Here is a 71,722-nt window from a genome sequence, read left to right on the forward strand (position 1 = left end):
GTTCTTTGAGTTCTCTGTTTCCTATAAGTTTTTTACCTCTCCCTGACTATTTAATGCCTAGCAATTATGCTCCTTCTTCCCTGTACCTTTTCCCCCCTATTCCTCCCCTCTCCCTTCCCCCTTCCCACTGAAAACCCTCCACGTGATGTCCATTTCTCTGATTCTGTTCCTGTTCTGTCTGCTTAGTTTTCGTTTTCATTGTTTTTCTTTATTTTTAGGTTTATTTTTGATAGTTGTGAGTTTGTTGTCATTTTACTTTTCATATTTTTGATCTTCCTTTTCTTAGATAAGTCCCTTTAACATTTCATATAAGAGATTGGTAATGATGAACTCCTTTAACTTGACTTTATCTGGGAAGTATTTTATCTGCCCTTTCATTCTAAATGATAGCTTGGCTGGATAGAGTAATCTTGGATGGAGGTCCTTGACTTTCATGACTTCAGATATTTCTTTTCAATCCCTCCTTGCCTGCAAGTTTTCTTTTGAGAAATCAGCTAACAGCCTATGGGAACTCTTTGTAGGTAACTCTTTCCTTTTCTCTAGCTGCTTTTAAGATTGCCTCTTTGTCTTTAATCTTGAGTAACTTAATGATGATGTGCCTTGGTGTGTTCCTCTTTGGGTCCAACTTCTTTGGGATGCTCTGGGCTTCCTGGACTTCCTGAAAGTCTGTCTCCCTCACCAGATTGGGAAAGTTTTTCTTTATTATTTGTTCAAATAAGTTTTAAATTTCTTGGTTTTCCTCTTCTCCTTCTGTCACCCCTATGATTCAGATATTGGAATGTTTCACGTTGTCCCAAAGATTCCTTAACTTCTCTTCATTTTTTTAGAGTCTTGTTTCTTCATTCTGCTTCAGTTGGACGTTTATTTCTTCCTTTTGTTCCAAATCATTGGTTTGAGTGCTGGTTTCCTTCCTGTCACTGTTGGTTCCCTGAATATTTTGCTTTATTTCATTTTGGGTATCTTTCATTTGTTCTTCCATTTTTCAACCAAGCTCAATTAGTTCTGGGAGCATTTTGATTATCAAGGCTTTAAATTCTCCATCAGATAGGTTGGCTATATCCTCCTCACTTAGCTCTCTTTCTGAGGTTTTGTTCTGTTCTTTTATTTTGCCCCTATTTCTTTGCTGCAGACCCCTGACAAGTTATAAGGGGGCAGGGCCTTAGGGTTTCACCTGGGCAGGGCCACGCCCCTCCTTGCTGTGCTGCCTCACTGCCTGTCAGGGAGGGGCCAGAGAGGGAACAATGCAGCTCCCCTGCTCATCTCTAGTGCACTTTTCAATGAACCCTCCTATGAGAATGGCACTTTCTCCCACCGAGACAACCCCAGCCTAGTCCACAGTCAGCTCTGAGTCTCGGTCTCCCCTAAGTCAGTCCCTCCCTTGCAACCAGCTGCCTGACCTCACCCAGCCCCGCCCCCATGGTTTGCTGTCTCACTGCAGTTTCTCTCCACCGCCTCACCAGTCTAGTTGTTCTGGTTGATTTTTTCTTTAATTCTGTGGTTGTCAGGGTTCTATACAATTTGATTTTCTGGCACTTCTGGTTATTTATTGATTTTAGGCTGGTTTTCTTTTTTCTCCTTTTGGTTGTTTGAGGAAGCGAAGGGTTTCTACCTACACCTCCGTCTTGGCTGGAACTTGTTTTATTCTTTTGTTTTGTTTTGAACTCTCTATTCCCTTAGCTATGTAACAAGAACCTTATTTGAGACTCTAAAAATTTTAAAGCAAGGAAATGTAGTTCAGAGAATGTCGTCAAAAATAATAAAATAAGAATGTGCTTCAAACACCATAAATGTATTTGATGTTTAATAACTAAAAACAGTTTGAGAATTACCTACATTTTTAAATATTCAATTTCAAAATATATGAATGTGACTTAATGCGGGAAATGTTTAATTTTCAAAACAATATTAAAGTAAAGGCACCATTAAATTTACTAGGGGCCAAATTCTTCAGCAAAGTAAACAGAAACCGGGGGAGGATGTGATGGAGATGATTTGCTGCATACACCTTGTTATGCAATGCTACACAGTGCTACACAGTGCGACACCACCCCTCACCACAACACTACAGTATAATTTTTTTCCCAATTCTAAAGGATAAATTGGTTCTTATTAATAAATTTGTTTGGGATGTTCTCCGGAAACATGTGTCTTTGTTTTCTCAACAACGGATCTGAATGCAAGTTTGTATCTAGAGCATTTGAATAAAAACGCAAGCCTCTCCTGGCTTATGCAGGTGCAGAGTCTTTAAATAGACACAGCACAGGGAAACTGATGTCTGGGAGTAGGTAACATTGTTAGACTCTAAATATCAGGGCACTCCAAAAAAGGAGGGTAGGGAGAGTTAAGGTATTTTCAGAATTCTCAAAAACATGAGGAATATTCAGATGATAGTTTAAAGAATTTGTACTACATTCCATTGCTTAAAATCAATTTTAATTCACCTCGAGTGCTGCATGGAATGTTGGTGTTTGCTTTTTGGTACCACTGCTTTAGAACATGGTTTATCCCCACCGCCCCTATTTTCTCACAATCAGAGAAGGGCTTCCATTGCCACCTCTTATGAAACTGTTCTCCCACTCTGAAAAAGATTCTGGGCCTTTCCAAACCCTGTGGTCTTTCTGGGCCTTCATTTCCTTCAGCCTCTCCAAAGCATTTTATTTACTCCACAAATATTTATTGAGTACCTATTAGGGTCCAAACATTGGACACCACTGAAGATTTCTATTTCTCTGCACTCCCCCTTTCTTTCATTTCGCGGGCACTACCCTGATGGGACATCGCGTACTTAGTTTCTGGCCTCTCCCACCCCTTGGCTCCCTCGCCCCACTTCCCTGGGCCCTGCTTTCGCTGAGCACAAGATCTAGCTTTTCCCTGATATTCCATGCTTGGGTTGCTATTCTACTTTTACCACAAAGACTTCCTTGGAGAACTTCATTTTCACAGCCTTAGTTTACCGTAGTGTTAATGATGATCCTTAGATGTGCAGTTCTAATCCTAGTCAAAGTTCCTACCCTACATATAAGGTATCTTATTTGATTAAGCCAGAACAATTACATGAGTCTTTACCCTTTCTACACATGCCTCGCTCCTTCCTGCCTCTGCCTTTGCTCACGCCCTGCCTGAGGTCTCAAATACCTTTCTCCCTCCTCTTAACCCATCCGCACCCTTCCAAATCCAACTGAGGCCCCACCCTTTCCCACAAAACATTCATCCACAGTCAACAATGTCTCCTTCCCCTCCCCTACTCTTTCACAGGTAAACTCCTGCTTTCTCTCACTAAAATAGGATCTCTTTGAGGACATCTGTCATGTAATCTAAACTTATTATGTATCCCCTGTGGCACATAGCCCCATACTTTGCACCAAAGCAACACCAACTGGTACATAGGCTGATTGTTCTGTGACAAAACTTCAGAAGTGTTGATCTGGTTATGTGCCATCTCATGAAATTTATCCCTCTATTCATGACTGTGTGATTATTTGTTAAACTTATTTAGAATAGGTGTATTTCCTCTAGGCTTTTTGGCACACACATAAAGTATAAATAGATCATTCAGATTGAAAGCATCAATTAAAAAGCCCTTTGGGGAAAAAGTGAAGCCAAGAGTCTCTGCAAACACACAAAGGATCCAGTCCGAACCTCTTCAACTTCCACCTTCTCCTCCTCCTCAGATCTGAGTCCACACCTGCCAGCAACCAGTCAGGTGCTCCCCCTTTTGCTTAGCCAGGAGTGCCTGTGTTAGAGTTGGCCCCGCCTCCACAGGCACCTTATCTGAAGTCCTTATTCCTATGTTTACCTGTGGTTCTCATCAGAATTACCAGGAGGGCTTATTACAACACGGATTTCTGGGCCCCCACCCCTAAGTCTCTGATTCAGTACATCTAGAGGAGGGCCTGAGAATCCGCATGTCCCCACACTTCTAGGATCACTGGTGCACATTCTTGCTGCGGCTCAACCATCTAGCTTTGACCTCTACCTTGTTCTGACATTTGGTCCTTGAGTCATTCTCCTACTCCAGGCTGCTTCTAGGGGCACTAGAGGGGTCTTGATCACTGAGTACCACCCAGCCACCACCTGCCCCCTACTTTATTCCAGCCTCAGAGGTTGGGAACCAACTTGTGCCCTTGACCCCAATTTCTTTCTTCCTTTTCAAAAGGACATTCCATCATTTTCTCCCTCTTTTCCAAGTCTTTAGTTCCTTCATCTGTCCTATTTAAATATCGTCAAATCTCTGCCACCCATAAGTGCATAAATGGACATAAAGCCATAGGCAAACCTCTCCTTGACACTGTAGTTTTCTCTAGTTATAATCCAATGTCCTGCTGCCCTTCGTCATCCAAACTTCAAGAAGTTGCCCCTCCACCCCCACCGTCTCCTCCTCTTCCCTTGACATTATTATCTGTAGAGGAAAGAGTATTAGGAGATGAGGTAAGAGGTATCACAGAACAAGACTCTAGCTGCTCTACATGTCCACAGTTGCCATTAAGAAAGTCTAACCCCAACCGCCAAATTGAAAGCAATGGAAAACAATGGCTGCTCTGCTGTCTTTATCTTCCTGGATCATTCTGCTACATCTCATGCTTTTTCCTTCTTTCTGTGATATCTTATGTCCCTGGTTGTTCCTGGTTTTTCTTCAACCATTTCATCCCCACAGGGCTCTCTCGTCCTCTGACATCCCTCCAAACAAGGATGTTCCCCAGGTTTCCGTCTTTGACCACTTAGTCCACAACCAGTGTTTCAGGAATCAGTGTTCTAGGACTTTCCGGGATATTGATCCTCTCGGCCCTTGGGGATGTCCTGGCCCGTTTATCCCAGTGTGCCCGATGCATGCTGTTTCTGTGTGTGCCATCCTGTGACTCTGCCTCTCAAATGCTCCCCAGGAGATTTCATCCTCTTTCTTGGTTTCCTCACCATCAGCAGCCTGATGGCTCTGACCTTGTGTGTTCAGAGCGAACCCACGGAGGGAGCTTGAGAATCACCCTTGAATTTTCCCTCTCCTTTCCCTCCCACATATAAATAACTCCCAAATCCATCTGCTCCTTGTCTCCTGTACTACCTCTACTCAGACCCCATTATCTCTGGCTTGAATTATTCTAGAATCTTCCTGCCTGACCTCTCTGTGGGTTGGGGATTTTTAAACCCACCCTTCACAGAGCTGCCAGATAAGTCTATCCAAAATGTAAATCTAACCACAACACCCCCACACTCAACAGCCGCCAGGGCCTCTGTGACCTCCGTGTCGACAGGATGAAGTCCAAACTTCTTCACTCAAGAAACTTCATGAGCAAGCCCCGCTCATTTTATTTCCCCAGGCGCACTGCCTGGCACATCCTCCCTCACCCGCCTTTCTGTCCTTGCCTGCAGCCGTCGCCCGTGCTGCCCTCTACGCCTGAACGTCCCTGCCCACTCTGCTGTCTCCACAGAAACCCTGGCCTCAGCTCGGGTGTCGCCCTGCCTTCCTTAACTCTCACCCACACGCAGAGGAACAGACACAGCCTGTTTTTCTGACTATCCAGGGCATAGTTCTCTTGTACTTAGCACATTGCATTATAATTATTTTCTAAGTATTTCTCTCCTCCCACTTGAGAGCATGTTCTTTTGTATCTCCACTTCTGACACAATGCCTGACACGGAAAACATTCAACAAATAACTGATGAATAAATGCAGCTTTAAGCTTTTCTAAAGGATAGGATGTCACACATAATTCTAGGAGCAACACTTAGATTCCTTTGGAAAATCCATCATTAAGGTCATTAAACTTTAAGTTTGAGGCTGATTTGAAAGCTGTACTTCAAACTACTTTGATTAAAAGATATATAGTCCAAATCCTGTCAAAATTAGGCCCAAGGGGCCATTCAAATAACTTTGCTTTGGTAAAATTAGGTTATGTGTGCATTATCTGTATTAAATAATACATTGTCTTGGAACCTCGATTTTTTTCTCCATTTTGTACAGGTGCTTTGTATAAAACTTGGTAGTTTTCAGAGCATTTTCATATACATACATGATAAAACTCTGAAGTCAACTATGGAGTGATTATACCCCTTTTGCAGATGCCGACAATGAGGCCAAACCATCAGGACTGTCCCAAGCCAGTGACTAGCACGTGGCTGCGCAGCAGGAATGCGGGGCCAGCGGCCTTCCTTGCCAGATCCTCACTCTGCCTCTGCCTCTTCCTTCCCTCCCTCTTCTCATTCTCTTTGTAATGAGTGTTGGCTCATAAGTCACATACATGCTAGACTACATACAAACTCAGCCAGATTGGATAATAGTTTGGTTAGAGACCTAATACATACGAACATTAGTAGGTCTGCCAGATGCACAATGCTGAAGTCTGTGCCGCTGAAATTGCTGGTAAGCCAGCAACACCTCAATGAATCAAATCCATCCAACCTTCTACAAAACAACAGTATCGGAATTAGAAAATGTCTTATCATCCCTCTAGTTAACTACTAATCCAGTGCTTAAATATTTTCTGTAATAGTCCAAAAAAGGGGGTCTCCTATCTTTGTTTGATCATCCTTAGTGACAAGAACTCACTATTCCCAAAAGCAGTGTTGACAATTTCAGAATGTTGGGGGAATATTTTCTCTTATCATCTGCTATATCTCTGTAATTTCAGCAGGGTGAAAAGAGGAAACTCTCAGGTTGTTAGAGCTACAACTTGACCTATGTCTGGACTGTAGCTGCTAAGTCTGGTTATTAGTAAGTATGATACCTTAGAAAATAGCTTAGTCCCTGACCTCAGTTTCTTCATCTGTAAAATGAAATAATAGATCGAATGAAGTAATACATATAAACTGTCAAGCACTATAATATGTTCAATAACTACATGTGGTAAGTGCTCAATTACTATTTGTTAAATGAATGAATGACTCTTCCCTTATCCTTGGCCTTCTTTCAAAACAGCAACTCTTCATGTTGAATCACTGTATTTTCAGAAATAAAAAAAATACATACAGAAACAAATAACTGTCTCCTTAAGAACATAATCTTCCCAAAACAGTCCAGCTAACCTGCTCACCCACATCAGGTAGCAACATGATGCGGCAGGAATACCGTCACGCTGTAACCTAAATCATGCAAATCTAACTTTTGCATCATGTGTTAAGAAGCATTATTCCCAGTTATATCCAATCCATGATCGTGCAAGGAAAGCGTAAATTTTAAGTCTTCCTTGAGTAAATCTTGACAAACCAGAGTACAAAGAAGAGGACACTTAGAACAGTTGTTGTGTAGGAGATGGAGTAGTGTTTCTTAATCAGAGCTTGGATGAGTTTCCATTAAGGACCAGGAGATAAGAATACATGATGTTTTTTGAAGCCTCCTCAAATTCAAATCTATTGCCCTGGCCACTCAGATGATTTGAGCATTGTCCCATATACCAAAAGGTTGCGGGTTCAATTCTCAGTCAGGGTACACACCTAGATTACAGGTTTGATGCCCATCGAGGCATGTATGGGAGGCAACTAATCAATGTTTCTCTCTAACATCCATGTTTCTCTCTCTCTGTCTCTCTCTGTCTCTCTCTCTATCTGTCTCTCTCTCTCTCTCTTCCCTGCCCCTCTCTATAAAGCCAATAAAAATATATCTTCAGGTAAGGATAAAAAAATCTATTGCTCTAACAAGAAAATAGCATCACAATTACCAACTCTGAATACCTCCCTCCAGAGGTTAACCTAATCACTCCATCCACATTTGATTGTTACTATTCTATTTTCTTAAGTCCCAGGAGACTACAGCAAACGAGTGTATCAAGGTGTAAGAGTGAAGCACACAGTCAAAGATCTACTGGCAGAAAAACGGTCCAGACAAACGAGTAATCCAAGATTTAATGTAAGTCTTAATTTAATACATTCTGAAGTCTTTGGTGGGGGCGGGGGGGGTAAGTCTTCTATTAGGGTTAGTTATCTCCCCTCTCCCTTTATTTACACACCAGCCTCTCACCTCCTGAGTCTGATATCTAGATCGAAAAGCCTTCCCTCAGCGGCACTTACTGTATAATTACCATTATTAACACTTCGGCACATCTGCCAAGCAACATGTAAGCATTCCAAGAGCCGTACAAACATATTGGCTGATGGACTACAGCTAGCAGCAATGAAAGAAAAATATGTCCTGACTTTTCACATCCCCTCAGTCATGAATTCACAAAGGCTCAGTTGGTGAAAATAAAGCTGACCTTTATCACATCTCACTCTAAACTTGATGAAGACAACTTAGAAGAGTCCTCTCAGTAACATGCAAAGTCCGATTTTAAAATCCAAGTAGGGCTCAGCCATAAGAAAACATGAAATATTGCCATTTGCAACAACATGAATGGACCTTGAGAATATCATGTTAAGCAAAGTAAGTCAGACAGAGGAAGCCAAGAACCCTGAGACTGCACTCATATGTAGGGTGTAAAATGGAAACTCAGAGACAAAGACAACAGTGTGGTGGTTACCAGAGGGAAAGGGAGGTCAATATACGGTCATGGAAGAGGATTTGACGTTAGGTGGTAAGCACACAATGCAAAATACAGATGGTGTATTATAGAATCTACACTTAAGACCTATGTCATTTTATTAACCAATGTCACCCCAATAAATTTAATAAAAATTCAAAAACAAAAGATGAATCTTAGTAAGAGATATCTTAAGTCTAAAGCCTTTACTACCAGATATGTCTTTATAAATAGCTACGCTCTGTGCCTAAAATGTCTAAGTAACGGCATCCAATTCTCTAAAATAAAAATGATCCTAGAATGGAAACATTTGGCTCTGGAGAAGGGTGTATAATCGTTACCCTATTGGGTAAAATAGAACCCCATGAATGGCAGGCACCTGTCAGGCACCGCTGGGTGCAGGACATGAGAGCAGGCAACCAGGGGCAACTGGAGCAACGTGCACAGCAGCCAGCACAAGGGCAGGCACGTGGCGGGCATCGGTCCTCCCATTGTGTCTGCTCTGAATGCCGGCACCACGTCCTGCACTGCTCCAAAACCAAACTTCCAGGACATGTTTTAAATCAGCAACCCCAGCTTCGATTTCCTCCCATCCAAGAACACCTTTGGCTGCATATTTTCTGCCTGCTTTTCTTTTAAACTGCCTCCTCTCTTCTAGTTCAACAGATAGAGCTTAACTGATAAAGAGAAATCTAAAGAAAGCAATGAAAAATTGTCCTTCGGTGAGGGTAAAATATGTATCCATACTAATCTATGAGATGGGGGAAGGGGCTGGGGGGAGAGATTCAGAGTCTACTCTGAATGAATCACAGCTTCGCAGAAGTCATGTGCATTGCTCACCCACAACTGTAGCTAAAACTGTGCAACTAAATGAAAGTTCCAGGCAAACTGTCAATTGGGAAGACAAAAGTCACAATAAGGATAACAGCCTAATCAAGTAGCAAACAGTGTATCTTTCCTATGTGAGTGAGGGTGTAATTCAGTCTCTGGCATTGTTATCAATACCTGTACCCGACAGACTTACATAAAAAGACCAGAAGGTATATGTCCAAATGGTGGATATAAATATATTTTCTTTAAAAATTACTTAACATGACTTCTTGTTCAAGATATGTAATTATCAAATAGTGTGTTTTTTTATGTTTTTGCTTTTTAAAAGATATACCAATATAAAAATAAAAATAAGCCACATATTCTATTTAAAATGCAGATTCCTGGTCCCTGTCTCCCATCTACTAACACAGAGTTATTGGGCTAAAGCCAAGGAATGGTCACTTTTACCAAGCTTGTTGGGTGATTCTTTACACATCACACTTTGAGAACTTTGCCATCAAGCAAAGAGCAAGCATCCAGGACTCACACTGCACTGCACAGTTCTTACCTTCACCCAGATGAAAGCTTGCTGACCCAGTGACATGGAAGGTGTTATAGTGCAAATGATACAAGAACTGCACAATACATAGCCTGTGCCATTAAACACCAGATAACCTGGTAGAAAAGAAAAATACTTATACGCTAAAAAGATACAAGACCATATAGCCAGGCACTAGGCTGAATGCTAAAGACAAAAGACCAGGCCACATGGCCATGTGATATGAAGACTATTGATACTATTTACATAAGGACAACTTAAAGTGTACTTCCTTACATGTATCTCATTTGATAGACACACTAATTCTGTGACATTGATATTGACATGGTTTCCCATCTTATGGATTAAAAAGTTGAGAACAAGAAAAAGGAATTGTTTCCAACTTGCAGTTAGCAAGTAACAGGTTTTCTGACTCCTAATTCCATATTCCTTTTAAAGGGAAAGATCAAGGTGGACTGGAGTAGAAAAGTCTCTCATTTGTGCTGTCATGTCCATTTGAGCTGCTATAACAAAACACCACAGACCGGGTAGCTTATAAACAGCAAACATTCTTCACAGTTCTGGAGCCTGAAAGTCTAAGACCGGACTGCCAGCATGGTCTTGTTCTCGTGAGGTCCTCCTCCGGTTGCACACTTCTTGCTGTATTCTCACAAGGTGCCTACAGGGCTGTCTAGGATCTCTTGTATAAAGGCACTACTCCATTCATGAGGGCTTTGCCTTCATAATCTAATCACCCCCAAAGGAAGGCCCCACCTCCTAATGCCATCTCATTGGGCATTAGGATTTCAGCATACGAATCTGGGGATGACGCAAATACTCAGAACACGGCACATGCCAATAAAGAAAATCAAAATGTATGAAACTATATTATGTAAAAAAAACTTCTTGTCCAAGAAAGTTCAAACCAGCTCTAATTATGACACTTAGTCTTACACATCAAATACATAGGTCAGGACTTCCAGCCAAGATGGAGGCGTAGGTGGAAATACTGTACCTCCTCGCACAACCAAATTTAAGGACAACAAAGATTTAGAAACAAAAACACAACCAGAACAGACAGAAAATTGAACTGTACCGAATTCCAACAACAAGGAACCATTCATCCAGACCAGTAAGAGGGGCAGAGTCTGCGGCCAGCGGAGAGGTGTCCCAGCAGGAAGAGGCGGTGGTTGGCCACCCAGGCACAGGGAGAAAATGAACAAACCCAGTGAGGCACACAAGGTGACAGCAGACAAACATTCACATGCAGATAAACCAGGCAGGTTTAAAAATGGTCAGTGAGACAGACCATGCAACCCAGGGCCCCAGTGACAGCAAATAAAGCCTAAAGGCACCGATTGGAAAAACTTTCGGGGATTGAGGTGCCAGGAGAGGCGCCCAGCCTCACAGGAGAATTTGCTGGGGAAACCAACAGGGTCCTAGAAAGTACACAAGCCCACCCACCCAGGAACCAGCACCAGAAGGGACCAATTTGCTTGTGGGAAGCAGCAGAGGGGACCGAAATCTGAAAGAGAGCCCAACAAGGGCCATTGCTCCCTCTCTGACCCCACCCCCAGTCACAACCTAGCGACTGGATTGACCCACCCTAGTGAACACCTAAGCCTCCGCCCCTCATACATAACAGGTACAAACAGACCAAAACATTGTGGCTCAAGCAGAAGAACAGCTCAAAGCCCCAGAGCCAATACTTCTAAGCAACAAAGAGATAGCCAACCTATTGGATGCACAGTTCAAAATACTGGTGATGAGGATGCTCACAGAACTGGTTGATTTTAGTCACAAATTAGATGAAAAAATTAAGGTCACACTAAGTGAAATGAAAGAAAATGCACAGGGAACTAATAGTGATGGGAACAAAACTGGGACTAAAATCAATGGAGTGGACCAGAAGGAAAGAAGAGCAATCAAACACAAAAGAATGAAGAAGCAAGAATTCAAAAAATGAGGAGAGGCTTAGGAACCTCCAGGATATCTTTAAATGTTCCAACATCCGAATTATAGGGGTACCAGAAGGGGAAGAGGAACAGCCACAAGTGGAAAAGTTATCTGAACAAATAATAAAGGAGAACTTCCCCAGTCTGGCAAAGGAAATAGACTCCCAGGAAGTCCAGGAAGCTCTGAGAGTCCCAAAGAAGTTGGACCCAAGAAGGAACACACCAAGGCACATCATAATTATATTAGCCAAGATTAAAATGAAGGAGAGAATCCTAGAAGCAGCAAGAGATATGGGGACAGTCACTTACAAAGGAGTTCCCATAAGACTGTCAGCTGATTTCTCAAAAGAGACCTTACAGGCTAGAAGGGGTTGGAAAGAAGTATTCTAAGTCATGAAAGGCAAGGCCCCACATCCAAGGTTGCTCTATCCAGAAAAGCTTTCATTTAGAATGGAAGGGCAGATAAAGCACTTCTCAGATAAGGTCGAGTTCAAAGAGTTCATCATCACCAAGCCCTTATTATGTGAAATGTTAAAGGGACTTATCTAAGAAAAAGAAGATAAAAAATATGAACAGTGAAAGGACAGCAAACTCACGATTATTAACAACCACACCTAAAACAAAAGCAAACCAAGAGGACAGCTACATCAGGAGCAGAACCATAGAAATGGAGATCACATGGAGGGTTAGCAACAGGGGAGTGGGAGGAGGAGAAGGGGGGAGAAGGTACAGAGAATAAGTAGCAGAGATGGTAGGGAGAAAATAGACGGGGGTGAGGGCAAGAGTAGTGTGGGAAATGTAGAAGCTAAAGAACTTGTGACACAGGGACATGAACTAAAGTGGGGACTGTGGGAGAAGGTGTGTGCAAGGTAGAGGGGAGTGAAGGGGGGAAATGAAACAACTGTAATGGCATAATCAATAAAATATATTTTTAAAAATGTGTAAGTCATATGAACTTGGCCTTAACCTTGTTTACATACATTACCCAATGTCTCCTTGGTAGTATCTTATTCATATGTCACATCAATAGCCTTTTAAATGTGAGTAATTAAATGCATATAAAGTTGAAATGTGGTTATTTGGACTTTAGGTATCTTAATAAAATGACTTTACTGTCTACCTTTTCATGTTTCATCTTCTCAACTACCATTCTAGAATATCTATATCCCAAGAAAGATATTGTATTAAGAAATCATTCACTCTTGATGGCCAAAGAGCAGGAATTATGGAGAATTACATCACTGGCAGGCATTTGGGAGCTCTAATTGCATGGGTAATAATAAGAGTACCTCTTAATTCTCATACCAATACATGAGGAGACACTGAGTCAATGATTCTTGGATAATTTCAGACAGGGGAGCCAACCTTACACAAGTTCAAAATTTGCTATTGACAAGATAGATTATAGCCAGTGAAAGGCTAACTGGAGGAGATGGGAGATCCTACCATGCAATTTCACCTTACATATTGTGCTAGGCCAAAAATGGACCCCAAAATACCCCAAGTCAAATCTGTGGAGCCTGTGCATGTTGCCTTGCATGGAAAATTGAGTGATTAAGTTAAGGATCTTGAAGGAGCTTCCTTGGATTCGCAATCACATATATCCTTGTAAGGATGAATTTGAAAGAGACACACAAAAGAGGAAGAGACAATGTGATGCCACCTGCCACAAGTCAAGGAATGAGGGCAGCCATCGAAATCCGAAAGACACAAAGAACGAGTTCTCCCCGGAGTCCTACATGCAGCGCAGGCCTGCCAGCACCCTGACTTGGACTTCTGGCCTGTGAAAAAATAAATTTCTGTCTTTTAACCCATTCAGTGTTTGGTAGTTTTTACCAGCAGCCCTAGGAATCTAATGCACATATATTAATGAAACTGTGTCCCCCTGAATAGTAGCCTTTAGGAAGTTCCTATCTATCGTCCAAATTGCTGCTCTGCTCTTTACAGCAACACTATCATAAGTTTCCACAGGCTGTGCAGATCCAACTTTCCGTAGTTTCTCTAAGAGCATCTGTTCGTGACACCACAAAATGTTTTTCACGTCTTTGCGGCAGGAATCAAAGGGGAAAACAATCCCTCCCATCAAAAAAAGACTTTCACCAAAGACTCCATGTAAAACCACTTCTGTAGATTGTAGCCATAATCCTGTGGTTTCACGCTATTATTGTGGATATCTGTTTTTAAAAAGTGGTTTTCCCCATGCTTTCTAAAACTTTTCTGTCATTCCTTACTACTCTACCAAATCTTCTACCAGGATATTTAAAGTGTGAGCCATTCATCCACCTCTAGTACCAAAAAGTATATATAATTAAACTTTTGATGTAGGTGTAGGTTGTGGGGGTTTTTTTCAGTTACACTATTTTAATTGAGTTCCATAAAGGCTAATCATTGAAAAAAATTAATAATGTCACAAAATTCAGTGAACTCTCAGTTATATATAGCAGAGGGGGAAAGAATAACAACAAATAAATACTAAGCCTAATAACCATAATTTTTCATTTTGTTTTGAAATTCAATGAACAATTTGCAGGCTATTGAGCTTTCTAATTAATTTGTTAAGCTATGGTAAAGGTTCATGTAAAGTCATTGAATATACAACAGTTGGTATGAGGGGGAAATACTTTTAAAACTGCTGAATAAAGAATGAAAGTCCGTTTGGAGTTAAAATTGTGTCGTGGAAAAGAGGAACAGTGCAGTTTGAAGGAGATTGAAATGAGCCTGGGAATCAGGATCTTGATGTTCAATCTATTTTGGGAGGTTTGGGGAGTTTTTTTTAGGGGGAGGGGGGTGGTATGGACATGCTAATAGCTGTCCTGCTGTGGTCAGCCATCAAAATGGCTGCTGATGGTGCTGAGTAATAAGGAAATAGCTGTGAAAGTTAGTTTAAGTTAACATTTTACATAAACATGAAGGAAAATAAGTGAAGATTTCTGGTTCTTTAAAAAGTCTGAACTGAGGAAAATATTGAAGCGATGCATCCCAAGTGGGAAATATATTTGGATTATATCAGCCTTGAATTATACATATTACACATATACAAACCAAAATTTAATTGTTTTCACTCAGCATGATTCTTTTATACCAACCCCGAGTATTTGCTTTTCAAATCACAATTACTAACAATTATTTTCTTTTTTCTGTATTTTCCCAAATTTCAACATTTAAATTAGCTGCTAAATTCTCCACATCAAGGACTCATAAGATAAGAACATATTGTTAGCTAGGCATCATGATTAAAATCTTTCCTAAATATTTTTGTAACAGAACCATTGTATGCACAGAAAGAAGTATGATAATAATACATACTGATGGGGAAATGGGGAGAAACAGATGGTCAGTTGGTGCCATAAACTGCATTTATGGCATAGAGTAATTGGAAGTGTTTGATCTTGGTTGGGAAGTGGATAAAGTTGAACTGTGGAGCAGATGTGCACTGTCTAACTCCATGCCTGATGCCTGCCTGCTGTGCTATCAGGACTGCTAATTAGTGATTTGTTTAGTTCAATGTCCAGCTGCTGTTTTATGGTACCAAACGCAGGCCCACTTCAGTCACCACTGCGTGTAAATATTGTGATGTCCGTGTCTATGATTTGCATTTGGATTTCTTGTGAAATATTTTTAAATAATACACAAAATTGGAGACTGTATATTATAGCATCTCAAAGTTTCTTTGATTTCTCTGAAGTTTGGAAAAAGCATCCAAGACATCTCTTCATATCGAAAGAGAAATCGACCCTTCCTAGGTCTGTTTGAACCCCCCTTGTGGCTCTCAGTGGTCTTGGGCAATTCCTGTCTGCTCTTGGAGCTCCTCTCTGAAAGATGAGAGTTAGATTTCTCCCATTTCAGTGCTCAATTTTAGTACCCAAACTTTTAATAGTTTATGCCATTTCTTTATCCTCTTTATTACTGTTACTCATGTTTCACAAGTTCCCATGTCACTGTTTAGGATTTAAAATAGATCCGAGTCTCTGAAAACTAGCTCAGAGCCAAGTTGAAGCACCTTTGAGCTGACACGTGAGACTGCTGTCACCTGGGAACCCACAGCACTTAGGTTGTCTGGAGTTCATCATCCACCACACGGACAGCACGGCCTGGTGAAGAGTTTGGGCTCTGGACCCAGGTGACCTGAATTCAAATCCCAGCTCTGCCATTTGGCAGCTGTGTGATGACTTATTCTTGCTGTCAAAGGAAGCTAATACCTGCCTTGCACAGTGTCATAAGGGTTAGATTTAATATTTGTTAAGGGCTTATCACACAGTATATGCTCAATCAATGCTACTGTTATTAATCACTGACTGCACGCAAGGAACATTAGAATTCAAAGTGATATAAACAACTGATTGACCTGAAGAAATGTACAGTCCAGCTGTGGGAAAAGGAATCCTATGTGAAATAAGTGATTAAATATAAAATGATGGCTTTGCTCCAAGTGTCAAACATGTGATAGTGGCCATCGCTGAATATGTGGGGGATTAGAAGGGGGTGAGTAAAGCATGGACAGGGCAGGTGGCAAAAGACTTCTTCAAGAAAGATGAGCCTTGGGATAAACCTTGAAGGCATAGGATAACTCAAGTGATCAGTGAGGCAGGGTGAAAGTCCCAACAGAAGACAGAGTGGTCTAGCAGAGAGGGGCATCTGTCTGTGATGCACAGCAGGTGGACAATCTGGTGTGCAGGGCACACTGAAAGAGAAGGTTGAGAGGCTCGACCTGGTGCATGACCCTTCAAAATTCAGGGCTAGCCTTGCCTGCTAAGGGCTTCCAGACACTCCCCTCTACTCCCTGAGACTCCAGCATATTTATCTGCTAAAATATTTATGACGTTGCATTATGACTGTTTTCTTAAATCTCTTCTCCAACTGGCTAATGTCTTTCTATTCCAGTCTGTTCCCTGTGGAGTCTCGAGCCAAGGAGGAGTGGCAGTGTGACAGAATGGTTGAGGGCTTGTGTTTAGAAGTCAGACAGACTGACAATCTGACTCCAATATGTGAAAGTGATCTAACATCTCTGGGCCTCAGTTTCTGCCCGTGTAAATGGGGACAGTGATACCACCATAAAGTTGTCATGAAAATGACATTAGATAATGTATATAAAGCCCCTGGTGCAGCTGGCACACAGCATGGTGTAAGTGGTCAAGAGATGGCGGCTCTTACAGTGTTTATAGCACCTGGAACATGGCAGCACCTGATAACATTCCAGTGAAAGTGTGCTGTGCAGAAGTAGATGTTCACAAGACTGTGGACAGCTCTGAATAGCAGCCTTTGCAGTTAGATATCCCGTTTACATTACTATAGATTCTAACATAATATAAAGAAAGCAAACTATTAAAAGGCCATGGGGTGTCTTTTGTGAGTTGGAATTGACTCACTGTGAAGAATGGAACAATAAAGCAGCAGAAGCCACAGTCAGCGGCCTTACTTTTTATTCTGACTCAGAAATGCCACCCTCCTCCGTTCTGAAAATGGCTAGAGCTGAAGCTCCAACTTGGTGCAGTTCATTGATATAAATCCAACTGCTCTCACTTTGCAGGCTTAATGTCCAAAGACTTAACCAGTCTTGGATAACGAACCAAGTATTATACTTCCCAATCATGGGCAACTGCTTTATGAAAACTCCAACTTCAAGTAGTAGACAGGGGGAAATAAAAACTCTAACATTTTAATCAGTTGACTTAAGAAGTAATGTTACTTTTTTAAATCTACATTTCCTCAATTACAAAAAAATGTATAATATTGTGAATGGTACAGATGTCAGGGGACTGGTATTCAGAGTGTTTTCATGTTTCCCCTTCTCCCAGCTGAATACGGCTCTTTCGGATCCTGACTCTATAGTTTTTCCTGATCTTCAGAACATGTTCCATCCACTGGCGCACCAAGCCCCAACTTCCAAGGCCAAGCTAAACACTCTCATTCTTCTAAGAAAGAGAAGTCCCCTTTCCTCTGGCTCCACTGAAGTTTTGCAGACTGAGTTTTCTAGGAAAACAGGGAACAGAAAGATCACATACAGCACAAGAACGATTATGTAGAGTGCAAAGGTCATGACACTCACTTTCATGTCTGGTCAAAAGTCTGCACAGATGGCACAGTTGGGGTGACTTCTGGATCCCCTTCTATCACCTCAGTTCTCTCTGGAGAAATAAGAATTCTTAATAATAATAATAACAACAACAACAGTAATAATAATAGTTATTATTTACTGCTAGGCTCCTACATAGAAACTTTACAATATCTTCAGGTATCCACTTCTAACTATATACCATTTATCAACAAGAAGCCCTACAATGTCAAGGGTGTGGCACTCATCTATTTTTCAGATGTAGAAACTAAGACTCACAGAAAGCAGTGAGGCTTAAATTTGGACTCGGGTTTTTGGACTCCAAGGTCTTTATTTTACCTAATGTACTGCCTTCTTAAATGGACATTTCTGGTCCGAGGAAGGACTAGCTTTGGAACACCCACTTTGCTTAGCTCCTCTTCCCAGTGCTCACCTCACCCTTCATGTTCCACATGTGATGCTCCAGTCGTGACTCTTACTCCTTCTCCACCTCTTGTCTGACTCCTTGTCCGTCCTGCAGCGATTCTGTAGACTGCTCGGATCAAGTTAGAACCAAAGCCTTTCTTTCCTATAATACTCAGATATCTAGGTACAAGAAGTCCTTAATTTCTTTCTAGAACCTACTTCTAGTTCCTTCCCAGAGCCTGCTTCCAGAACACCGCTCCTCTCTATAATCCCCCACCACTCCCTGACCCCTGATCTCTTAGGTTCCACACACTGAACTTAACACAAAGCTCTTTGCTGTTCTCCTACAGACCTCTAGGGCCTACCTCACCAAACTCCTTTGCTGCTGACTTTTTCTTCTTGCCTGAAGTTTACTCTCCTGCTGTGCTTTTTTATGAGGTGTGACTTCTTTCCTGAATATTGCCAAGCTGACCTGAGAGGTAGGTAATCCATGGCTCATGCCTGGGATTGTATGTCGAATGCTACTTCACCCACTTAGAAGGCAGAAATGGTATCAGCTCCCTTTTGGGGTCTGGAAGGGATATCTGAGCCCAAGAAAGCATAGAGCTTACCAGCTTTCACCTGCTGTCTCCAGTGATCCACCTCTTAGATGCTTTCCCAACCTCCACGGTATCCAGTATTCTCTCATAGTCTTACACACCTAACGATCATATGCATATTCTTAATAAATATAGTAGCCACTAGGGAAGGGGAAAGGCAATTTTTTTCATTCTCTTTCCTTATGAGAGTATGAGAAGAGATAGAAAGAGAGGGATCACTAATGGACTCAATTCTTAAGTGCAAAGCTGATTTTTAGTAATCTATACAAAAGATATATGAAGGCCTTGACTAATATAAAAATTTAATTTTAATCAAGATATAACCTCCAAACCCTACTAAAACTTGGACAATGTATATATTGTAGTATTCTAATAGTAGTGCTATACAACAATAAGGCCAAAAGAAGGAAGAAGCAGACTGGAAAGAAACTGATGTAAATATGGAAGCTGATTATCCATGCCTTAAACTTAGGAAGTTGGCCGTGCGTAAGTTCAAGGAAGCAGTCACAGCCATTGCCACCATCACCACATCATCAAATCGAAGAGCAGAGCACGTGGACATGATACTGAGTTCGTGGTTAGCAGGCGTCCCCAGAGCTGAACACCTGTGAGTGCAGCAGAGTCTGTACCACTGCCATCACAGGAAATGTTCACGCTCTCCTCTGAATTCCTAAAACTCACCATGAAAATTATTTGTCATCTCTTCAAGTCTCACAAATTGAACCTATCCTACCACGTGTTCCAGCTTTAGTAAGATTTTCACACTTGTCTGGGCAAGGCAAACAGTCATGGCATGGCCAGTATGTTATCGACTGGTGCGTTATTTCTCTTATATTGTTTTTCTTTTTCTTATACTGTTTTTCTTTTTCAGCAATACCCTTTCTCTTTGTGTTTTCTCATGAAAACTATATATTTTTCTTTAATATGTACATCTCATTTGCCCTTCCTGCTTTTTTTCTGAATTCCCAGCAGAATGATCCCTTTGTCTGTCAGGTTTGCAAGGTTGATAAAGGGAATCAGTGTCTACCTGGTGCACTTTTATGCTCACTCTCATACCACAGCACTTTGCATATTACTTGTTAACATTACCAACTAACCCCCTTCATTAGCCCAGCAAGAATCTAAAACAAAAAAAAAAACACAAATAAAAAAAACCCACAAATGAAACAACCCAAAAATGAAAAGCTTTTTCTGAGTAGGCAATGCCTTGTAAACTCAAAATGTGAATGTTTGAATGCAGACATACAAATGATAACATTTGAATGAATGTTTTATCAGAGGCTTTCAAAATGACCCATTGTCTGACTTTAATTAGCCCACTGTCCCGCCCTGTTTAGATAACTGAACCACATTTCCAGGGCTTTTGTGTTCCTCACCCAACCACCTGCTCCTTCACAATTGCAAAATTTTTTTAAAATAATAATAATAAAAGTGAGCTTTTTGCAAACATCTTATTTTTTCAGCTGTTCTATTAGTTCTGCCATTTTTTAAATGTTATGAAATTTAAAATATTGCCTGATGTTGAATTCTTTCACATCCCTTGCAGAAATGATCAGGTTTGCAGCACAAGAGCCGTGGCAAGCGGTCTGGCAGGGCTGGATTCCTGCAGCTTCTGCCCTGGCCCAAGGCTGCCAGACCACTTATCAGCGTGCATCCCCAGGGCTCCTGCCTTCTAACTTAGCTGCATAAATACAAAAAGCATTCCAAAGGCACAGAAACACCCAAGGGTAAAAAAAAAAAGTGTTTCACTTTGTAACTTAGGCAACAGAAATCACTTCCTTACAGAGACAGCCAGGGCATAATTTTATGCCAAGCAGGAGAGTTATAACAGTAAAATTTCAAGAAACTGTCAGAGTTGGAATTCCATAACTGTGTTAGCTTTCTGAGGGATATAAAACAGTCCATATACCAAAAATAAACTGACAAAATAGAAACAGACATGGAACAGAACAGACTGTCATCTGTCAGAGGAGAGAGGGGAGGGGGAAACTGATGAAAGAAGGTGAAGGGATTGGATAAAGAACATAAATGCATGACCCACGGACATGGACAACGGTGTGGTGCTGGCCAGAGGGCAGGGTGAATGGGAACTGTGTGGAGGAAAGCAAAGTGGGGGTGGGGAGAATGGGGACATCTGTAATAATGTCAACAATAAAAATAAAGTAAAAATAAATAGGAATAAATGTCATATTTACAATAAATATTAAATAAATAAATAAATAGTTCATATAGCAGACATGTAAGACACTTAGAACCTTCATTTTGCTAACAACTAGAGGAGAGTACAGAGAAACAAGTGGTGATGGAAGGAGGCCTGACTTGGGGTGGTGAGCACACAACGCAGTGCACAGATGCCATGCTGCAGAATTGTGCACCTGAAACCTAGGTAACTTTGTTTGCCAGTGTTACCCCAATAAATTTGATAAAAAGGAAAAGAAGAGATTTTAGATTTACAATAAGGATGTAAGACCTTAATTTTACTTTTTAAGTTTTTATTAGCTAGTTGTTTTAATTACAAAGATAATACATGGTAAAATTTCAAACAGAATAAAAGAGTATGAAGTAAAAAATAGAAGTCTACTGATCCTCATGCCCCCCTACCTCTCCCCTCCTACTTTCCAGGGCTCACCACACTGAGTTTCATGTAGTTTTCCAGAGCTTTGCTGTTATTATATTATGAAGAAATAAAGTTGCTGTATCATCAAGTTGATGAAGATCAAAATCAATGTTAGATATTTACATGCACTTACAAAATGCATAAATTAATGTTTCACAGTAAATTCCCTTCCCCCAAATAGAATTTAACTGTGCCTTTTAGTCTTCATTTTACTTCCCTACATTTGAAGTCCTTAAGCAAATCGCTTACCACCCACCTCACCGACCATTCCTGACCTACCATTTTCAGCACCAGATTAAAGCACTTAGAATGCTGCTTCCACCTCATCTGTGTTGCTAAGAATGTCCAAAGGACCATTGCCTGCTACCAGACAAAGACAGAGTTCCTTAGCAGGTCTCCAGAAAGTCCCCTCTGAGGACTGGCTCCTACACCCTCCTCCTGCTGCTCTTCAGCTTCTCTGTCCGACCCTTCCCGTGTCTGTGACATGCTATCTGCTCATTCTAGCCTTGCTCTGGACCCCAACCACAATGCTGCCCATCCTATCTGCTTACTCATTTTCTTTCACCCTTCAACACTAGGCTCACATATCATCTACAGCATGATGTGTGCAGTCACCTTCCCTTAATACAGCAACCCACCACCCTCCGTTCCCTCATTCTTACCGCCCCTCCAGCCCCCAACCTGCACCCGCACTAGATCATGGTTGTAACACATCTAGATCGGGACCCAGCCTACGCCCTTTACTAGTTTTGTGATTTTGGACAAGTCCTTTATAACGCTTACTAGCTTTCCAATATAAACCCAGAGGTAATAGCTTATAACAATCTACTTCCACCCTGGTATATAGTGGGCACATAATACATTTTTATTTAATCAATTAAGTAGAGCTGCTCCTGACAAACCAACTTGCTGTGATTCCCTAAAGAATAAGAGGTGGGTATGCTTTCCCACCTCTGTGCTTCGTTCACAAAATTCCTTGCACCTGAGAGCTTTCTTTCTCCTTCCCGCATCCTCTCATCTTTCAGTGCTCAAATCCTTAGCAAATCGATTGCTCCCGTTTCTTACTTCTGGAGTATGTAGAGCGTGGACCACGCACCTGAAACTAGAAGCATGCTGTTTTGTTCCATGATCTACTTTTTCCTGGGTATATCTGTGTCGGTTATTTAAGAATTCACTGGAACCTTAGTAATTAATAATAATGATTATGATTTCTTACAATTCTGTGGGGTGGCTAAAAGTTTCTCTGAAGGTTTCCCCAGGGCTCACCCACGCACTTGCACTTAGCTAAAGGCCAAGACAGCTGCAGGTGGCTCTCGACTGGTGCCAGCTGTCAGCAGGAGTCCCTGGATTCGCTTCCACACTGTCACTCATCATCCAGGACTTCCTCAAAAGGAAGTTGTAAGGCAACATTCAATGCAAGGAAAGGTAAAAGCTACAAATCCTCTTGAAGCCTAGACTCTAAAACTCACCCAACATCACCTCAGTCACATTGTATCAGTCAGAGAAAGTCTTACAACCAACCCAGAGTCACAGCAGGTTGGGGGGGCGGGGAGTGGGCGAGGAATAGACTCCACGGCTTGATGGGAGTAGCTACAACGAAATTGTGGCCATATTTAACCTATTATAAATGGCCTGTGTCCCTGAGCACATCCCAGTCGAAGCTGTTTGGTTGTAGTTTTTCCTAGCGTCTGCAACATTCAGGACTATGCCTTGTACATTGAGGGTGCCCAGTCCGTACCTGTGGTTTGATGGAAAGGCTAGGGCGGACAACCTGCATGTTATGTCACTGAGAATCTGAGGGGCCAGTCAGAGAAGTCGGGTTTAAGTCCTAGTTTTATAGTTTACTAGATGGACGATTTGAGACACATTACTTAACTTCTCTATGCTTCCATACTTTGTAAACCTGAGATGATAATAACTGGTTTATAATGAGATAACATTATGTAAAAAATTGGTGAATGCTAGATCCTTATAACTCTAGTTCCTATGCATTATAGAGTCTTTTCTTAATTCATGATTAAATTACTACATAACTCAGCCAAGTGATCCAAAAATCAAAATCTGTTTCAGACTTTACAAAACAGGAAGATTTATAAGAGCAGCTTTGGTACAGTTTAGTCACTGTATGAGGTTTCACACCAAGTAGGACGGCCCCGGTTCTGCCACTGCCTAGTCACAATACGGAGTTCTCTGCCCATTTTCTTCTGGAGGGAGAGGGCATTTCAGCCTAACTGGGTACCTGTGTAAAGGCTGTCCTAAGCCCGGCATTAACTTTCCACTCGTTTCGAAGTTGGAGGAAAATCCTATGACCTAGGGTGGCTCTAAATCCAGGCATGAAATGCGGCTTTAGAATGTTTGGCATAACAGCATCAGCCCCAACTCTCTTCCAACCACAGATCTAACGGTGACAAGAAATTAAATGTAAAAAATACTGTGAATTCCTTGAAGAGGGACCCCAGGTATTCACAAGTGGCTACGATTATTAGTATTTAAGCATTCATAACAGTATATGTAAACAGATACTTTTAAACTATATTATCAGAATTTTAAAAATATATTATTCAGCAGTGTGAAAAGTCTTATGCTAATTAGAGATCTTTCCTGGGTACATTTCAATATGTTCCTTCATCTACGTTGGCACCTAAAATTATTATAGGGTCATAAAAATGACTATAAATGGTCTCAAAGGGACCTCTTATCACTTTACTACCTTGGTGACCTATTAGTTCAGATTAACTCATTTCCACGGAAGGGCTTTGGGGGCAGCTGTGAGGCTGCTGGGGTAGCTACAGGAAGTTGCAGACTGGCAAATTTCATTCAAATATAAACCTCTTAATTTGGGTACCTGGCATGGCAAGATCCTGTTGTTTGGAGTATGCAAAACAAAAATTATATACCATCTCGCTTAGTCAAAAGTTATGGGCTCTTCGATATTAATACTATTTCTGGAGGATTCATGTGATGAGAGGCATCTGTGGGAGTGTTCGGTCTCGAACCAGGAAGAAAGGAGTGCGAGCTCTCACTCCGCAGGAGCAAGGACCGAGCGGGCTCACTCACGCTGAAGCCTCACGTCTGAGGCTGCTCGCCCTCAGCTCTAACTCGCGGGGAGGGGAGGGCAGTACAAGTCAGCTCTGAACTCCGCCCAGTGAAACCGTCCCAGTCCCAGCGTGGGCCCTTCAGAACTCTTCTGCGTCCTGTGACATGAACTGCAGTGATGCCTTTTCACTGCCCTTTACATTTGTCCCTCTAAGTATCTCCCAGACGGCCACAGAGAGGACAGCACTAATTATAGCTATAAAATAACTAATTTTATGGAAATGTGGCTGTCACAGGAATTTGTAAAATTTCTCATCCATCAACCTGTATACTTAAAATCTGTGCATTTGATTATAGGTAAATTATACCTCACTAAATCTGATCCTCCAAAAATAGAATATTCACTCCTTTGTTGAAAGACTAAGAAACTGATTGCTAGATAGATATCAGACAAGGATATATAAATCCTACTCAGTCATTTTTGTGAGCTTTTAGATAATTACGTTATCCTCCTTGGATATCTCTAAGTATCCTCCGGACTAAAAGAATTAACTAAGATGCTTTTCTATTTTAATTTTTGAGTTATTAAAATGCTTACAAGGCAAAAGGCCCTTACTGGCTCCTGCCGCCACCACCATCTGCCAGGGAGCTCAGGTCACTCCCTTCTGGGGTTGTCATGATTACTCAGTGAAATAATGTGTGTAACATTTGTGGCCATGTGTTTAATAGTGTGTTTACAAAATTACTATAACTATGTGCTTCTGATTACTTCTATTATAATTTAAATCTCTGGTGGAAAATCTTGGAAACCATGAAAAAATAAAAGCTTTTGTTCTGTGTAAAAATCAGAAAGCTATCTATAGCTGGTTTCTGTATTTAGGGATTTCATTCTGTGTCAGGCAGACGAGAAGTTCTTGGGTGGGGAGAACTCACCCATGACAAACTGCATGAAACACATTTACTGAGTTGCTGAGCTAGCAGGAAGTAAGGAAGACCTCCAAAACTGGGTCTGCAGATAGGTAGAGTTGACATGAGAGGTTGGAGGAAGATTTGGGCAGAAATTAAGACATTGAATGATGAGAAAATGATCACACCAAAAGGCAGGTGCCCCCCGAGGACAGGTATCCAAATTAGCCTTACATATAAAGACTGGTCTCCAAGCTGCTGCCAAGTGTGAAGAGCTGAACCTGGGAGTCCGGGATTTCTTTGGGAAGCCTGGAAGGAAGCTGGCTCCCAAGAAATGCAAACATAAAAATCTTTTGGAGAACAGTAACCTCAGCTTAGGACCCCAGATTTTCCCCAGGTTAAGATTGACCAGATATGAGTTTCGATCAAAGGTCACCAAATGCTCAACAAAATACAGCATCAAGAATGAGAGTCAGCATGAACAGTAAACAATACATTTAAATTCCAAGAGCTTTCAGATATTAGAATTACCAACAACTTAATAATGAACACTCAACAAAACACTCAAAAATTACCAAGCATATTTTTTAAATCAAATGGAATTTGTAGACATGGAAAAAATGTAATCATTACATTTTTAAATACTTTAAAAGTATTTTGAATACTTTTAAAAACTCAGTGTATGAGTTAAACAGCAAGCTACAATTGAAGAAAGAATAACTGAAATGGATACAGGTTTGAAGAAATCTATATTAATCTATATCAAAATATAAAACAGAGAATCATGAATGTAGGAAAACAAAGGAGAGGTTAAGGGATATGGAGGATAAAAGTAAGGGCATTAACACTCATCTTAAACAGAGTCCCAGAAGGAGAGAGAAGGGATAATACAGACAAGGCAAACTTTAAAGAGAGGATGGGCAAAACTTTTCCAAAACTTAGGAAACACATAGTCCTACGTCCTCGGACATAGGAAGCACATCCTATAACAAGCAGAATAAAATTTTTAAATCTACCTCTAGATAAAACAAAGTCAACTTGAAAAATCTTGAAGACAAAGGGAGTACATTGAAATGCACTCAAAAAGAAAAGAAAGATTGTCACAAAGAATGAATGCGAGCTTGGTAGCAAACTTCCCAATATCTGCCAATCATGGAAGCCAATCATGGAATGATATCTTGAAAGTGCTGATAGCAGAATAACTACAAAGTTACCATTGTGAACCCAGCAACATTATGTTTCAAATACAAGGGCAAAAGAAATGATATTTGCAGATAAATAAAACTGAAACACTTTACACCAATACCACCTTCATAAAAGGAATGTTCTAAAGTTTTACTTTAGACCAGTAATTTTCACCTGGTGTGCCACAAGAAGTTTTAAAACATGTTACACCTATCTATTTAGTCAGGGCACTGACCGCTCTTCCCCTAGATTGTCAAGTAAAAGACATGACAACAGCCAACACATCAATAGTTGTTTGGTGTGAATGAATCAAAATTGAATGTATTTTTGTCAGATCAGCAAAAAACATGCATATTTTGGTATGCCGCAGAACTTTAGTCATTACTTTATGTGTGCCATGAGACAAAAAAAGGCTGAAAACTGCTGTTTTAGAAGGATGGAAAAGTGAATCTAAGGGGAAAGTCTAGAAGAGGAGCAAGCAAAGAAAACTATGAATATGGAAGTAAATCTAATGCAGGTTTACCTAATAGAATGATGATAACTATGAGGTCTGATTTGTGCAAGTTAATAGAAAGAAACCAGCTGACATGGAAGAAAACGTGCACATATAAATGGGAAGAGCACTAACAAGAGTGAGTACTCTAAGAACCGTGTCCATCGGTGAGAGCTTTGAGAGAGTCTTTGCAGTTTTTGTTAAGTACACAAGGTAAAATTTTATGGGCAACTGTAATGGGAATGAAAACAGCTCAATTTTCACAGCAGGTGGAGGGCAAAGTTAGGCAGGAGAAATGAACACGGGTTTCTTTTGATTGTGTAATGAGTAAAATCAACCACAAGGGTGACTGTGAAAACTGTGTAGACTCTTAAGGTTTTAAAATTGGGTTGTGCAGGATACAGGGCTGGGAATTCCACAGTAATAGTTCAATTGGACATATTTTGAAAAAAAGAAGAAAAGTGAGTGTAAGAAGATTCTGGGGGTCGCGACAGCTGTGCCACTGGCGAACAAATGGCTGAAGATGCTGAGGGGACAATAGGCACTTACATTCGCCTAATTGGGCATGGGTAGGGGGTCTCACCGAGGCCTGGCCCCTGGCCCCAGCCTTGGCCAGAGCAACTTACCGCAAGCAGGCAAGAGAAGGGCAATGGGACGTCACCCCAGGCAGCACCAGGACAGCTGCCAGCCTGCCACACCCTACTTACCTGCGGAAGGAGGATGAGAAAGAAGAAGCCAGAGCACACAGGCCTTGGCACAGTCCTTCAGTGAAATAGCCAGCCAGGCAGAGACAGAAATTGGAAGGAAGTGCTGGACAAGGCGGGGAAATGTGCTTCCAGAATGAACCGCTGCCTCTTTTCCTCCCCAGACAAAGCACCTGATCTGCACTCCCCTCTGACCCCACAGAGTTCCCTTCTGCCACTGAAAAGTGTTAACTTATTAAGCACGAAAACACATAAATTAGAATTCATTTAGAGAAATATACCATATATTTGAAGGAACATTAAATATTAGGCTGCTTCTTAGTGGTTGGAGGCCATCTTGCCTGGAGAAGGGAGAATTCCAGGTTGGTGATGCTTGTGTCCCTGCAGGATTCTTGTGTTAAAGATCTAAGAGCCAACGTGATGGCGTCTGGAGATGGGGCCTGTGGGAGGTAATTGGATCGTGAAAGTGGAGCCCTTGTGAACGGGATGAGTGTTCTTATAAGAAGACACACACGAGAAAGATGACCTCTCTTCCAAGGCAAGAGGACACAGGGAGCAGCCAACCGTCTCAGGAAGGGAGCCCTCCCCAAGAATCCAACCGTCCCGGCTCTCTGGTCACCAACTTCCAGCCTTGGTGTCCATTCTTTACAGTTACCCATAAAATTTCACCTTGCATAAAAACAAAGACTAAAAACAGCACCTTAAACCTCTCACTGACAGATCTACAACTTCCAGCCTCGGGAAGTGAGAGAAAGGTTCGCTGCTGTTGAGAAATGCTAAGCCACCCAGTCCACAGCTTTCTATAACCGCCAAACTGATTAAGACAGCTAGGTAGTGATGGGTTGTCTTCAAATATTTGAAGGGCCAAATGGGGTTAATCTTATTTTGTCCGTATGGACAAAGAGATTAGAGTGAATAATGTAACTCTTCTCAGCCTACTTTGTAAGAGTCAGAGGTCTCCAAGGAAGAAATGGGCTTTCTCGGGGAGTGCTGATTTCTTTATCACTAGAGGCTAAGTGCACCCAGCGTGGAGTGCACTTGGGTTGGTTGAGACCCTCTATAAGAATCTCTTCCGCACTGGAGAGTCTATAGAACCACGAGGGTTGTGGTTTGAGCTAAGAGCTCAGATCCACAGAACTGGAACTGGATATTGAGGAACTGGATAACTTTTTAAACAGCTACATTTCCCACTTCACTTTGTTCCTGAGCATCTTGAAGCCAGATTTGCATTTGTATATTTTAAGGCTCTACACACCTGGATACGCTTCCCTTCAGAGGTTAGCTTGGGTATCACTTCCTCACCCCACCCCAATACCTGCTCAAGTGCCCCCCTCCCCACATCTGCCCAAGACCATGCCACTTCTCACGCTGTAGTCAACTGTGTATTTCATCGTCAACCACTCTCTGTGCCAGTTTCCTAGGGCCGAAGTAACAAATCTACAGATGGGATGTCTTGGAACAACAGGAACTTATTGTCTCACAGATCTGGGGACTGGAAATCCAAAATCAAGGTGTCAGCAGAGCCAGGCTTCCTTCGGGGGAGGCCTCCTTCTTTTCCTCTTCCTTACTTCCGGTAGTCGCTGGCAGTCCTTGGTGTTCCTGAGCTTGAGGTTGTAGCACTCACAGTTCTGCCTCTATCTTCACACGGCCTTCTCCTCTCCATGCCTCTGTCTCCTCTTCGTCTCTGAACACCAGCCATGTTGCACTTAGGGCCCACCCTAATCCAGCATGACTTCGTCTTCATTTAACTAGTACATCCTCAAAGTTTCTATTTCCAAACCAGGTCACGTCCACAGGTACTGAAGGTTAAGAAGGACTTTGGCATATCTTCTGGGGTAGTTAATTCAACTGACAACATCCCCAGCCTCCCATGCTCACCAGACTGTGGCTTTGAGGACTATATGCTCATTCCACATATTTTTATTGTGTTTACTAGGAACCACACTCTGGTTTGGTCACTGAACACAAGTCACAGATGAGGTTCCAACCCTTACTGGCATTTTAGTTCTATATGGAGGTGGGTAGTAAAAAAACGGCCGTTCAATGTTGAAGCCAAGTGCCAAGAACTGTAGACAGACAGACAGACACTTAATATACATGTATTGAAAGGCATCCATGTGAACAGTGAAAAACAAAGAATTAATTATTCCATTCCATCTAGCCAGTGCTTTATGGCATGTTTACTAGAATATAATACTCTGGGTTCTCTTTCTCCCTTGTGAAACTTTTCTCCAGGACTTGCATTCTTACTCTCAACTGACTCCCACCACTCTAACCATCCAAATAACCTTTTTTTTTTAAGTACCAGGAAGTAAATCTTGTAAAATATATTCCCGATTTTTTAATCCAAATGTGCAACTAATGAAGGGAACACTCACTGTCTTTGCCTTCCAGGGCAGCGCCGGCTCCCCTCCCTCTCCGTTCGTCCAGATGCCAGGTGAGCTCAGCGAGCCGTCCGCGCACGCCGTCCGCGCACGCCATGTCGAGGATAAACAAGGCGTTTGGGCTTCCGTCCTCTGTAGCTAGCTGTCTTACAGCACATTGCAAATGTTGCTCCTTTAATTCAGTGATTCTCAAATTTAGGATTCATTCTGTTTTGAAGGCAGCCTTTTGACCACTTGCCTAGCAGAAGTTTATTGGGCCAAAGCAACGAATGGCATTTAGACCCTTGATACAATTTCAAAACGTCTAAAATTCTGGGACCACGGTCGGGTGGATTATGCACCTGCTTTAGTACACAGACAGAGACCTGTGGGCAGATGAGGAACCTGTCATTTAATGAGCACTCTCTCAAAGCGCCAGGCACTGAGCTAAGTGTCTTGTATTCACTTCAATATGTATGTCTTACTACACGGTCCTACAGGGACAAAAGGGGACATTCTTGATAACAGAGTTAGGCACTCTCATATGTGCACACACACGTCCCTTCCAGACCCCAAACTCAGAAGGGGCACAGCCTCTCCCAGTAATTTTAGCAACCATCAGAGGGGGGTAAGGGAAAGGAGTAAGAGCAGTAGGAGAACTGCGTGCTTGGGCGTCTCTACCTTGTTTCCCATCACATTTACTGTCACTGGATTCTGTTCCCTTTTACGGGAAACATTTCTGTAGCTTCTCTCACCATCTACAATGATTCTTTTTCTCTTTAAGTAGAAAGAAATGATATACTTATAAGAGCAGAGCATTTTCTGCATGCTTATTTTTATTTGGAGATTGGAAACACAGACATAAGCTCTGGGAGCCTTGTTCATGTAGTCTCAATTCTGTTCACAGTCTTATCCACTCCTGTGGATGTAGATTTGTGGGGTGAAACAGAACAGTATACATTGATATTAATATTCATTTGCTCCAATTTTTTTCTAGGGAAATATGCTTACAATAAAACCCCTAATGGCAGCTTTCAAATTCATGAGCAGATTAGAAGTTTGGGGTTGTAACTTTTAAGATGAAAGTAGAGTCTATAGAATTGTACTGAAAGTTTTGACAAGGGCTTTTGATTTCTTCTGGATGAACAGTCCACTGTGGTTGAGAGAGATAAGAAAGTCAAGCATCTGCATCTTCCTCCCAGTGTAGACCTTCTGTGGCCTGGAGGTGGGGGCCTTAGCTAATGAGACCACACCCACCACCAGCTGGAAACTGTTTTCCTGGCTTTGACTCCATGCCCCTGAACATGTTCTAGACGATGTGTTTCCTGCTACAACTCAACTACACGCTCAGAAAGTTTTTAGCAAACACATCTTTTCCCTTCTGAATCCATTTCACTCGCTTTACCTTAAATACGACTTTTCTCAGTTTCAGCTTCTTCCTGTTTTCTCCATGGGAGAAACTTTCTGTGCCAGGCTTTGTCTTCCCAAACTTGCAGTGCCCGCACTATGGCCACAAGAGGGCAGCAAATGACACGAGACCAGTCAGCCAGGAACTATTTTCTGTGGTCCTTCCGCTAACTTGGCTGCACAGAAGCCCTATCAATTCCAAAGCAAGCAAGCCATGCCTCCCAGGTGCCAGATGTGATGTTAGAAGTCAGTCAGTATACAGAAGATTAGAAGAATACCACCTGACTCCGGAATTGGGGTGAGATTATAGTATCACCTTATCTAGAGATACTGAATCTCGGATAATATGCCCAGAAGTAGCCTCTTATTAATGGTCCTCGGTACTCCAGAACAGAACTCAGAGGCAGTGGGAAAGATGCTTCATTGGGTAACATGTAAATGCCGGCTTCCTTATCTCTTTAAGCCCAACCCCTCCCTAGCACGGGTGCCTGACACAGAGAAGGTGCACAGTGAATGTGTGCTGAGTGAGCGAACTACTGAACAGTTATTGCACCACCCAAAATGAAATCATCCCCAAAGGCAGAGTGAACTTGAATCATAAAGCGATAACGCAGCAGTATTCAACACTTTCAAGGCATTTATCTGCTTAAATGCTAGCCTTGATGTGACGCATGTGTTAGGAACATCATTTCATAGACGGGGGGACTCAGTTGCAACAGAGATCCCTTGACTTTCCCAAGAGGGAAAATTTGCCTGTTTGTTTTTCATCTGGCAACAGGTTCACCGGTCATGTCAGGTTACTATGGTGTCAGAAGATCTTTCCTCTCTGACTCGGACTTCCACAACACCAAACAATTTGGGAACGACCTCGGCACCTCCAGCGTGGCGAAGCCCTTCCCCTGCGAATCCTCCACGGGGCAGAGCCACCCCACCCTCCTGGATTCTTACTTCCCGGAGCCCTACGGGGACCACCGCCCGCAGGCCCTGACGCCCAGCACGGGCCCTCTGTTGGGCGCCTCGCCTCTGCCGCCACTGCTGCCGCCCCCGTTCCCCAGCGACCCCACACACTTTATGCTGGTGAGTGTGTGTATATATTCCACGGTTAGGGAGTCACTAAAATGAGGGCTCAGGCGGTCCCACCAGCCCAAGCGCTTGGCAACCAGGCTGAAGTCAGGCCTGGCTGGCCCTGGACACCCCTGAGGCTGCTCTACATCTGCCCTGGAGACGCCAGGACAGCCAGGACACTCTCCGGGGGAGCCTCCTTCTCTCAGAGATCTGCGCCACCCACGGGCAGCAGCAGGAGGGTTAATCCAGGGGCTCGGGCGGGGATGACTAACAAGGCCCCATTCATAGCCATTGGGTTAATGCCCTGCTGGTTTGACCAAATGGTCTCCCCCCATTCCTCCAGCGCAAGGGAAGAGCCCTGAAGTTGAATCTCAGACAAGGTTAGACTGCAATCCCCCTCTGCTCCCCACAGCACTCCTACCCTAATAGAACCTCGTTCATCCTCAGTCCTTCCTAAGAGCCGTCCATAAAGATCTGAAGAACACTAACATCCTCCTTGAAGAAAACTGGAAAGCCTTCAACCACATGCAATGAATCTCTCTAAAGATGGAATTTTAGACAAAAGGAGGGTGCAGAGGCAAGGTGGGGTTAACATTACTGAGTACCTATTCCAGTCAGGAGCTTCTATGTGTCTTTGGTCACTTACTTCTTGCAACTTCCCAGGATACCATTACTAAAGCCTCATTGTACTGTAAACCAAGTGAAGTGCTCAATTGGGAATCTAGTAGGTGTCACAGCCATGAGTAGAACCCCAAATCTTGCCAGCTTCAAGCCAATGAGATTCCCACAGCTTTGGTCACCAGATGAGATGGTTTTCCCAGCCCACTCCAATGCCCACTCCCTCCAGGGGCCTCTGGCCTGTTCCTCACTGTGAAAAGGGCATTCCAGGACACCAAGTATTGTGAAGTTCAAAAAGAATGCAAGACACGGTGCACTGTAAATGTCAAAATGCTATATAAATGTTTATTGTTTATTTTATTATTCTCACATTTCACTCACTTAATGTTTCTGGGGAAAGGAAGTGCGAGCTTCCTTTCAATACATACAGAGAAGCTAATTCTGGAGTAAGAAGGGGGCTAACACCTTCACTGCTGGTGTCAGTCACCAGAGGGGAAAGCTGCCTGGTGCGGAGGCCTCAGTCCAGCAGCACCCCATGGGGGGGAATCTGTCCACACCAGAGTATCTTCTCTTGACTAACCCCAGTAACCTTTCCATTCTCCTCAGAGAGACTCCTGGGAGCAGACAGTGCCGGACAGCCTCAGCCAGCTGGACCCTGTGCCCACGGATGCCCTGCAGACCTTGCCACCCAACATGAGTTGCCTCTCCCAGCTGGAGTCGGGCAGCACCCCCCAGCACAGGAACTCGAGCTGGGGGGGCCCCATGGCTGGGGCTCAGCCCTACTCGTTGCATGCGCTGGAGGATCTGTGTCACACACCCGGGTGCCCTGCCCCGCCCCCATACTCCTTCGCCCCTTTCACAGCAGTGTCCAATGACCTACCACCCAAGGCAGTGCCCCTGGCCCCTGATGAGGGGGCAGACGCCTCTGCCCCTCAGGACCCTTCACCATGGACCAAAGAAGATGGGAACATGGTGTGGGGGTCGTACGAATGCCGCAGAGCTTACTGACGCAAAGAACTTCTTCACTTGTATTTTATAACTTGGGTTCTATGTGCCACAGGTGGTTGAATGTGGCATCTCACTCGGAACTCGGTTGTCAAAATAAGCCATCCCTTTGTTAATGGACAATGAAATTTATTTGCAATATTCCCCAAGTTGTCAGGGACCATAGGCTAATGAGAAAACCTGACATGAGGTCTTGTTGGAACATTAGTAACCCAATATATTCTGAATCTTTAGCTATCTTGAAGTATCGTCTTTGGCACTAACTCTTCTTAAATTACATTAAAAGTTTATGCAGATCCATAAAACATACTGATTTTTCTGTTTAATTTTTTATTTAATCTTTACTGTATTATTTTCCATTACCATTGAGTCCCCTTACACACACACCCCAACAATGACCATCCTGTTGTCTGTGTCCATGAGTCCTTTTCCTTCTTTGCTCAGTCCCTCCAACCACCCCCCTCCCCACCCAGCTGTCACTATGGGTGTTTTTTTTAGTAAAGAGAATGCATAGGATACAATGTAGTTTACGACATGAAAACTACTCCATTTTATACTGTAGGACTGTAAAGCATTATGTGTTTTTTATGTACATTTCTCTCCTTACAGTGGCTTGTAAAGGCCCAGAAAGAAATATATCACCATATATGAATGCTTTCTTGTCATTAAAATAGGATGAGATCAGGAGACTATGGCTTCATAAACATACAGTTTTGACTCTTTCCTAAAGCCCAGGATGCCCAAAAGTTAGGCTAAGGCAAAAACACAATAAAGGCCAAAACTTACATTGATCAAAGGTTGCCACAATTTAGCTGCATGTTGTCTCTCTGATGGAATACACCTACAAGTATCAGAGTCAGTAAAATGGGCATTCTGCGATCAAACAATAGCAAATGATTGTAAAGAAGACACAGAGAGCAGGACTGAGCCTTTGGCAAGGAACAACAGACCATAGACCACAGAACACCAAGAAGCAAAAGGACTTTGAGGAGGATATTTTGTCGGGTATGGGCCAGTAGCATTACAGATAACATCACCCATTTAAAGGGAGACCTTGTTGATGGCTCACTGGTCAGAACTGCATAGCTCTTCCTGTGTTTGAATGAAGAAACTAACACCTGAGGCAGTCATCTCTCATATGCAAGTTTGATTGATGTGCATTCCTTTGCCAATTAAGTTCCCAGTGTAATTTTCACCAAGCAGTGTGCCCACCTATGGGCCATCTGAATGCCTCGCACACACTTTGACTTTGCAGTGCACGGATCACAGCACACAGGTTACACCCACACTCTTCCTCTCATCTTCTTACCACCTTCCTTTATTCCCTTAAGCATTTTTCTGACCCTTCTGGTCCCTCCGGACCCAATGCCTTTTCCCTCCATCTCCTAGGGGTTCAATCCTCTCATTTTCCACTTGGTTGCCAAACGCCTCTCAAGAGCCTTCATCACATCCCTTGTGACCCACGTCCCATGCTCTACCTCAGCAACATAGGAGTCCAGAAAATCAAAAGAAGACATTAACACTTAGAAGTGAATGATTGCTCTTACTCTTTCTCCAGGCCTTCAAGAGCATTTTCTGGTTGAGCACGCACACACCTGGTGTATGGAGTACCCCGAAAATGCTTGGAGGCCGCAAGTGTCTCTGCCTCCCACCTCCCAGTGGGGCGGTGTCCCTGCGGAAGCGGATCTAGGGGCGTCTGTGGTCCTGGCCGCAGGGCCGCGCTTTCCCGGGCCCCCGCCCTGCTCCTTCCCTCCTGCCCTCCTTTCAACTCCCTGATCCTTACTCTGCTCAGTATTTGCTCTTCAAGGGACTGGGGGCAAATTCTACTGTGGGAAAGACAGCTGCCCTCCCAGTCCACTGGGACTTGAGACCGAAGTCCTGGTTCCCAGTATCCTTGGCAGATCCACCTGTCAGCCAGTGTCACTCACACCTGGACAGCCATTCCTGCATCAGAAAAAGGAGTGCTGGCTCTTTCTGTAGACTTAGGGGTCTCCATTGGGGTCTCAAAGTCATTTTTCTAGGTTGGTTGTATAAAATTTATCATTGTAGCCATCTGTTCACCCCCTGTTACTAAGCAGCATACACAAGAATGGCTGTGTAAATCATAGGTATAACTCTACATCATTTTAACCTTTGTTTGATTATGATGCCAACTGGTAGGCATGCTCCCTTCTCTTAGTTCTCTGTCATCTCCTCACGTACCATGTTCATCCCTTCACAACTGGAGGATGTACTGGCTGCCAGGTGAGTGGTGTCTAGCAACCAGTAGTATCTGCATCCTTCTTAAAGCATCCAAGCCCTTTCATCGTGTTTGACAAAATCAGTTTATAAAAAAGGAGACACACACAGGCCTCTATTCTATCTAGAATCCATTTGAGTTAGCTAGCCTACAGGGGGTGGGGAGTGGGGGGTTCTAACGATTCCACATGTAAATGATCTTTAAGAATTCTATTTAGCTTGACAATGTGTTTTGATATTGCATATATTAATTTAGTTCTATTTTATTGTTCTAGGGATTTACAATACTTTGTTAAAAAGTGAAACCAAGCCTAAAGTTATGACATGGGAATTAATTGTATTTCCCTATCCCATTTCCCACCGGACTGCTCTCTGCCTCCTGCTGCATGCCAGGGGCTACCTGCATCTTTCCACAGGAACGCATGGTGCCATTTCACAGCAACGCCAGCGCAAGAACAAGTGAGACTCTCCCTCCCTCACCTTCCTAAGCCTGCTGTGCTCCCACTCACAACTTTTCTGAGGAAACCAGAGAAAATTAGAGAGTTCGGGCTCAAAACACCATTTCTTTCAGGTCCTTGAACACCAAGCAGAGGTAGTGATATCAAGTTCAAGCTACTTCACAAAGCTTACTAGATGACAATATCAAGAAGAACCTGAAAGCAAAGTTGGCCTAGGCAAAAGCTTCCGTATAAACAACCCTCCCCTAAATCACTGGAAATAGACATGACAGCAGTAGTGAGAGTGTTTGTGTCTCCGTATATGTTATACAGACCCCCCAAACGAGAGAAGAAAACCACATCTTCACCTTGCTGTGTGACAAATGCCCCTAAATGAGCACCACGACTTGCTACAGCTCAGTCAACAACACAACACAAGGGCACTGCTGTGGCAGGGGAAGGGGTGGGGGAGAAATACTCTGTCACCCCAGCACTGGAGCACACTACAGGAAGTCCCACCAAGGGAAAAGAGTTATTAGCCCCAATAGTAAAACATACATTTACATACATACATACATAATAGATATAAAAGTTTTACTAGTAGCTTTATCCCCACTATTCAATATGTAAATCTAAATGATACCTTCATGAGAAGTGGGGCATTCGTAATATTTGAAGAACTAAAATAAAACAGAAACAGATTCATTCATAGAGGGAATAAACTGATGGTTACCAGAGTGGGGGGGGGGGGACGGGAGCAGATGGAAGAAAAAGGTGAAGGAGAACAGGAGGTACCAACTTCCCGTTATAAAGCAAACCAGCCTCGGGGATAGAATGTACAGCAGGGGAAAAACAGTCGAAAGCACTGTAGTAACTTTGCACAGTGGCAGACCGGCACTGGACTCATGGTGGTCACATTGTAAGGTGTATAAATGTTGAATCACTGTGTTGTACACCTAATACTAATATAATATTGTATGCCAACTACATTTTAATAAAAAAGAAAAGAAAAAAGAACTGGGAAAACAATTGATGTCCCCAGTTTAAGTCACTTTTCAGTATAGTGATTCTACCAAACACGCACCTAAATGACATTTTCTTTAGGTTCTGTTATTGGGTTCTGTCTGAGGCAGCCTCTCTACTCAGCCTGACAGCCTCCCTTTTACCCACCCACCTCAGGAACCGTTGACTCAGAGATCAGACGGGCTAAAGCCCGCCCTCCAGCTAGAGAGTGACCCTCTCAGGGACTCCTCTGGGGGAGGAGGAGGGAACGGCTCAGCAGTGGGCCCCCAGGAGCGGGCTCGGTGCCCAGCTTATTGCAGAAGCTCAGGAAAATCTGTGTTAGATTGAACTACAACTAAACTACAAAGACTGATAACTACTGAGACCCTGGCTTTGTGGGTGACAAGAGACCCCCGAGGCATCTCTTCCCCACCACTTTTAGGGGTTAACATTAGCCACGCTCTGCACACACCAACAGTATTGGGTATCAAGCTTTGGGGCTAATATATTCTAAAAAGTTAATGTAGTATTTTTAAACGGCCCTAAAAATAAAAATTACTGAAGATTTGAAGCAGAACAGAAAAATGTTTATATATTCATTCTGCACCCATGTGTGCTATAATGTTAAGAAGGGTTATAAATAAAAGTTACCAATGTTCACCATCATCTGCAGTGTGACTAAAACAAATGTGAAAATAGAGTACTAAACAGAATCCCTGAAGATCAGACTAAATAAATAGTGAAAAAAAACCTTCTACGATGACCTGTAAATCATGGTACAATGCTAGCTTTGACATTTGATGTTCAAGTGTCCTCTAACCATAACCCCCGGTAAATGAGATTTGTGCTTTGCAGTACGCAGTGCCATTGTCAGTACATTGCAAGCTAGGAGGAGACAACTGCACAAAAATTGAGAAGTTCCAAAAAAATGTGGACAAAACAAATAATACCTAAGAATGATCTCTTTTGCATTAGGGAAATTGATAGATATCCCTACTGACCTTCCCCCTAACCAAGGGTCTCAAGTGGAATAAACCAAATTTAATGCTTAATAAATTAACCTGGTCATTAAAGGAAACTCAACTGTGTATCAACTGTGTTATACCTTAATATCCATAGGCTTTTATCATGGTAATCTTTAGGTATGTTTTCTATGACATATATTGCATAATAAAAATGCTTTGAGTAGAAGATGAACTTTTCATCTGTAATGGTATTCATCTTGTGTGATGGCATTTCCCTTATTGAAATTATCCAACGTTCATTCCCTGTGGCAGCCTCTGAAGGGAAAGTTAAAACTCTGAATATGTCTTACGGGAAGAGATTGACTTACCACAAATCACTAATGGTCTCCCTGATCATTTTCATAAGGACCAAACATTCACTCTGGGCCCAGTAACTACTTATTTCCTCCATGTTTTTGGAACATGATATTTCCCACAAGGTTTGGCAACAGTATCCCAAAGTCAAAATGACAAAAGGAGTTTGCATTAATAGAGGTTAGAGCTGTAGTCAAATTTGAAGAGAATAAACTCCCCCTTTTCCTTACACTGAAAACCTTTTCATTGTGTCTAAGTTTAATAAAATTTCCTCCTTTGTGGGGAAAATACAGTGCTCTTCAGTGTCATTACAAAAGAATGACAAAAACTTGAGTTAAAATAGTTCATTTGAAACTTTAAAAACAGATGTATTCTATTCTCATTGTTCTGCACGCTGAGTGACTTTATGAAGGTCAATGACAAACTAAAGGGTTTCTTAGCTCAGTGGCCCAGAGATCTGCAGACTGTAATATATGAAGAACTAGAGAAACTTTAGATGGGGAACCTCAAAGGAAAAAGCTTTGGGTTGGGGGTGGGCATGATAACTTCTTCAGCCTTACCACAGCCTGGTCAAAGGAGATAGTCAGTATATGCTCTTTGAATGAAAGAATAAGTGAATCAGTGAATGAATGAATGGCCAAGCAAACCCTTAATGGAGAATCAGTAACGTGGAAGTAGGAAGCAGTTATTCCATGTTACTCACAGAGCAGTTGACGACACAAAGCAAGACTCACTTATTTTTGCATTCCCGGTACTTGATACCATGGCTGGTGCATAAGTGGTGCTCGATTAATACCTAACTGGCTTTTGGCTTGATCAATGATTATATTTAAGGCAGTCTAATCATAGAACAGGCTACCTGATAAATAGTGAGCTCCCGTTTCCTCAGCTATGCTGGGTCAGCAGCCCAGCAAGCAATGGAGAACCTGAGGCTGGACAACCACCAGCAGGGATGTTGACAAGTTTCTCAGCACCTTAAAGAGGCCTCAAGGCACATGCTGATTAATGAGGATTCACAGGATATATTGAGAAAGGACTCTCTCTTATGCCCAAAAGCATGGTGTTCAGCTCCTAAATACCTGAGGGCGGGGGGGTCTTGCAGTTATAGAAACAGCAGAAACTAAAAGTCCTTAATGTTGGGCTAAAAATGGGGACTTCTTTCTTAAAATAGAACTCGGGTCTAAGGAAACCCAGTTGTCCGAAGTTGCAGGCCAGCAACTGCACTGGAGCACCTATCCCAGCAACAGGTGCCAATACACTAGCCCCCAGAACTGCTGCCATGGTTCAAGCAGGGGTTTTCTGGCAGAAGGACAGAGAAGTCTTCGCTGTCCCTATGGACACTGTGATTTCCAACGAGCCAATTTCCACCTCTCACTCAGTACTGCCTGCCATCTCCACAGGGCAGCCAATATCAGCATCAGCTTCAGTGATGTTGTCAAGGGAACGCTACAGCTTCCTGCCATCCCCGTCCACCTCCATGTGAAAGGAAGGAGACTGAGCCTGAAAATGTGAGACAGCACCTCAGAACAGGGGCAAACAGACACACACAGGGAGCAAGGAAGAAAGGGGGAAAAAACACAAAGCAGGCAAGAAATGGAGGAAAGTAGTGAAAGGCAGACAAAAAGAAACTCGGAAAAAGATAAAGAGGCCAAATAAAAAAAGAGGATGATTTTTTAAAGCAAAACAAAAAATAATTGTAAAACAAAAAGGTAGATGATACAAGAAAAAAGAAATAGTGGAAAAAGCTAGTAGGACAAGACACCATCTGAATCTCTGCTGCTTTGTTCACTGTTCCTGCAGAAGGAGCAGTGCGCAGGCAGGGCAGAGAAGGGAGAAAGGACATTGGAACCCTCTGTCTGACCTGGTCTTCTCCCCCTCTTCCTGAGTCTGGTCTGCCGCCTGACTTCCAGCAGGGAAACTCAGGGCACAGGCTCAGGGGCCTTTGGAGAAAGAGGCTCCAGAAACTGTCACGATTCCAGCTGGGCTGGAGACAAGCACACCCTGTCCTGCCTTCCACTGTCAGGTGCCACTTCTGGGGTTCCCAGCCCTGGTCCCCTCCACCAGAGACAAGGCTTCAGCTGCCAAGCAATTCCTACCCATCATAGACTCTTGTGTCTTGTCGTTCCCAGACAGCCCTGTTCCCTCATTGCCTTAGGCTCAACCCTGCATCAGACACATCTGAAGTCAGATTTTTTCTGGTGTCCTGTGGGGCTCAATTCCATTTTTGCATTTCAGAGAACTCAGGGAACACCAGCAGAGGCCTATAACCATTGCCTGGCCTGCCCTTATGGGAATGTCTGGCTTATTTGCAAAGGGAATCCCATCTTGCCTGTGTCTATCAGGGCTTTCTGCTTCCCTCAGGGGCTAGGAGGAGGTTTGGCCTGGCACGCTCTCCCCTTCTGCACCACTCCTGTCTTCTCAAGCTTCCAAGTCACATGGAAGAAGTACAGCAAGTGCTTGGGAAAGATGACCCAACACAACCCTAGGTCATTGGTGAAGGGCTCAGGCCTGGACCACCTCCCTGCCACCACCTCTCTTGCCAAAGTCTGAAAGCTTGAGTACATCCACGTCCTTTCAGCTCAAAGGAGCAGGAGCCAAGTGTATTATTATTTCTCAACAAAAGTTCCTGCAGCAAACTAGCAGGGATGCTCTAGAGGGAGAAAAGGGAGAGAAGAGGAAACTTCACAGGGAAGAACCACCAGTCTCAGAAAATCTCCAAACTGCAAGGCCACATGGACAGCCCCCAGCACCTTGCAGAAGAGCTAAGGATCTTAAGGAGCAGGCATTCTGCTGGAACCCGAGTGTTGGGGCCCAGACAGAGAGCAGGCAAAAAGGAAGGGAAGCCTGCTGGTAGCCAAGCAGGGCCAGGAGGAGATGAGGTGCAGAGCTAAGGCCTCTGCTGGGCCTCTGGCTTGCAACCTGGGCCCAGAGTGACTCCTTGCTATGCCATACCCACTGGCTGCCATGTTCACTTTGCAAAAAGTAAGATTTTCCCCCAAAATAGAAATAGGGGGTGTGGGGATCAGTCTGGCCAGCCAGCCTGGCTCAGGTGGTCATGAAAGACAGCCTGAGTCACTCAGGACTCCTGGAACTGCCTTTGAGGCAGAAATACAGAGCATCTTTGAGCACTCCTGCTCTGTCTGTGGGAAGATGGGCAAAATGCTCAAAATAGAATAAAAGCAAGGGTCAGGACCCAAAGGGGTCTCACTCCCTGTTTCTCTGGACCCTCTATGGGGTGTCTGTGTGCAGGATTTCTGCAGAAGATAGTCCATTTTGTCAAGCCTTTGAATATTCAAATTGAAAGTACCGCGCAATCATTGATTGTCAAATCATGGGTTTCTAGAGGTTTTAAATACTTGGCATGAGGGGGAAAAAACTCAAACCTATACCCGAAGGTATAAAACATTAATTCTGTTTGTCTCCTGCTCCAGGAACCTGGATGCAGCTGGATGCTTTGTGAAACTTTAAAAATGTTGCATCTCTGCTTCTCTCCTTGAACAGGAGCCCTCGGAGGCCCGGAGTCCTTGCAGCCGCAGCATCCAGCCAGGAACCCAGCTTCTGCTGACCACCATGTCGGGTAACTCAGCTGCTTCTCCTGGGGCAGGGTCACTCGGGCCAGGGGCATTTTGATATGGGTGTATTTCCACAGCTTTTCCTGCATAGAACAGAGAGGCACCAAGTCAAGCATACAAGTGTGTGCCGTGGATTCGGAGGGGAGCACAGGCCACACTGTGGCCTCTCCTACTCCGCGTCTGCTCTCGAAAGCAGAGGCCCAAGTGCCGAGTTGAAAGCTAAGGTCGCCCGCCTACCCCGGCCCCCCACCCACCCTCCCACTTTGCCACAGTTGTGACCTGGGGATTTCGCGGCGCGGATTCTGCGTGCCCAAAAGCGGCGGCCGGGGGGAGCTAGAGGCTCACAGTGAGCCCTGAACGCCAGCGAGGCGCGCGGGTTGCACGGAACCGAACGGTGGCGGTCCCAGTGCGGACCCCTAGCCGCGCCCGCAACCCGCGGAGCCGCGTACTTGGCGAGAAAATCGCGGGAAGAGACTGAACCTCGGAGAAGACGCGGCCCCCATTTTCTGCGGGACGGGCATGGGATTCCCAGGGTCTGGGCGACAAATAGCGCAACCTCCTTTCCTGAGGAGACCCCCTAGCTCCCAAGGCTAGGCCTGGGGGCTTCCTGCAGTCCAGGTGCGGTCTCCGCAACGGCCAGACGAGGCGCTGTCCCCGGGCGCCCAGGCGCCCGGGCGGGTCGCTCGGCCGCCCGGAGGCGCGGAGCCCGACCCCTCCCCTCCCGATTACCCCGGCGGCAATCACTCGAAAGTCGCGTTCCCAGTCCGTGTGGCACTAGACTCCCGCGGCCCCTCCCCACTGAGAAAGTTCACCCGGCCGGGCCGTAACGTAACTTCCCCGTCCGAGCTACTCACTGCGGCTCAGCGGGGCCCCGAGGCTGCCCTTCTTCGGGCGCGCTGGGGGTCCCTCCCAGCCAACCGTCCGGCGCGCGCTCCGCTGGCCCGGCCGGCCGGAGCTGGCCCCGAGGGCAACCCCGTCCGGAGAGTAGCCTCCCAGCCGAGTGCGCGAGCTTAGGGATCCCCGCGCGGCTTTCCCGGAACTCGCGCTGCTCCGACTCCACTCGGAGCCTCGTTGCGCCGCGGAGAAACGCCAGCACCAGAAAGGGAGGGGGTGGGGAGAGACGGGAGGAAGGGGAGAGCAGGAGCGGGGCCTAAAGAGGGAGGAGAGAAAGATGGAGAGCAGGAAAGGCGGAGGAAGAGGGCTAGGGAGGGAAGGCGGAGGAAGGGGGCTAGGGAGGAAAGACAGAAGACAAAGATCTATGGAAGAGAGGGACGGAGTTCCCAGGGTCTGGTCCCTTTACTAGCGTCAGTCTGGCAGGTCCCTCACCGGTCCAAGGACAAGTCTCTCCCAACCTCACAGCCTGCCCCAGACCAAGGGCATTTAGAGGCCGAAGCCTCCCCAGAAGCCACATCTGGCTTGGTGGAAAAGGAAGGGAATCAGTGATTGTGTACCAGTGGGAGCATCACGAGGGAGTGAACAGGTCAGCAACTACAGATCACAGAGTGCCACTGCACCTGCGCCCGGCCCCTCCCCTGGTCCATAATACCCTTTGCTGGGCCAGCAGGCTGGGTCCAGGTACCCCCAACTTAGTTAGCCAAGATGGTGAACTCCCCTGGACTGGTTTCCACATACCTGAGCAGAAAAACTTGTATGCTCCTGGTCTAGGAATAGGACCCAACCTGAGGTGGGTGGCCCCACAGATTTCCGTATGTTTTGGTCCCCACTGAGGCCCTGAAATCTGCCCAGCTTCTCTTCACCCCTCCAAATTTGAGAACTTTAAGTTTCTTTCTCACTTGCCTTTAGGCATTCTCTTTGTGTTCTCCAAACCTAGAAAGCTGGCCTCAGGCGCCATGGTCTATAAAGAGGACACCCACACCCCAGACTGACACCCAAACCTCACACCTGACCACTGACCCAGCTGTCTTTCCCCAGAAAAACCAAAGGTGTATCAAGGAGTCCGGGTGAAGATCACGGTGAAGGAGATGCTGCAGCAGAGAAGGGCTCACCAGGCAGCCTCAGGGGGAACAGTAAGCGTAAACCCTTCACTTACTCCCAACTCCTGTTAGGCATCTGGGAAGGCATGAGATAATCCTGGGCCGCAGCCACCACCTGGACCTGGCCTTCCTCAGCTGTTCTGATACATTTGGTGCCTGGCTTCATCCCAGTGCACCACAGGAAGCCACAAAGAACAACTGTGGCATGGTTGGGGGTGGGATTTGGGGGACCCCATCCCTCCATGCTCCTAGCTGAGTAAGAAGGGCTTATTGGTCCTGTGCAGGGAGAGGAGCAGCCAGCAGATAAGTAGGTTGGGATTCTGTTAGGAAGGCAGTGTGCGCGCTCTCACACATCCAAAGAAAATCTCTCCCAGAAACTTTGTTTTAGGAAGCCCCTTCAAGAATAGAGTCTCTGTGGAACAGACTCCCTCTCTCCTCATTCTTCTAGAACCCAGCCTCTGAGGTGGTTTATCTGGAAGTCATCAAACTGAAAGTTCCCAATGGAAAGGGGCCATGTCTCTGCAGAGAAGACAGCTTGGAATATAGAACCACTTCCTTAAGATTTAATGAAGCCCTTTGCTGTTCCAGACCATCATGGGATAGGTCTGGGTAGTCATAAGAGTACCCTGCCATTTATGTATATTCTAAACAGACAGTACTCCCTAGAGCTCTCAGGGCAGCAGCAGAACCAAATAAAATAGGTCGGGTTATCTTCCAGGAGGGGGGAATTCATTACTGAAAGCCCTTGATTGTACAATTGCTTATGGGTTGGTCTAGGTGTGTGCAGAGGAGGATCTGACAGCTAGGGCCCATATTGCCAACATCAGTCAGCATTGGTGCTCTCTCAAGCTTATTGGCATATGCCCCAGCAATGAGTTTTGTGTCTGGTGCTGTTTGTGTGCAATGCAAGACTTCATGAAATGGGTCTTTGTGAGAAGAGGCAAATGATTCAGGGGTGGTGAGCACAGCTTCTAGAGTCAGTGGACTGGATTCAGATCTCAGCACCTCAATGAGGTGTATATCCTCTGAGCAAGTTACTCTGCCTCTCTTGCCTCATTTTTCTCATCTTTAAACTGGAGATAAGATTGTGAGAGGGCTAGATGAGTTATTGCATATAAAGCACTTAGAAGAGTGTTTTCCACATAGTAAGTGCTCAATTAATGCTAGCTATCATTATTATTTGGGAAAAGCAGCTACAATAAAATTGCAACCAAGGCTTGAAAGCCAGCTTTTCAGTAATGTTCATCTGTACCCTTTGCTCAGAGTTTAGAGTTTTCAGGTGTTGACTGGCTGTGATATGGCCTGTACTGTGCAAATTTTAAATTTGGTGACAAAGTTAGTACCTTTACATGCAGAACTTCAGCTAACACAATAAAACTTCCTTCTACTTGTAAAGAGTTCTACAGTGGTTCTTTAAAAGCATTTTTTGCATACTCATTTTTTTTCATATAGTTCTTATAATAAGCAGGGGAGGTAAGTAGATCAGGGATCTGTATGCCTCTGTTACAGCTGAAGTTCAGAGTCTTGCAGTTACTATTGGCCAAGCTAAAAGTAGAATCGAGATCTTATTATTCTTAATTTAAAAAAAACAGCAATAAAAATCTCCCACCCCTCAGTTCCCTAAATACATCTTTCTGCAGATCCAGCTGTGCTTAGCAGGAGTCTGTTAACCCCAACCGTCAACCCCCTCAATTCACAGATAATTATAAAATTAATAAAACCAGGAACAAGGGAACTGGGAGATGCTTCTGGAGCAAAAAAAAAATCATCAAGATGGTAATAACAAAATGTAATCTTTCATTACGGAGCTTTAATACAAGGTAGAATTCTGCTTTAGCTGCCCCTGGAGAAGTCCCACTGGGCATGGCTATTTTATTGCTGTTGGCCTCTTACAGGTTGGTTTGGCCACTATTCCCCTGCTAGCTAACCCCAGGAAGGGTTAAATATTTCACTTGTGTATCTGATCAGTATCTGTTCCCTGGAGAGGTTTGGCCTATCTAAGTGTTTCTCAATCTCCCCCTTGGGAAATGACAAGGCAGTACTTCTGAACCAGTCAGTGCCTTGCAGAGAGGCTCCTTGTATAGTGCATCTGCCTGTGTCCTCGCAGGCGGGAGGCGTAGCACACAGATGATTTAATTACAAGAGCTAGCTGTACAGTTCTTCCGTGGGAACCAGCAGAAGGATCTGGGATTTCAGGAAAGCTGTGAAGGTATGGTCAGTTGGCAAGGATGGCAGATACCAGGGCATACTGCATGCCTGCTTCTTGGTGTAGACTCCTCTGGTCCACAGAGATGATCTCTAAGTTGTTCGGTGGTTGAAGGACACCTCTAGGAAGTTTTCAGCCAAGGAGAGAGTTAGTTTTATAAAATCCACAAAGCAGGAAGAAATTTATCTTAATTTGTTATAAAATCAGAGTAGTATCCACAATTTGAAATTTTAAGAAGGCAATTGTGAATGGAAGTTATCAACTGAGACAAATATCAGGACCAGGAGAAATGAGTGCATGCAGGATTTGTAAATTTGATTCACAAAACTTATTTCGGCCAGGCCAGATGAATTTGCAAAGAGCTCTACACGCACACACACACCCCTCTTACCTTCAGTATAAAGGGAAACTTGAGTTAGTACTTATCAAAAGATATAATTTATCCTTTTTTAACCACTAATTTTTAATAGCCTTGATGTATTTTTTTAATTGTAGAATATGGATTTTTATGCTGTTTGGAATCTAAGAGAGAGGTGCCTTTCTTTGTATTCTTGGAGCAGAGTAGAACATGAACCCTAACTAGTAAGATATTATCAAGTAGGATATTGTAAATATACCTTAGGGAGATAAGGCGGGAAGCAGACAAACGGACCATTCTCAGGGAGAAATGGGGTTAATGAGAACTCTGCAATGAGTTTTTAAAACCCACTGCTTCCAAGTCCTTCAGCTCAAGCTGCAGCCAAATATTTGCATGAAGAGCTGGTGAAGGATTCCAGCTTCCTGGTTCATGACATTAGCGCATGGATCGTTTTCAAAGTTAACACCACCTCCATTCTGAGCAGTGGCTGACTGTACAATCTCCTAGTTGCTCCGGGTGTGGTGGTAAGTCTACCCTGTAACCCAAGAGAGAGGTGTAGTGAGCTCAGCTTCCCAGCACAGAGTCACAGAGCAATGCTGGTCCCTTTAAACTTTAAAGCCACCACCCGAAACCTAAATAATAATAATAATAATAATAATAATAATAATAATAATAAATCCTAAATTACTCAGTTAGTATAACTATGAATTCAACTGGAAAATACAGGCTGCTTTACTTTAAACAGTTCAAAGGAACACTCTTATAAACTTCAAGTATTATAGTAGTGAAAAAGTAACTTATATAAAAATTAGTAAAAAACATACAAGGAGTTGAAATATTGCCTGATCATTAAGTATAATATAGATAGGCTCCAACTCAAGGAGCTTTAAGAAAAAAAATTTGTTAGTATTTTGTAGCTAGAAAGAACATGTGAATATTTTGAGCTATCAGGATTTAAAGGATTAGGAATTGTGTCCTTTGGGGAAAACAAATTCCTAAGGTGAAGTTGCCAGAAAGAATATGAAAGTTTTGAAGAAAATAATTGACTAAGTCATGAAAGTTGGGATTAAATAAATGTAAGTTCTTGTTCATTTTAAGTCAAATAGTTTTATAGAAAGGCTATTTACTGTTTTCTTCAACTGTTACATTTCTGTAATATAAAAATCATTTAAATTAAAGTTTTATCAAAATTAATAGCTTTAAAATTTAAGTGGGAGAATCTGATATTAGGGAAAAATCCCCAAGCAAACCTAAAAATTGAATCTTAATAAAATAGAATATCAGTTGTATTTAAATTTTTTTAGAAGAAAGAATCTGGCTTACCTTAGAGCAGAAGGCAACAGAGGTCACATCAAAATGTCTTAGATTTCCCTGAATAGAACTTTCATTTCACTTTGCTTTATGGTCTTGCTTTGGCAGCTGTCCGGAGGGGCCAGTGTCCACCTTTCAGATCCAGTCACACCACTTTCTTCAGGTCAGTACAGCCAGCATTCCAGTTTCCTCCAAAACTCTTTCAAAAGTGCATCTTGAAAGTCTTTCCGTGCTTGGTTCAGGGGTTAAGATAGGCACCACCATTTAACTGCAGTCCAACCAATCAGAAGGGGAAAAAGCATAGTGACTGCAGATGGAAGCCCTGCAAGGGAACAAGAGCAAATGTTTCCTTCTTTCTGAACTATGTATCCTTCGCTATCTACTTTGTCCCCACTTTGTTCTTCTCATTTATTCCAGTTCCTCATCTCTAAGTAACTAAACTGGACTAAAAGCAGAATTATTTTTAGAAACTTGTCTTTTTTATGGTACCTTAGAAGGAATACAGAACTCCAGAGGTCCTAGAATCGTGCCTTTGCTCTTGTTCTATCAGTGTCTGGCCGACAGGGACTTCCCTCCCCTTCCTTTTCTCTCTTCCCAGAAAGCAGTTCAAACAACTGGAAGTTTTCTCAGCCCAGTACGAATAACTCCATTACATAAACACTCCTGCCTGTGCCACTCAACAGCTAAGAGTTCAAATATAAGGAAACCTGCTTATGGTAGCTCACCACTGAATTTGCCACTTACACTTAACTTCAAAAGAACCTTAAGACTTCAAAAAAGTCTTCTGATGGACACACTCTAAATCTATCTTCTTTGAGTGTTTAAGGATAATAACCACAGATTGGACCTATTATTACCAAAATGGAAAAGGAGTCGTGGTTTCAGAAATATCCTTGTTTGGTATTTAATAACATGTTTTAATTCCATTAATCATGTTGACAAGTTCACTAAGCAAACACGTTTGCCTTTTGTAATTTAGAATGAATAGTGCTAGTTTGACCTCTGTGTTACTGGTTTCTATGTCTAGTTTGCCTTGCCATTTGTATCACTTCACTCCCAAAATTTAAGTTACTGAGCAAGTGTCAAAAGTTTAGGAAAGCAATAAGCTTAAATCAAGAGAATTATTTCCCATGACATCAGAAGTTTTCCTAAAGCCTCAAACAACTCTGTCAGCCCTTTCTGAGAGGTTTACTTGAACTGCAGACAGACGCTGAATGTGGATGCTTTTTATGGGCCAAGAAAGTGGCGGCTTGAGCCATTATTTGACTATGATAGTCAGACACAGGTTGGGTCACCATGGTTTTATTTTAGCCCTATCCACATTTGCAGCCAATTCTTACATTATTGACCAGACTCATTTCATTGGAACTTCAATTAGCTAAGGCAACTAAAAAATCCCAAGTGCCTGACTGTTTACTTTTCCAGAACTTCTTAAACCTTCTTTTCTCTTATACATAATAAATATTCAGAATGTAGACTAGAACTCTGTTCGAATCGATAACTGCAGTTTTTAAACAAAAAATATCTTTTTTTCCTTTCTGTTGTAGTCTACTTTGAAACTGAATCGAATTCTTCCACACCTAATTATTTTCAACCCCGAGAATTTTCCAGTCGTGCTTCTTGTGAAGAAAGCCCAAGCTGCCTTGATCAGATTTTGGATTCCTACCTTCAGACGGAGACACACCCCGACCCTGTGCTCAATTCCATGCAAAGTACTCCCCACTATTTCCAGGACAGCTTCCAGGCAGCCCCCTTCTACGCTAACCAGAGCCTGGTAATTTATCTCCGTTTGTAACAAAATCCGTTTATTGTTTGCTGTGGGGCATGCTTTGTAAGAATGCATCACCTCATGAGAAAGCGTACAAACCCTATCAGCAAGGGAAGCATCCAGGAAGCAAATTGAGACATTTACAAGTCAGTGGAGGTAGAAATAGCCACACATTGCCCAGGTTACTGTGCCAGGGTGGTGTGTGGCGATGAAAAGGCTTCCTGGCAATATACATTTAATGGCTTTAAACTATAAAGTTAAGACATCTATTAATTAGATATTACTGATTTAAACAGTGGCCTTCGGACTTGGGGGTTCTTGAAAATGGGCTTAGGGCTCTATCTACACAATACCAAACTATCATTTTGATAAATGGGCTTTGTTTTATTTTGCCATTTAATTTGCTCCACTGACTGGTTGTGTTGGTCTGGTTTAGGCACAAGAACTCACTTGGGCCTGAGATGGTTAGTAAAAATGAAGCCCTTTGAAAGAATTTGGATGGTCTGTTCTTAATGGACCTCAAATGTTTAAAAAAATACAGAAGGTTTGCATTAGTAGGAGGATACCAGTCCTTTAAGATGCCTTTTAAATGACTCATAGATATTTTAAACCTTAAAAAGGAAGTTTTCTAATGTAAATCCTTCTTTATTTGGATTTGTGAAAAGTCTGTGTAGGCATCAGACTAAATTTTAAGGGGATAGGAAATGAACTCCACGGAATATGCACACAGGGCCCCCCATCTTCCAGCCCCAGTTCTACCTGAGTATGTTCACCTTGTTCTCCGCAGCCAAGGGTGTGGAGAAACGTCCAAGGTGCCACCTGCAGCTTATATTGTGCCTAAAGCTTATATTGTGGCACACGGTAGGATTTGATGAGCAGGTGACTTGAAGCACAATGGGATTTTGTGGTTTAAGGACAAAGCATCTCTAAAGTATGGTTATAACAAAGGAAGCCAGTGAAGCAAGGCAATTTATTGTTGGGAAAGAAACAGGTAAATATAGAATGTGGTGTTATGAAATCATGCCATCAGCAAACAAAATTACTTCTGCAGACTTGGGTTGGGTTGAATGTTTTGTGTCTTTACCCCAAATGTTCTTACTCTAAGTTATTAAATCCACTCTATTCAGTCCTTTTAATCCTGTCTAAGTTATCATGCTCTTTTTTCCTTGGTTTTTCATTTCTCCAGACCCCAGGATCACCTTCAGATTCCTCCACTCTCTCTGGCTCCTTAGACTACAGTTACTCGCCAGCACATCTACCTTCATACGCTGCGGAGAGTTCTCCCCCTTCTCTGGACACCAGAAACTGTGGCTATCCACCAGAGGACTACTCCTACCCTCCCTTGCCCTCCCATGCCCAGTACGACTGCTTCTTCCCAGCCCCCACCGCAGGCTGCTGCTGTGTGTCCTGCGAGGCAGAACACTTGGCCACTGTCAGAGCATCTGAGTGTTTTCCCTGTCCCGGCACAGACTATGTGAACTTCGATCCCTCAGCGGCAGCACCCAGTGATTTCTATGTGAGGGAAACCAACTGGGACATCTGCTATAGTTCATAGAATTTCATTGATTTGGAACATGGTGTGCATATGTCTATTGTTCTGTCGCACCAAGTGACAACTTGAAATAGGCAACTTGTTAACAAAATATCACAGGCACAGTTTAAGTGCCATTTTCAGTTTTCTGACACTAACTTAGGCATTAAGATGAATCAGACCCTGTGTCTGTGCCTACTTTGTATGCTTACAGTTAAAAGTTTTATCAGGAACATTCAGTTGTTTTACTTTTCTGTGTAATGAACAAATTCTAATTTTTTACTAATAAATAATTTTGTATGACTAAATGTTGGTTTACTTTTTAAGTTTTTGAATAATAGTTTCCAGTCGGTTTGAATAATATCAATACTTCTGGAAATCACGAATTACTCTTCAGTAAATCAATCTCACCTATTCATGAATTAAAGATTATTGTGATGTGCTGAGGTGCCTGGGCTCCCAGCGGGGTGCAGAGTAGACGCGGCTGTGATGGCAGAGATGTGGGAATCAGCCTCACCTCTAGGTGAGGGAGTATCTACATCCTGGAGCGGCACCAGAGAAAGACATTTAGGAATCATTAGTTTCTTGTATGTAACATTAGCCAATGAACTATTAATATGACCAATAAGCACATCTTACCTACAGCAATGTTAACTTGCAGATAATTCTTTTTTATTTCCACAGTATTGTTTTGTAAACGTCCTGCGCAAATATTTGGTCTTCTTTCTCCTGAGGGCCGCCTTGCAGTTGATGCATCACGAAGTTTGGAATTTGTTGCTCTCTTATATTTCTCAATTTCTGCTTCAGGTCCTTAAATATGCATCACTTATATTTATAGACTGATCTATGGGATTGGCCGTGTTGTTTACAACTGAATTTCAGAAGTTATTTTTTCTGATGAGTCATTTGAACAATCCCAACCATCTATCAAGGTGAAGAGAGTTACTTAAGCTCCCTAGGCTAGACCATATTGTTAAAACCTGTTTGCTGAAGGCACCAAGGCACAGGACATAATCCCTGCACTGGAGTCTGGGAAGCACGTTCCATGTCCCCGGGTTTAGCACAGTTACAGCAATACTGGTACCATTGGCACAGGCCACAGTGCCATTTTCTGAGTGCTTCCTATGTGCCAGAATTGTCTAAGGGTTTTGTCACAAATCATCTCATTTAATCTTTAAACATTTGTAGTGAAATGAGGAGTCTGAGACTCAGAGAAGTTCAGTCACCTGCCCAAGGTCACCCAGCCAATGTGCATCTGAACTTGGGTCTGAAGGACATCAAACACATGCTTCTTACTCACTCTTCAGGGATGGTGTAAAGTTTGATCCACCATTTGTAAAAGACTGTTCAGGAACCTGTGGAATCATCCCCCATTACACCCCAACGTCCGCATGCATGCACAGGTGTGACCCCATCATAACTAATCAGAGCTCCTCAGAAGGGCCAGACTGTCCATAGGAGACAGAGATGGGAAGCACAAGAGCTTTCAGTGTAGGGACCAGGGAAGAAGCTGACCAATTGCCACCTCAGTGGGTCTCTTTCTATCAGGAGGCAGACATGCTTTCAAAATGACACTGTCTGATCACCCCCTCCCTCGAGACTTTGCGAAGGCTTGGGCAAACAGGACAAGTTGCAACCTGCCTCCTGGGATAAATGTGCCAGGGAAACAGAACAATTACTGCCTTTCTAAGATGCCAACAAAACTAAATTTTTAATAGCTTCAAACTAAATTGAAACTGGCCGGTTGTCAACAAATATCTGTTCACACAGACCAAAGCCCCTCCCTGCGCACCCTCCACCCTACCCACCCCCAAGAGACAGAAAGCAGAGAACTGAAAGATGCCTCATGGCTGGCAACAAAATATCCCTTTCTTGGACATCATTCTTTTTTTTTTGATCCCCCACTTGTGTCCTCTGCCTTCTGAGTTAATTACCTTGCAGCCCTAACATAACATTTCTATCTCCCTCTTGTTCCTTCTTCACACGCCTCTAACTTTTGCCTGAATCCAGTGTGAGAAAAGATTCATAAGGGAATGTGAGACAAGAGCTAATATAGCTACTGTGCATCACAATGAGTAAATCCACCTGGAACCCATCTTCAAGATCTTCCTTCCTTCCTTAGTTCTTCTTAAGAACTAAGAGGTCACATGGCACACAGTGAAGTGGCTGGATGCTGCTCACCCGGTCTGTTAATCACCCCAGCACACACAGAAATACAGCGCAGGTCAGACACACCAGCAGCTCTGGGGAAATCTAGAATGCCTCTCCTCAACATAGGCCTTGGAAGCTGTAGAAAATACAGATGCCTGTTCCCAGTGTAAGAAAGCACAATCCAGTAAGTCTGTGGTGGGGCCCAGCCACCTGCATTTTTTAATGTACCTAAGTTGACTCTGATGTAAATGGTCTTCTGTCTACACCTGACGAACACTGACATGTTCAATGTTTGATTGTTCACTTGTAGGACCTAGCAGTACAATAAGCATAAGTTACATGGGCTAAGCTCTTTCTATGAGCCTGCGCTGTGGGCCTTATCTTAGTGAATGCTCAAACCACACGAGATAGATACTGTTGTCCTCATTTTTATTGATGGTGAAACTGAAGTTTGGAGATACAAAAGAACATGCCCAAGGTCACACAACCTATAAATCAGGGTAAGAACTTTCCAACTCAGGTTGTCTGATGCCACGGTCTGAACTTCTAAAAGCCTCGGTAAAGTTTCCAAATGTTAATTACACTTGGAGGAATTAGACCTTTTGCCTTAAAAGTCACATGTATATTTGTAGCCAGTTCCTCATACCACAGAGATATTTATAAGATTATTATGGAAGTTCAAATGATTTTATTATTCAGAACCATTTGAGATTAATGAAATAAAATAGTAATTAAATGCTTACCATGTGCAGGATTGATTAGATGTCTTCAAAATGTAGCCAGTCAAAGGTTTAAAGGACATGTAATTTTTTCTCTTTTATTGAATTTATTTCAGGTGACATTGGCTAATAAAATTATATAGTTTTTAGGTGAGGGGACATAATTTGTAAATTTTACTTTTTCCTTTTTTAATTGAATTTATTGGAGTGAAACTGGTAAACAAAATTACACAGGATGGAATGGGTATGAACTGATTTTCAAATTCCTAAGAAACTTAACTGAGGGGTCAACCCTTCAAGCCTGAGAAAGATAAGATGAGACAAAATTGAAGGTAGTAAGCATTTGGAAACTATTACCTCCGGCAATGGCCCGGAGTGGCGACATCCTGGCAGCTGGCCTGAGTCTGCAGGTGGACAGCAGGAAGCAGGTCTAGATAAGCGTAGCTGAGATGAGGAGCCTAGCAGTGGGGGGAGGGTCAAAGAGAAGGCGTGGGTGGAGTGCTACCTTTTGATTAAAGAAAATCTTTAAAAATCATATTCAGTCAAGAGAGATGAAGGCTAAAAAGAGTGAGAATCAAAGCTAATAAAATTGTGAATACTGTAACTTAAGCCTGACTTACTATCATTTCTAAGTCCTCAAACCCCATGTAACCCCCAGTACAAGCCCTGGCAGGGTTGCCCAGGAAAGTAATGAACATGCACACTACCTCCCTTCCTTTTACAGATAAGGGGGTGAGGATGTCCTGCCTAGAAAACAGGTTCTGTCGGGGGGCGGGGGGGCTAGATTTGAGTGTGGCAGAGAGAGGCCATTCGGGCCTAGGGGACTCTGCTTTCATAGGTAGGGAGATTTGCCCATTGCATATGTTCCAAGGGGCCTCTGGGTAAAATATCGGGTCTGGAGGATGGACAAATCTGAGAGGACTCAGCTCTACGTAATAATAAAGCATCAACTCATTGAGGGCAAGAATAAGTGTCCACCTAGAAAACAGTTTGTCTTCCTTAATATGGACAGACAACATGCTGTTGGTCCTTGGCAAAGGTGGAAGTGCAGGCGTGTGTGGATTTGTCTGTGATCCATCCTTTGATGGAAGTTGCTTTGATGGGAGGACGTGGGGGATCCTAGGAAAAGACAAATTTGGGGGTAGGTCACACTTTCCCTGGAGGGGGCAGCATAAGAATCATGGTTGTGCAATAGGAAGGCATTCTCTGAAAGGAGGTCTGGTAAGGGGACAAAGGATCTAGACTAAGAACTGGGGGGCTCCTCAAGCGGGCTCTCTATGGGACGTTCAGTTCTGGGAGGCTTTTCTTCTGAACTGTCACCACAGCACCAGTCAGCACTATGTCTGAGTTTCTCCCCTCCCACACTGTAATTCCTGCTGGTTAACTGCAGTTGCCATTCAGGAAGTCTGGCTCTAGGTAGATAGTTGGGTGTAAGTACAGAGAATCAAGTGAAGGACCTTAACAGGGACATGAGCCCTGCCCAATCCCTCCTGCAGTGCTGAGGCTTGTGTGAAGCTGGTAGCACTTACTGTAGGTGCCTGTGGTCCAGAGCAACCAGGAAGTAGTCTGTGGCCAGTGAGTGGTGGCCACGGTGGAGACGAGACTCATGGGGAAGGACATGGGTTGAGAAGCGGCAGCCCCAAGGTAAAGAGAGAGAGAGAATCACAATGCTTGAACATGAAAGAGTCTGGAACTCAGGTCACTCCAACACTTTAAGGCAAATAAAAGAAAGTTTTTACACATAAGGTAACAAACTTTAAAAACCATATTACCCTCACAAGTTGAACATTTAAATAGTTTTATAGGCATTGAGATTAATTTGACTGATAGTATTTCAGGGACTCAGAGATCATCCAGTTCACTGGTCCTAAACCTTGGCTGGCTGTTAAAATCACCCGAGGAGATTTTTTAAAACACTGACATTCAAGTCCCAGACCAATGAATCACAGTCTTTGGGGTGGGATTTATGCATTGGAATTTTTGTTAACTCTTTGTTTTGAAATTGCAGGAAGTTTCAAAATTAATACATAGAGTCATATGCATTCTTCATCCAGCTCCCCTCTATGGTGAGGGACATCTTAAATAACTCTACTGCAACATCCGAATCAGAAGTGGACACTGGTACAATGAGATTAGCTAGGCCACAGATTGTATTCACGTTTCACCATTTTACAAGCATGCATTTACGTGTTATTGGTGGGTGTGGGTTTCGATGAAAGAAACATTGGTCTTTTTTTAATCCCCTGAAGATCCAGATGTTCTCATCCCAAAGATCAGCACTAATGGTTCTATCCAACCTGCATTCCGCACGTGAGGAGATTGAGTTCAGAGTGGTGAAGTGACTTGTCCAAGGACACCACCGTGGGTCAGCAGGGAAGGCAGCGGACTGTCTTAATCCAGGGTTCCTTCCCGGGAATGAAATTGTAACAGGCCAAAAATGTGCTATGGAAAAAATCTGAGGCTTAGAGCAAACGGTAGAGGGGTATAGGCCTAATTTTTGAGGTTATCTTAAAGGACAAGCACAAAACATAATTTTTTTAAAGATTCGTGAAAAACATGGGCCCTGAACAATGATAAATCTACCCCAGAGTTCAGTATTATTACCAAAGAATTCAGGGATCACATGTCTGGCAGCACATGGACATCCTCACATTCTTGAACTTTGTCTCTGTGTGGCTCCCTCCGCTTGCTGCCCTTTCAGTGGCTGGGAACACACAGTCAGACTTGGTAAGGTGGCCTCCTGCTGTGTTCTCTCCAGAACATTCTTCCCATCTCCACTTGAGGCATTGAGCCAGGCTGGTGGGAGAGCTCACTTACTCTCTAAGGGGCTCAGTGTGTTCATTTTTTATTATTTTACCCTGAGTATGCCACAGAAATGTTTCTTCCTTCTACAGTAGCCTGCTCCTTCACGATGAACCTCAAACTGCTTTCTCCTTGTTGAACACGGCATACACAGGGACGTACATAGAAAACGGACCCTGTGTGAGTAGGATGACTCCAGCCTTAGCCCTCGTTAGCCTGAGCATCTCACCTGTTTTAGTAAATTTTTGTGCACACCACCCTCTAACTGAAAGAGGGAAATACAGCCAGGACACCCATCTACACTCCCACTGGAGTCTGGACCCAAGAAAGCTGCAGAGGATTGAGAGTCTCCAGAAGTGGCTGTGGCAGATGGAACCCTGGAGTTCCTGAGGCTGAGCCCCCTCCTCTGACCGCACTCCTGGGACCTGTGCCTCAGTCCATCAGCTGCAGCCAACTTGAATGGGGTTGGAGGGACCAGACTATTCCTGAGCAGCTTGTCTCTCAGCCACAGGCTTAGTAAGCAGAACTGGATGTTGATGCTGGAGAATCTCCCTGCACCTTTTTCAAATGTCTCTCTTAAGAGTTTTAAGCACTCACTCATAACCAGTAAATAAGAAAACAAAAAGCTGACGTTTTCAATCTTCCCCCAATATTTCACAGTGGGTAAGGAGTCGTCACAGCTACAGTGGGCTTGGCAGGTCCTCTGCTGTGAGAATGGCTACAGGGGGACCCGCTGTGTGGTGACCCCCGCCTGGTGCTGGCACACTGCTTCTCCCTGCTGGAGAGAAAGAGCTGGATGATTAACTGGAGGAGGCCATGTGTGGAGGACACACCTGAGCCTTACGATCTGGTTAGTCATGCAGAGCCTGAGGCTTGGTGTTCCCTCCCAGTCCTTAGGGAGCGAGGTGCATTCGATTCTGTACTTCTTCCTACAGCAGCAGGGGTGGGATCCAGCTTCCCAGACGAGGACTCCAACGTTTCAGCACAAAGTGGTACTGCCTGTACTGAAGTGCTCTGTAGCCAGACACACCTGGGATTGGTTCTTGATTCTACCACTGATCTGCCCTGTGATATTGGACAAGTGCCTTGACCTCTAGGCTACCTTTAGTGACAAGTGCACAAATCAGTGGAGTAAAACCTACTCATTCAAAGTTGGTTTTGTCCTGGTAACAACTTGCAGGATGCTATTTTTTTTTATTACTGATCACAAGGAGCTCATACCAGGCAGGGGTCACCCCAGGAAGTCAGCTTCCCCTCTGGCCACTGTGAATTTCTCCTTCATTTGCTGGAGGAAAATGAAATTCTCTTATTTGATCCACTGGTCTTCCATCTCTAAGGGGTCATTCCACTTTTCCGAAACTCAGAGAACCCTGAGTGAACCAGAACTGCCCTCCACCCTCTCGCCCAAATCTGCATTGTGTTCACCTGGACGGGGCTTCAGAGTTGCAGGCTGACCAACCAGGCTGTTGAGAATAAAGTTTATTTCAGGAAGAGTTCATCAAAATCAAAACCTCAGGTCAATCCAGACAACTCTTTTATGACTCTCCATAAAGCTAGACCTACCTCCCCCAAATAATGTCTCTGTAGAAATAGCCTGCAGTCCACTTTAGAGTGTTTTTAGCAAAGGCTGTGCAGATGATTTTTACAAGCCCCAGACATAGTCAGTGTGCCCTGTCTGCTCCATGGCAGCAGACCAATGGTGCCTCATAAAATTAGCCAACTTCTCATAAAGCATCAGAGCTTTGCCCTGAGATTGTTCTCAGAGATACACTATGCAAATATCCAGTTGGTATTACCAGAGAACAGGAATTTAGTTTGGAAAAGCACAGTGACTGGGAGGCCAGACTGCAGTCCCAAACTGGACCGCTGGCCCAAAACCTCTTCAAGAGGCCCCAGGAGGACCCGGCTGAGGTTTTCAACACAGGACGGTCACATCCTGGTGTGACACCTCATTCTCACTCTGGGTTTCTTAGGCAAGTGATCTTGGGAAAGTCACTGAAGTGATCAAAGCTTGGTTAGCTCACCACAATAACAACTGTAATAATGTCAACCGTTCAGGGTCCTTGTAAAAACGCTAAGGGAAAGAAAGGGTTAAAGGAGCTCGGCTGTCCTGACATCAGAAAAGGACAGAGAGAAATAAAGAAACTTGCCCGAGTTCACACAGTGGCAAACTATGGTATAAACCCAGGTGTCTGACATTTACTGTGTTCACGAAGCACTGGATACAATGGAAGAGAAACATCTCCATGTGTTTGCATGTGGTGACGACTGCAGCTGGGGACACGGCTGAGTTAAACTTTCCTTGAGTCCAGTTCCGGCCCAGCAGAGACTTCTTAGGGGCAAGGTTTTATCACAATCATATATCCCTTTCTGAGCAAACTGATGAAACACAGGATTTCTACCCACTTAAACTCAGCACAAATTCCCTCTAGCAGCTGAGGATCTGGGGCTCCTTTGAGGCCAAACAAACAAGATATCAGGCAGCCTCACAACATGCCCTTGACTCATCCCAGCCTCCTCCCCTCTAAGCACTATTCTAGAACTCAGAACTGTCAATATTTCAGAAGCAGCTAATACCATTAAAATAATGATTATTAATTTTAAGGAGCGACTATCAAGGTAGGTCTAGGTCTTAGTAATAGTCGATATTCAAAATGAAACTAAAGGTAAGCATTTTTTTTACCATTCCCATTTTATGATAAAGGATGCTGATGGGTAGAGGGCTGAGGTGACTTGCCCTAGGTCATACAACCAAAAAAGGTGGGCAGGATTGGATCCAGGTCCCCTTCCCCCAGCACCGTGCTTGTGCCAGGGTGCCCTGCCTCTTGCTGCTGAAGGTTCTGTGGCAGTGAGAACAGCACACACACAGCACACCTGCTCCCGTGCAACCAGGCCAGACACTTAAAAATGCAAAATGCACACAACAGGCAACCATGCAAATGTGTACACAGCCAAAAGTGGGTCTACCCTGACAGAAGCAACCCAGGTGACCATTTGGCCATGGAATGTGTTCAGCTGATAAGAAGGCAAATGCCTGCCACCTTGTGCGGCCAGGACATGATTGAGTTTCACTGTTGGGCTGCTGCCAGGCAGAAACCGTATGTGGTCTCCACCTGCCAGGACTGGCTGGCACCAATGCCTGCCGCTTGCCAAACATGACAAGCCCAGTGCTGTGCTCCCAAGGGGTTTCTTCTTGCCCCAAATATCACTCCTAATGTCTTCCTGATGGGTCACCATTCCACAACCCCATGAGGCAAGAAACCAAGGAACCACACTCTCCTTTGACCTCTGCCTTTCCCTGCCCTACCCCTCCTTCAAGTTCGGTTCAAGCTGCCCTCCATTATATAGACCCCAATATACCAACACTAGCTATATGACCATGGACAGGTTATATCATGTCTCTGAGCCTCGGCGCCCTTTCGTAAGTAAAATGGAGGTAAAAAGTCCACCTCCCAGATCTACGGTAAGAGTTAAGGGGCCCAACCCTGTGAAACCTGCCACATGGTAAGTGCTCAGTAAATACTAGGCACCTCCTCATAGTGGCCTCTATATCCTTGCACTTCAGTTCTTATCACCCGACTCATTCAACGTACCATTTTATTAAACACTGGCTTAGATCTGTTCAGCTCATCTTTTTCTAGTCATGTGTAAATCTTGTTGGTCCCAGAGCTCCTTATAGCCAAGAAATAAGGCCCATCTTTCTCTTGTCTCTCCATGGAGCGCTGGGCACAGCTTGAGACCACAGTATGACCCATCAGTCGCTGGTGGATTGGGGTACCTAAGTTTGTTGATAATACATTAAACAGAATAAAACATTCTGTGAGAGTCTTTATGTATCATGTGCTATACTGGGTTATTTACATAATTGTATATTTCATCCTGGCCAAATAAAGTAGGTTCTGTTTTTATTTCCCGAGTAAGTAAGTAACCAAGTCTGAAGGTGGTTAAAAGAAGTCCATAGTAACAAGGACAGAAAGTGGAAAAAGTACCCAGGATTTGTATAAAAGTATAACAGGATTTGTATCCACATCTGTCCAACTTCAAAGCTCATGCATTTAACCTCCATCTTAATCCCAGTCACTTAGGGACTATTTTCTTTCCGGTCACAGCGTCTCACACACACACAGGCCCACCAGGACTTAGTGGGAAGGGAAAAATAGGTAAGAAAGGATCAAAACAAGACCCGCGGGAGCAGGTGCCCAGAGTTGGCCAGTGCCTTCCCCTCTGATCCAAGATTGACTCAACTGTCATTGTCTAAACAATAGCCTCTAACCCACTCCTGCTAAACTCACATGGAAAACAGTGTATCATGAGCAAAGGCATGGAAAAAATTGTCTTCTTTTTAGCTTTTTCTCCTTAAATGTTTTCCTCTTCAACACCATAGCCCAAAAGGACCCCAGGGTGGAAAAGACGCAAACAATTTCTACAGAAAATAATAATCTTGCTTTTTAGCAATCAGTTTTATGGAAGGAAATACCAAGAAGTGCTGGCTTTCGATGTTAATTCTACCTGTCAGTTAGAACTCAAATTAAAACTATTTGCATATTAGCTGGAGGACTTTGAAATTTAGAAATTTGTGTGCTATAACTTGAAAGCCAAAAAAAAAAAAAAGTCAATCAGAGCCAGCCAGGGCTCGTTCCCAGGAGATACAACTGAAACGTACAAGAATCCACCCCAGCGGTCTGAGGTGCTCTCCCTGCCAGGAGACCTCACTGCCGGCCGTCTGGGTCTCTGCCGAGCCTGGCCTCCCCTATCCTGGTGCTGCACAGGGAGTCGGGTCTGGCTTTGGCTGTTACTCTAAGCCCTGGCTGCAAGCATGGGGCCTGCCCCAGGTTGTTGTGGGCCTTTCTTGATGCTTCTGGACTCATGGAAGACAGAGCAAATTCAGGACTAACATCTTAATCAGATGAGGAGTGATTCCAAGGGGAGACAGGAAGAATGGAGCTCCTGCTTTATGCCAAGCCCTTTGAAATATGTGAGCACCTTTAACTGAACCAACCATAGCTCAGAGATCAGTAAAATACCCCCATTTTGTACATGAAGACACGAAGCTTAGAGATGTAAAGTTAGTAAGGGAGTCAGGATTTGAGCCCAGGCCTCAGCCTCCAGAGCTCACCTCATTGCACATGGTCACTTTGGTCACTTTCCCCTAAAAGCCAACAGGGGCTAGCACAAGGAGCCTGAGGGCCTGAGAGCATTGCCTGCACTTACCTCAGCCAGGAAGCTCAATCACTTCATCCTGGGCCTCAGGTCAGATGGGCCGATGACTGGGACAGCGGCTCAGCTAAAGTGGCCTCGGGGATCATCCTCTAACTGGTTCCACGTCTTTGCATCAGTACCTGGAGTCTGGCAGCAGAGACAGGGACTCAGTGCATACCAAGAACACAGTCCAGGACAAAGGGCAGGCTCATAAAGGCCCTGAAGCCACTGAGCTCCCGTCTCCTTACTGGCTTCAGGGCCCCACACTTTACAGGTCAGCACCCCAGCCAGGCCCTGTTATCTCCCTCCAGGCTCCAGACTTGATGAGGGCTTGGCTCCAGTCTGACTTAGGAACACGTAGAGGAATGCAGGTGGCCCGCCCAGCACCTCCACTGCCTCCAGCCATCCAACATCACAAACGTATGCTCCTCCGTCTAAAAACCCATTTCTCAGACCTACATAAGGGGTGATAAGGGGTGTGCGTCTAATAATGATAGTAACAGACTGTGGCCATGTGTGTCATATTCAATGACAAGAGAACCAGGAGAAGGGAATTAGCAAATGTGGAGTGTCTCCTCTTTGCCAGTTACTGTGCACATAAGGTACTCATCCGTTCTTTCCCCGTCTTTGGCCTGCTGCCCTACACTGCAGACACTGCCTTTGACAGCCTCCTTAATCTCATAAGCCAATTCCTTAAAATAAATTCATCTCAGATAGATTGATAGATGATAGATAGATCCTATTGGTCCAGTTTCCCTGGAGAACTCTGACTAATACAGATACTAACAATACCTCATTGGGTTCCTGTGAGAAATAACAAACTAAGATGTATACAGTTCTTAGCATGTGGCCCGGTCCCTGATAAAAAGGCAGTGTGTGTCATCTCGTGCTATCCAGGTGAGAACTAGTGAAACAACACACCCAAGGGTTGAAATCCAGGACTGTCTAACTCTCAGTGTGGATGACAGAGGTGGGATTGCCAATTGTCCTAGGTCTTGCCCTAGCCCTCAGAGAAGCGAGTTTGGGGTACAAACCAACTTGTCCTGGTTTGTGCTAGACTCTCCCAATGTTAGCACTCAAAATTCCTACATTCCCCAAACCCCGATTAGTCTGGGGCGACCTGGGACAGTTGGTCACCCTAGCAAAAGTGCTCCTGGAAAAACAGAGATCAGAAGCTCTTCACACTCCTCAGACTCACTGGCTTTGTTTTATGACTTTTTATAGACTCAGTTTCATAGAAAGAGAATATTTGTTGATTTCACCGAGAGAGAAACAAGCCTCCTCTGCCAAACCTGCCAGGCTCTGTTCAACCACACGCACTGTGAGCTGACAATCTCCCAAGCCTCTCACCTCACAGAGGAGAGAACCAAAGCTCAGTGCCAGCAGACATGCCCAAGGTTACCCAACTACCTAATCCTGGTCTCAGGGCTCCCAGTCCTGTGCTCCATCAGGCACACCCGGACTAGATCACCATTTATGCTGGTTTTGGAGAGGGCAGCTCAGGCACAGGCAAATCCACACGAAATGCCTTTCCTTTAACGGTGGCGATGAGCCGGTGCTGCTGAATGTGATTGTCGAAGGTCATGGGGTGTGCAGTTTCCTACAGATAAAAAGCCTCTGGTACCCAAACAGACCCTCCTTCCTGTGCCCAGACGCCCCCATTTCCTGCTCTCTCAAGGAAAGAGAAGTTTTCAAGAGACACTTGAGACAGCAGCTCCCATCTGACTTCCCAGGCTGCCCAGTGTGACTGTGGTCACTTCTGGAGAAGGGAGAACTAACTTCATCGTCCTGGGGTTAAAGGGGAGACGACGGAGTCACCAAGATAGGAATGTTCTAAAACATAAAGATTTTCTTCGAAAGTTCCTCTCTCTCTCTCTCCTGCTTTCCCTGTTGTACCATATATTTGGGCCTGCCCTCCCAGGGCTTCAGAGCAAGTGTCCAAATTCCTCCACTGTCAAAGCTGAGCCCTGTGGTGTCCCATTCTCTTGCTGCCCTGTCCTCACATTCCCATAAGATAGAAAGCCAGCTCTAAAGAGCTCCAAGGTGCTAAGATGCTAACGTGCTCCTCCTGTGAAATTTCTACCTTAGGTTTCAGTGGAGTTTAGAAGCTGGACAAAGGGGGTCTAAGCTTTGGGCAATCCTCTGGCACAATGGAGTTGGGCATAGGGCAGAATGGAACGGGCAAATGACAGTTTGTAACAAGCTCATGAGGTTCCAGCCCCAACCTGCCATGCCAAGTATCAGATTACCACAAAGGCTTCCAAGGAGCAGGTCTGCAATGCATGACCCTTTGTTTCTCTCGAGCCAAGGTTTGCCAGCACTGTCTCACCCACCGGGCCCATGAGAAGGCCGAGCGTCTCAGAAGAGCTGGGCCCAACCTGGCATTTGGGTTCAGTTGTCACTTTCATGGTTATATTTACCTTGGTTGTCACAAGAGCCTTGGCTTCCTGGCTGCCAAGCCCACCTCAGTCCCCAAGCCAGAGTGGACGCAGTGGGCAGCATCCTACACTGGTAAGTGTACCTATTCCCCTCCTCTCTCCCATCACGGTCAGGAAGGGGCCCTCTCCTTGAATTCCCATGGGATGTTTCTGGAGTCTTGTAAATCAAGTCTTGTAACTCCATTACCCTTCCCAACAAAACTTTCTGAGCCACAGAAACACTCGGTCGCTTGCCCAAGATCATACTGCTAGAGGATTTGAACCCCCACTTGCCCCTTAGGACCACCACCTGCTTCTACCTATTGCGAGATAATAACCCAATAACATACACAAAGTGATTAATTAGCACGATGTCTGGTGTATTTTAAGTGTCTTACAAGCAATACCTTTTCTTCCCGATAATATTATCTAGCATCTACAAAGGATGGGGAGGAACTTAAAGGGATTCCACAGTTTTCTCAAGGTCACCCACACCAGGTGAGGGTCAGCGCCTTCACTATGCCACGACGACTATGCCGTGCTAACAGGAAAATTAAACCCACAAAATGAGAGCATTACTACTTCACCGCATTGCCCTGCATATTTGCCACACAGGATGTTAAAGAGGTTTGGGGTTAAAAGCTAGGCTACTTTAAAGGCAAAAACATCAAGAGTATTTCTTGTGAATTTGTAATTTTCATACAAAGGTGATGCCCCTGCTGTATGGTTTTCTACCTCTCCTAGGCTGACCTGTCAGGCTCAAAGTCATGGCTTTTCGGGCTTATAGCTGCACTTTTATACTGTCTGGATGACAGTGTTATCCAATCTCCTGCCTCCAGGAGATGGCACTTGAGTCTAGTCCAGGTGCGGACTTGCTGTCCCTAAACATTTTCCAAGAAAGACATCCCCGAACCTCCTCTGTCCCCTTGCCTTCCCATGCAGCCGATGATTACTGTCATCTCGCGCTGGGTATGCAAACGCACGGCCATATGCTGTGAGCCTTTCGCGTAGCATCTTCATCGATGCTCACAGCGACCTGAGTTAGGGATATTTTTGTCTCTGTTTTGCAGATGTGAACACTGAGGCTCAGAGAGGTCGTCCCTTGCCCAAGTGGAAGGCTGGGCAGCCACAGTGCACATCGCTCGCTGCCTGTGGCCTGCGTGTGTGTCCTTTCGCTACGTAAGCCCGCTTTCTCTGGTGCCATCCTCCCTGCTGAGAGCGTACTTTTCCATGACAGGTGTGGAACAATTGTCAAAAAGTCACATACTTATTGGTGCAGCCACTTAGGGGGATCATTTGTCAGTATCTGTTAAAATTTTAAATTCGCATACTCTATCACACAGCGATACCACTTCCTCTGCCTTAGAAAAAGAGTCGTAAAAGTGCCCAGCAGCCATGTTCAAAGATCTTGGTTGAAACATCATGGTAATGAAAATCCGGTAACAACTGAAATATTCACCGGTTAGGGAAGGACAAAAAATAAAATAAATAAAACTACAATATACACACATAATATAAAATTCTAGCCAGCAGTGCCAAGGGATGAGTGAATCTGCTCACGCTCACATGGAATGGGGGTCGGGACACATGGTGGTGACAGGGGCAGCTCAGAGCGATGCCAACAGCCGGGTGGTGTATGTTCATGAACAGCACGTGATGCTCATGGTTTCTATGCATGTATTTACATGTGTGTAAGTGTGTAAGAAAAGTTCTGAAATTACATTAGCTAAACTCTTACCCAGTGAGCAGGGGAAGTGACAGGAAATAGGGGATGTTATTCAAAGGGAATTCAATTCTTATCTGAGCAGTTTCAATTTTTTCACAAGAATAATGTATCCATGTGCTATTTGTACAGTCATAATGAATTTAAAATGAAGCTGTTTTAATTATTTCCATTAGAGAAATGGTAGCATGTAGTCATAAAGGATATAGTGTAGACTAAGATTTTGGCTTTCATCCCAGCTTGGCCACTCACCAGCTGTGTGACCTTAAATAAGTTGCTTAACTTCTCTGTGTCTCTTTAGCCCCATCTATAAAATGAACTTGATAATAACTCTTAGCACAGAGAGTGTAGTGAGTAATTAAATAAAGGTAATGGATAAAGTTCTTAACCCTGTGCCTACAGCATGAATAATAATCAGTAATCGTTGGCAACTTTTATTGCTCCTGAAAACCTCTGAGGAACTGTGATCTGCATGAAGCTGGCAGACATGCAAAATATCCATCATAACTCCAGGAGTTTGATCTGGAAAATACTGAGAGCTCGTGCCCTGACACCCCTACACACACACACACACACACACACACCCCTTGGGAGATGAAATGAGAAGGCCATGATACCCAGGAGGAGAGCTGGGTGGACAGCAAGGGAGACAGCACTTGTCTGCTGAGCTCAGAGGATGTTTATGGAAGCAGGGCCAGGACTAAGGACTCTGCCTCAGAGCATCTAATGTCTTATGCCCAGTGTGGCAGAACCCCTTACCAAAACCAAAAAAAGAGTCATTTAGAAATAGAAAAATGCAAATACAAGAACTTAAACAAAACATTCTTCCTTCCTATAAGGCCACCCCTCAGTTGACCTTGCTTAATCCTGGCTGAGTAGACAACGTGGACAGAGCAAATGAGGGCTGGTCAGTTAGGACAGGGGACCTTTTCACAGGGAGCAAGAGCTGAAGCCTCAGGCCCTGCCCAACTCAGCCCAGCCCAGACACAAAACCCCAGCTTGGCTATTAGAGCTCTGGGGGGTCTTGAAGGCTCTATGGCATGGAGTACTCATCTGAATTCCTGTGGCTGAATTTTGGGCAAAATAACTGTAATCTTGACCTTAAAACACGGGAGAGACAAGTACTTCCCTTGGTTCTTAGCCAGAGCCTGTGAACACAGCTCCCGAGGGCTGCCTTTATAGAGCCAAATCCCGTGTATCCTGATTAAATATTGAAGAGAGCTCTACCAGCCTTATCTTGATTTGCAGCAAACGCCTTCCCTGAGGAGCTGTGCATGCCCCAGAGACCCCTCATGAGCCACCACTGCAAAGAAACTGCTCTAAGATACATAAAATGTAATCCAAACTCCTCAGCAAAATAAGTTTTCCAAATTCTTAAACCCTAAAATAAGATTCTCCTTCAGCCACCTGTGTTTTGGGGGCAAAGAGCAGGAGTATCACCTATGGGACTTAATAACTCACTCATTAACTTTCTACCTTGCAGATGCAGGAGAGTGGGGACTGGGAAGTACTGAAGCGCTGGGAACTGATGCCTATGCCTGAGGCTGCTCTCCAAATTCAGACCCTCCCAACCCAGGGGTCAGTGGGGCTGGCTGGCCAGAGGGAGTCTAAGAGTGCCTGGCCTAAAGGAAAGAGCCAGCCTGGAGTGAAATTTCAAAGGGACAAAGACTGTCCTCAGCCCAGCTTGCCCATTATCACCACACTGGCCGTCAGACTATGTGCCACAGCTGCTTGTAGTGTCTTCTTTGGGGGGCATCCCAGGTCTCTGATCAAGGCCCCTGTCCTAACCACGAGCACCTGCTACAAGGCTCAGGATTAGCATACAATTATCTCCCTGGAGATGAGGAGGGAGTGGGACGACATTCTGGGTCTCCTTGTTGGACAGAAGCCATCAGGGTCTTCCTCCCGAGGAGGGCTGCTGATGGCAGGGTTCACTGCAGATAAGGAAGGTGGGGATCTGAGGCTCTTATAATTCCCTTGAGGAGAGGGTGGGGAGGCCTGCTCTGCAGCCATGAGAGATTTCTGTTTCCCTGGCAAGAAGTGAACCTGAGCCCAACACAAAGGCACATGTGTCTTTTTGCACAGTGTCCTAGACTTTTCTGATAGAATCTCTGATTCAATGCCATCAAGGGGATGGGGATCACCATGCAGGTGGGACCCCAGTCATCCCCTGACGGAGTCCCAGAGTTCAGGGAGCGGGGGCCACATAACTGTAGAACACTGCAGCTGCTCTTCTGTTTAGGTGAGGATGTTTAGGCATTGGGTCTCAGGGGCTCCAGAGAGGAGCTTCTGAGAAGATAGACTTTCTTCCTCCTGGTCATCCCAGCCACAATCACTGAAAATGCCAGGCTCTAGGCTAAGTGCTTTACTTACATTAACTCACTGAATCTTCATTTTAGTCCTTTGAAGACCTATTTTATATTGAGTAGATGGAAAACCTAGAGCAGAGGGGCACCAAGCCACTTGCCCCTAGTCACTTGACAACGAGTGATAGAATCGGGATCTGAATCTAGACCTGTTTGAGCCCACAGATCACGCTCTCAGCCTGCCACAGACTCCAGAGCTGAACTGCTGAGGTTCCTATAGGGTGAAATGGGCTAATACTATGAAGTACTTAGAGCAGTGCCTAGCACACAGTAAGCACTGTGTGAGTGTTTATTAAATAGTAAAAAGCCTTGTGGGACCATAGGAGAAGATGACCTTGAACACCTGTGTGGCCATGATGGAGCCTACAAATGAAGGAGTAGAGCAGGGCTGGGCTGAAGAGCCCCTCGGTGCCCCTGTGCCTTTCCAACTCCTGACCCTACTCCTAATCCTGTGCGGTGAGAAGGTGGGGAGTCCCCACCAGCATGATTCTCACCCCAGACATGAGGAGTTCTGTCTGTACTTTTGCTTGTCTTGGGGCCAGAGAGAGAAAGGCTGATATTCTCCAAGGGCTCCCAGGAAGAGGCCAATCAGTCCCCTAAGCCTAAGAGGTAACACAGCTGGAGTTTGTTGGCATTGGGGTTGCAGGAGATAAGCGTGCATTATGTAAATCACTTATGCCAGGATTCTCCAGAAATTGCCAAGCCACAGGGGAATTGCCTGACTGCTTAACCCTTTCCACCCGGCTATAGAGAAAAGTTAGACACTGGTGATCAATACAAAGGGGTTTCCAGGACACAACAACCTGATAAACAGAGTGTGAGACTGCTTGGGGCTGGTGTGACAGGCACACAACTCATCTGAGGGGGGTGTCCTTAAAGTGGGTCTGAAGCCCCAGACCTGCCTGCCTGTACCTCTTAAAGGGGAATAAATTCCTTCCAGGGGATCTCTGTGGCTCACTGGAGGTGAGAGGGCCTTCAGTGGGCCTTGGGGGCTCGGACTCATTTACTCTGACTGACCAGGGCATGAGGGTTTCTTGCAGAAAGCAGTGTTTGACTGGAGCACCGGAGGTGAGTCAATAAGGAAAGAAAAGGCAGGTCAAGGGCACAGAGGCAGGAAAGTCCACAGCTTACCCGAGGAACAGCAAGTGATTGAAACGAAGTGGACTAGATGGTAAATAAAGGCAAAGTTCATTTTTTGTTAGAAAAATCACTCTAACAAAGCTAAGAATATTTAATAAAATCATAAGTTCATGTCTAGGTTTAATAAAATCACAAGTCCATCCAAATGGTTCATGTCACCATTTGGAGAACAAAGAAGAAAAAAAATCCCCTAGACAGATTCCCTTCTGGTGGGCATCAGAGGTTTAAAACCAGAAGGGAAATTCTGCACAAATACAAACTTGCAATTGATACTTGCATAGTTGAGGTCCTCGGTCCAGCTGCAGCAGACATGCCCCAGGAAGACCAACAACAGCATGGTCACCTGGGGTTTAGACTACCAGGTAAGAAGCAAAGAAGGTCAGTTTCTCCAGGTGAGTGGCAGCTTGAGGTGTCAGTTTTTCTTGTAGTCTCCATAAGAAGGAATTTTGGAATCTTAGGGCAGGCAGCCAACCAGAGGTCACCTTATCATCCCCTCTGCCTGTAGGCCAAACGATAGTACATAGAGTCTAATGAAGATAAATTGCCGATGGTCATCAGATAGATGTATTTTGTGTCACTGATGTTCACAGACCAGCCCTTCCTTTGATAGAATTCTTAATGAGTTCATTCACACTCTGGTGAATGGCTCACCACCTTTATAACAAAAAATCTTTTTCTTTAAAGTCAACCTTGAGTCCTGGAGTAGAACTGTGGACATTTGTGTCTTTAGATGATACAAAATGAACCACTTATCATTTAACATGTCAAACTGGATTTCTCAAATTCTCCTCCTACATAATCTATGAAGAAAATCATGTTATAACGGCTAAAAGCCCAGGCATTAGGGTTAGGCAGAAACCGGAAGCTGGCATTCACTAACCAGTATGCTCTTGCCAAAGGCACTGCATTCCTGCAGACTCAGTTTTATCTCTGAAAAATGAAGATAACAGCATCATTTTTCTATAGATTGATCTAAAGATCAAAGAACTAAAGCTAAATCTCTTCATAAATAATACCTATAAATATATAAAATTATGATATTATTTCACTATGTTACTTACAAAAGAACATCAATACCATTGAGCAAACAATAAGAATAATGAAGCTAAAGTGACTATATTAATATCAAATAAAGTAGACTTCAAAACAAACAATATGACCACAGATAAAGATGTACATTGCATAGAGATAAAAGAACTTATTTATAAGGAGGGACTAACAATCATAAATAACTATTTACCTAGTAAGAGAAATTCAACAT

General features: G+C 44.0%; 2 protein-coding genes and 1 long non-coding RNA gene across 4 annotated transcripts; 2 read left to right on the forward strand and 1 right to left on the reverse strand.

The window, feature by feature from the left end:
* The first annotated feature begins 6,318 nt into the window (after positions 1–6,318).
* Positions 6,319–34,211, forward strand: POU2AF2 (POU class 2 homeobox associating factor 2). The gene is made up of 5 exons (XM_037065677.1): positions 6,319–6,355; positions 7,728–7,837; positions 30,145–30,187; positions 32,299–32,597; positions 33,810–34,211. Exons 1-5 carry the CDS (start codon positions 6,319–6,321, stop codon positions 34,209–34,211), a joined length of 891 nt encoding a protein of 296 aa, XP_036921572.1.
* Positions 34,212–43,995: 9,784 nt separating this feature from the next.
* On the forward strand, positions 43,996–52,229 carry POU2AF3 (POU class 2 homeobox associating factor 3). 2 transcript variants are annotated; one of them, XM_037065543.1, is made up of 5 exons: positions 43,996–44,256; positions 44,709–44,803; positions 48,754–48,808; positions 50,193–50,419; positions 51,600–52,229. In XM_037065543.1, the coding sequence occupies exons 2-5, from the start codon at positions 44,759–44,761 to the stop codon at positions 51,966–51,968; spliced, it is 696 nt and encodes a 231-aa protein (XP_036921438.1). In that variant the 5' UTR covers positions 43,996–44,256; positions 44,709–44,758; the 3' UTR covers positions 51,969–52,229. The 2 variants fall into 2 exon arrangements, with proteins under 2 accessions (XP_036921438.1, XP_036921439.1); XM_037065544.1 differs by lacking the exon at positions 43,996–44,256 and having other exon boundaries at positions 44,373–44,803.
* LOC119000506 (uncharacterized) lies at positions 46,607–49,327 on the reverse strand. Its single transcript, XR_005069336.1, has 3 exons — positions 49,135–49,327; positions 48,658–48,967; positions 46,607–47,097 (listed from the first exon to the last, which is right to left on the reverse strand). It is a non-coding gene; the product is annotated as an uncharacterized LOC119000506 (long non-coding RNA).
* Positions 52,230–71,722: the final 19,493 nt, after the last annotated feature.

This window comes from Sturnira hondurensis, unplaced genomic scaffold (assembly GCF_014824575.4).
Source record: "Sturnira hondurensis isolate 20B ecotype Veracruz unplaced genomic scaffold, ASM1482457v3 Scaffold0015793, whole genome shotgun sequence".
NCBI classification, from domain to species: Eukaryota; Metazoa; Chordata; class Mammalia; order Chiroptera; family Phyllostomidae; genus Sturnira; species Sturnira hondurensis.

Bases quoted from the DNA above. Each gene is read 5' to 3' on its own strand.
- POU2AF3 (XM_037065543.1), top strand. From the start codon at position 44,759: ATGCTGCAGCAGAGAAGGGCTCACCAGGCAGCCTCAGGGGGAACA. The intron at 48,809-50,192 runs GTCAGTACAGCC...TTTCTGTTGTAG, and splicing joins AGTCACACCACTTTCTTCAG to TCTACTTTGAAACTGAATCG. The intron at 50,420-51,599 runs GTAATTTATCTC...TCATTTCTCCAG, and splicing joins TCTACGCTAACCAGAGCCTG to ACCCCAGGATCACCTTCAGA.
- POU2AF2 (XM_037065677.1), top strand. From the start codon at position 6,319: ATGCACAATGCTGAAGTCTGTGCCGCTGAAATTGCTG. The intron at 6,356-7,727 runs GTAAGCCAGCAA...TATTTTCTTAAG, and splicing joins CTGTGCCGCTGAAATTGCTG to TCCCAGGAGACTACAGCAAA. The intron at 32,598-33,809 runs GTGAGTGTGTGT...CATTCTCCTCAG, and splicing joins ACCCCACACACTTTATGCTG to AGAGACTCCTGGGAGCAGAC.